Raw genomic sequence first — 72089 nt, forward strand, 5'->3', positions numbered from 1 at the left:
TAATTTAAGGTGGAATATAGTCAACATAATATTTTGTCTTTCAAATTTATTTTAATTTTATTCAATTTCAACCTAAACTTCAATATGAGCAATTATTGATCTGTTCCACGGTCAGCTTCTGGACTTTTTTTTTTTGGTCGATTATACTGGAATTGTCCATCCTTTCTTCCACCAGATGTACTCAATTTGATTTCTGTGTATTCCATCTGGCATGCTCCACATAGTAGATTCTGTTTACATTATTGAAAAAAGGTTTTGCAATTAAGAAATTGTTGGCATTGCAAAATTCTATCCTAAGATCTCCAACTTTATATATAGCGTCATATTTTCCAAGTACAGAGCATCTTTCTTTCCCATCACCAGTAATTATCAATACATCTGGATTGAATGCTTGATGAATTTCAGACAAAATTGGGTAGAATCTATTTTTTCACTACAAGCCTTAGTGTTGCTTTTTTGTCCACAAGTTTTTATTTTCTTTCAGATATTCTTTTTGTCAAATCATTTTCTTGGGGGCTCTTACAGCTCATAACATTTCATACATCATTTCAAGCATATTTGTACATACGTTTCCATCATCATTTTCTTTTTTTCTTTTTTTTACATTTTATTAGGGACTCATACAACTCTTATCACAATCCATACATATACATACATCAATTGTATAAAGCACATGCATACATTCTTTGCCCTAATTATTTTTAAAGCATTTGCTCTCCACTTAAGCCCTTTGCATCAGGTCCTCTCTTTTTTTCTCCCTCCCTCCCTGTTCCCCGCTCCCTCATGAGCCCTTGATAATTTATAGATTGTTATTTTGTCATATCTTGCCCTATTCGGAGTCTCCCTTCCCCCCTTCTCTGCCGTCCATCTCCCAGGTAGGAGGTCACATGTAGATCCCTGTAATCAATTCCCCCTTTCCAACCCACTCACCCACTACTCTCCCAGTATTGCCCCTCCCACCCCTGGTCCTGAAGGTATCGTCCACCCTGGATTCCATGTGCCTCCAGCCCTCATATGTACCAGTGTACAACCTCTGCCCTATCCAGTCCTGCAAGGTAGAATTCGGATCATGATAGTTGGGGGAAGGAAGCATCCAGGATCTGGGGGAAAGCTGTGTTCTTCATCGGTACTACCTCGCACCCTGGCTGACCCATCTCCTCTCCTAAACCCCTATGTGAGGGGATCTCCAGTGGCCAACAAATGGACTTTGGGTCTCCACTTTGCACTCTTCTTTGTAGCTGCTGTTGCGTTTAGGAGTCAGTGTGCTCTGACTCCTAGTGATCTCATCCACAGCAGAAGGAAACACCATCCAGATCTGCAACATTCTCATGATTGTTTGCTTGTGCCAATTGCTGCAATCACTGTGTCAATTCTCATTGATGGTCTTCCTATTTTTTGCTGAGTCTCATCAGCTCTCTAGCAATTAGATTTTTAGTTTTTTTGAGACACTTTACCAAGCACCTCTCCCCAGGTGCTACTCTCTCCAATGAACAGGAGGGGAAGTCTAGCCATCCTCACCTCCCAGAAATATGTGTACTATCCTGCTTCCAATATAGATTTGTTCGTTCTTCTTATAGTCCATAGTACTTGCAATACTCTTCCCCAATACCATAGTTCAACTGCATCAATTATTCTGTATATCCATTATTTATTGTCCAACTGCTGCATACCTATAAGAAGAATGAAAATAACATGGTTGGGGAAAGAGGCACACCTTTAACCTCTATGTGACTTTTAAAAAACACTTTAAAGAAGTCTTGTCCAATATATCTCTCCCGTGTAAAATGTTGTTTGATTTCTTGACTGCTGCTTCCATGAGCATTGATTATGGTTACCAGCAAAATGAAATTATTAACAACTTCAGCATATTCTCCTTTTATCATGATACTATCTATTGTTATACTTTTTAAGGATTTCTATGTTGTTTACATGGTGCTGTAAACCATACTGAAGTTTGTAATTGTTACAGTTGTGAGGATTTCTGTTTTATTTAAGGGCTGATGTAAAAAAGACACCTTGAACGTTGTAGCCTTCTCTCTTCCACACTGTATGTTTCAAGTCTCCTTGGCTTTAGCAACAAAGATGGTGTCATCTGTACATAAGGCTGTACTTTGTGTCATCTGTACATGGTGTCATCTGTACATAAGGCTGAGAATTAACCCTCCTTCAATTCCAATATTATATTCTTCATATTAGTCAACTTCTCATATCATTTGCTCAATCAGAGATTTACTAAATATTTGTGAAAATATACAACCTTGAAACACATCTTTCTCTTGTTAGAATGACTGCCTCGTGCTATATTCATAGGTTCCATATGAGCACAATTAATTGTTCTTGAATTCCCCTCACTGCGATGTGATTCATGGCTAATAATGATGCACATGTTCTAATTTATTTTAATATTCAATAAAACACAAGTAGACATTTTTTCTGATATTCTCTGCTTTCAGCCAAATGTACTTGAAATCAGCAATTAATATACCGCATTCCATGACTCTATCTGACTCTGGTTTGACTTTCCGGCACTGCTGCAAATAATTTTAGATTATCTTCATCAAAAATTTAATGCTTTGTGATACTAACAGTATTGCTCACAAATTACACATGTTGGGTTACTCTCCTTTGGAGTAGGCACAAATATGGATCTCTTTCTGTTGGTTGTTTGTAACTGTCTTCTAAATTTTTTAGTATGGGCTAAGGCGTTTTACAGTGCTACATCAATTTTTCAGGATATCTTTGTCACCCAATTAGTTTTAGTTTGTTCTGCTACACTAGCATTGATGCAGCTACTGCAGAAGGTCATGCCAATGATATTTCAACTATCAGCAGGGTTACCCATGGTGAAGAGGTCAGTGACACTTCCATTCCAAGAACAATCCAGAAAAATGAATAATGATCTATTTTTGATAGATTCCTCCTCATTCAAAACTCATGGTGATCAGCTAAATGCCTATGAATAATGAACCTATAACACAAGGTAAAGCTACACTGATGAATTTCCAAGACTGTAAAACTTTAAAGGAGTAAAAAGCTCCCTATTTCTCCTAGACAGTGGCTGGTGGTTGCAAAGAGCTGACTTTGTGGTTATCAGCTCAATACATTAGAGGCAAAATGCAACCAGGAGTGTACCCCGCCTGAATTTTGAGAAGATCGCAAGAACAGAATTGAAGCCCAAAGGCGGAAGACTTGTTGAGCTGTGAGATGACATCAAGAACATCAATCGTGACAAAGCAAAAATCACGAAAAATATAGGAAAGATCCAAGTGGATGTAAGAAGAGACTGACACTTGTTCTTAATCACAGAGTAAGCAAATAGAAAAAGTGATGGAGTGAAAAACTGAACAGAAAATTTCAAAGATCAGTTCAAGAAGACAAAGTTAACTATTATTATGAAATGTGAAAGAACCTAGAGTCAGAAAACCAGAAAGGAGGAATATGCTCAGAATACCTTAAACTGAATGAACTCAAGAAAAAACTCAAGGCTTGAGTTGAAATGTTGAAACATTGTATGGGAAAAATACTCTGAAGATGGTGTGTGACTGGCATTACCTTGTTAGTGATGTATTTATACACTTTAAAAAAAGACCCTAATGATATTTACTAGCCTGCGTCATAAAAGGGGCAAATTAATCAGAGGACAGCTCTTCTTGGGAAACAGGTCTATTGTCCAAGAACGTGTTTTTGCACTTTATGTGTATTTTATGACAGTTATCTATATTATCCATTGAAATTAAAAGTGATTTTGGTGACAATTATATCTTGGTTAACAATTATGTCCTTTCTCAATATATTTCACATAGTGCCTTTCTGTAGTTTATGCTAAAATACTTTGCAATATAGCAATTTATAATTATGCTCTATTATATGCTCTTATGGATTGGATTGCATCCCCCACAAATGATACACTAAAGTTCTAACATCCCTGTCTCTGAAAGTGTCCTTCCTTATCTGTGGAATTAAGGTCTTTCTTGGAAGAAGATTATTCCTGATAAGCCATACAGCAGTAGGGTGCATCCTCCTCCCTATGACTGGTATTTTATACAAGAGAACAGACACAGAGTCATGGTCATATACAAAAAGGAGACAGAGGTCATGTGAAGATAACCACAGGCTAAAAAACAGCAAGTCACCTGAGTTTACCACAAGGTGATAGACATAAAGAAGGATCTTTCCTGGAGCATGCATATAAAGACAGTGTTCATTTGCTGTCCTAAATTGACATTTCATGCCCTACTAACTTTGGGAAAATAAATATCTACTCTTAAAATCCACCCCCTTTGGCATTTTGTATGGCAGTCGTAGCAAGGAAAGCATGCCATTTTTTACCAAAATTTGGCACACCGGGATGGCTACATGAACAGGTACATTGTCACGGTGGCAAAACCTGACCCCTGTCTGCCACAAATCAGGACTATTTTGTCACACATTGCTACACCATCTTTTCAGAACCTCTATATAGAACGCTTGATTAACAACAGTCTAACCTGGTGGAACTGACTGCAAATGCACTAGAAGTTGACGTTTTCATTCATTCGGGAAGTTCACAGATATCCAGAACAAGGATTGTCATCAATCAACATTCCACGTTTTTGAAGTCAGAAAAACCAACTCATATGCTTGAGTTTTTCTCATAGCTCTGTCCTTGTAAGGTGTGTTCAACATCACAACAGTTTCTGCAGCATCTTTCCCAAATCGTAAACAAAATTTCACAGCCACAAGCAGTTCTCTTTACTCAGTCATGACAAAAAATGAGGTTTGAGCATAACTGCTTTTACAAAAGACTTCACTGTGACCAAAGAGAATTTTCCAAGGTGACACCACTGGGTGCACTAACTCAGGGAGCATGTTGTTGATGCTTCACCTAACGAGAAAAATGCATACTATGAAAGCTCCTCTCATCCCAGGGCAATTCCGGGTTTGGGGGGTACCCTCTTGTATAACAAAATATACCTCAAAAGATATACACTAAGGGATATCATGATCAAATTATCAAAATCAAAAATAAAAACATGTTTAAAAACTAAGAAAAAAGATATTACACTAGATGAACTATGTAAAATGTTATGATAGAGTTCTCAGTAGAAGGATTAAAAAGTTAACAAAAAAGAACATTTAACAAAGACACAAAAATAGTTTAAACTAAAATAAGATGCCTTCCTCTGGTAACTCAGATACTTATGAAAATATAAAATAGTTCTATCATCTAAGAAAAATGTCTTATTCCTCTTCCCAGTAAATTTATCACATTAATATTTTGAGGTTTTTAAATCAGATTTACATACTGATAGTTGCTCTTTTTTATTGCTCAGCACTTAGTCCATATATAAACATATAGCAGTTTGCCTAGCCTTCTCAACTTGATGGGAATTTTGACTATTTTCAGACTGGAGCAACTATGACTATAGCTGTTATTGATACCCCTGAGCACTATTGGTGAATATATGTGCTGTTGTTTTCATATGCTGTCAAGTCTGGTCTGACGTGACATTGTCACCCTATGTACAATTGAAGGAAGCTCACGTGACTGGGTATTGTTCCATTCAACAGAAGTTTTAATTTTATCAATACTATTTACAATTACAGTCAATGTCCAACAATTTATTCAGTAAATATATATTTACTTTGGACCAATAATTTTGTACTCTTAGAAATATACTAAGGAAAATGAAACTCAATATTTTATGGTTTTAAAATATTTCAATGGTATTTAAAAAGAAAAAAGACCTTGACAGAGCCAATTCCAATTTATGGTGATTTCAGATATGCAAAAATAGAAGTAAGCTCTATAAGATTTTCAAAGGCTTGTAGAATATATATATATTCTCTCTATATAAATATATATTTATATAACACATATATTCTATAAGCCTTTGAAAATCTTATATATATACATATATATATTCATTTTTTTATAGACTAGACATTCCTTTGTGGACTCTAAATATTAAACGTTTGGTTAGCAGCGAAATCATTAATTGTCTACACCCCCAGGAACCTTTCATATAAGGAAACTCTCAATTATTCTATAGTTACCATGTAGATTACCCTGGCATCAGCAAAATCTTGAATATTTTAGGGATTATTTAATTTTTTTGTTGTCCATGCAAAAATTAGGTATTAAATTACTTCACCTTCCTTTTCTCCACATATAATGAAAGCCCATTCGAAGGCAAGAGTAATTGATCCGGGGTTTCCAACAATGAGTGGTTCCTAACAACACCATGTTTATGAGAACGGCCTCGTACCAGCCGATATTTTGTTGTGCTTCAAGTCAGAGGAGTTAGAATTAAAATTGACAGTGGCACCTAAACAAAGAAATGTTCCCATTCTTTTACCTTTCCAAGAACATACATATGACAATGAGAAACAATTCCTTGAGTTAACATGCTTGACTGCGGATTCCCCTCATCTTTTGGTGTTTTTATCAGTTTCTGTCAAAATACAAAATAAAAGCGTTGCAGATCTCTAGTGATCATGTATTTGCCTTAAAGAATAAGAAAATAGATTGCAATAATTTGATAATTTATGATTATCAAAAATGTTTATTAAAAACTAGTGATTATCAAAATATACTTTTGTTATCCATTGTGATGTGTTGATTTTATAATTTTCAAACAAAAAAGGGTTAATTCGTGTTGAAAGATCAAATTGATATTAGGGAAATCAGAGCAAATGTTCCAAAAAGCTGATATCATGATTAGGTGCTAGTATAGAACAATAATATTAAAATCTTAACTTCTGTTCTTATAAATTTGAGTCTGATAAGAAATAGGAATTTTCTGTAGGGGGAGCTGTTTTTTGTTTTATTTTACCAAGATCACATCAGGATATTTAGGTCTTAAACTTACTAAATTAGGAGTGGTGTCATTAAAAAGAGAAAAGTAGACACAGAGAAAGTATGCAAAGGGAAGGTAGTCATCAAGTGGAGATCATGTAAAAGCCAAAGAACTTCACCAAGTGTTGAACCCTCACCAAAAACTAGGAGCAAGATCCACGGTGATGGTTAGGGTTTCCCATCAATTTGATGCACCTGTAAGAAACTCTAGGGAAGTCCAACATATGAATCAGGTCAGAGCGCGATGATGCCTAAGTGAGTGCCCAAAGTGGCGTTCTCTCACTTTCTTTTTTCTTGCTGATGTGAAATTTCTATTAGTTACCACCTCATGCATGGCTACAGCCACTGTCTAAGCTTCAGCCACACCTGCTGTTAAAACTATCACCACAGCTGCGGCCTGTGAAGTTACCATTATTGCTCAACCTTGCCCTTCTGCGTTGTCCTTCTGCTTCCTGCTCCTTGGCATTTCTACTAGAAACTGTGAGAGGGGAAGATCCTTGAGTGCAGCATGTTATCCAAAGACCTAAGCCAGACTGGTTAGCCTCTCTGCAGTTCTGTGAGACCCAATCTTCATATAAATGACCTTCCATGTAAAACTTCTTTTTTGTATATAAAAATAAGTGTTCTGGTTTTGGTTCTCTAGAAAATCCAACTTTATATACTCACAAAACCAAAACAAAAAAACCATGCCTAAGAATCTTAATTTATTTATAACCTCTATAACTGTGAGAAATTATATAATTTGTATTATTATATTTAAATCCCATCCTTATGTTGCAGCATAAGAAAAAAATGGTTGTCAGAAGAGACTCTGAAGCTTGCTCTTAACCATAGAATAATTAATGCACATGGAAGAAAGAATAAAGTTACAAAGCTGACTGGAAAATTTCAAAGTTCAGGGAGACAAAGTAAAATATTATAATGAAACATGAAAAGACATAGAGCTAGAAAGCCAAAAAGGAAGAAGATGCTCAGCATATCTTAAACTAAAAGAACTTAAACAATCAAGGTTTGAGTTACAATCTTGATTCTATGGCTAAAATTTTGAATGATGCAGATAACATCAAAAGAAGATGGAAAGAATACACAGTCACTGTACCAAATGCACAATTAGACCAGCGGTTCTCAACCTTCCTAATGCCATGACCCTTTAATACAGTTCCTCATGTTGTGGTGACCCCCCCAATCATAAAACTATTTTCATTGCTACTTCATAACTGTAATTTTGCTACTGTTATGAGTCAGGCAAGCCCTGTGAAAGAATCGTTTAACCCCCAAAGGGGTAGCAACCCACAGGTTGAGGATCGCTGAATTAGAGAGTTCATCATTTCAGTCGGTAACATATAAGCAGGAGTTAACGGTGCTGAAAAAAATGTTCAACTTGCACTAAAAGCAATAGCCCAAAAGAAGACTCCAAGAATTGTTGGAATACCCATTGAAAGGGAATTCCAATACCTTTTCAGAAAGTGAAGCACTCACTTGTCTATGTCAGGAAATGTGGAAGACAGCTACTTGACCAACTGATGGGAAGAGATCTTTCCTTTTACCCAAGTGAAAGACAGGTAAAGCAACACAATGCTCAAGCAATAGAAAAATACCATTGAAATCATATGCAAGTAAAATTTTGTTGAAGGTCATTCAACAACAGTTGCAAAAGTACATCAACAGGGAGCTACGAGAGATCCAGGCTGGATACAAAAGACATGGAAAGAGCATACCATTGCTGATGCCAGATAGATCTTGGCTCCAAGTGGATAATACCAAAAAGGTATTTACTTGTACTTTTTTTTAATTATGCCAATGCACTCAACTGTGTGACTCATAAAAAACTGTGTATCCCCATGAGAAGACTGGGAATTCTGGAGCACTTCATTGTGTTCCTGAACCTGTACTTGGATCAAGAGGCAGTTGTGTGCACACTACAAAGGAATCTTGGTGTTTTAAAATTAAGGTGTGTGTCCGGGTTGTATCATCTCGCCATATTTGTTCAATCTCAACCTTTCCTTTAATTATGATGATATGACCTATTGGTCCACTTGTGAGGATTTGGGTCTTGTTGGCATTGAGTCATTTCCATACTGAAGACTGAAATTCTTGATCTTCATCAGCACATGCCTCACATCCAGTTCACTTCCAGCAAGCAAAGTTGTGTCATCAGTACATCACAGGTAGCTAACAAGCCTTCTTCTAATCCTGATACCACATTCTTCTTCATATAATCCAGATTCTCTGATGAGTTGCTCAACATATAGATTGAATGCATGTGGCTGTCTTTTTTTAAAGCATAAGTAATGCCTTAATGTGTACATTACTTATATGTTATACTGTAGTACTATTGCCATTAATATATCTAAATAGATATAGTAATGTGAAGAAGAGTAACCACAGTTCTCCAAAAAGTTTACACCCTGTCCCTATTATGAGCACACATATGAAAATAAAAGTAGACTACAAAATGTTCATAGAAAACTGGACTTAAAAACAATAGATTTTATTCCACTAAGGATTTGAATATCCTTTAGATATCCATTTACCGTATATACTTGAATATAAGCTGACCCAAATATCAGCCAAGGCACCTAATTTTACCACAAAAAAGTGCATTAAAAATGTGTTGAAAACTCGACTTATACATGAGTATAGACAGTATTTAATTTCTGAACAAACTTTTCCATTACATTGTAATGTATAACTGAGTAATAAATTATAGTGTTTGCTATCATACTGCTTAATTGCATACATAGGTAAAAATATATGTTGTTGTTTTCACAATTATGAGTGTTTATTAAAGAAGTTAGGAGGTTAGTGGAAGTTGGGACAGTAAGCATCACTACAGCTGTCGCAAGATAAAATTCACGAAGATGCCAACTCATAGTGACCCAATAGGACAGGGTAGGTTTCTGAGTCAGTAAATCATTATTGGAGTAGAAAGCGTCATCTTTCTTTTGAGGAGGGGTTGGTTGTAGTTAGCAGGCCAATGCTGAACCCACTCTGCAGGGGGAGCACAGAGCTAGAACTTATAATACACACATAAGGGTGATGCCTCGAGGCTCATATTATCGCTGATCTTTAACTTCACCAAACATGATGTCCTTTTCTGGGGACTGGTCTCTCCTAATGCAGTAGAAACCTGCCCCTTGACACTTGTCCTTGCAAGAAGAAGCATCAAGATGCAGTGCAGTTGAGTTCCGAATCAATGTTTCCAATAAGAATAACTGAAAACCGATTAATCCATTCTTGACCATCAAGTTTTTGCCCTAACTTTGCCTTCTTATACAAAACATTACAGAGAAATTTCAAAGCTAAATAATATAAGTTGAGAGGTAAATAATATAATTTAGTGACATTTTGGTTGAAATCCAATTATGTCGAGTACTGGTGCAGTCAAAACCGGGGTTCTGCTGCAACGTGGCCAAACTATGAGAAATGGCCACCCCCACTTTCTTCCAAGGAGCTTTCTCTTGGCTTTGTTTCTTTTTCTGGCAACCACAGTACTTTCAACAGTCTTCAAAAACACCATCATTCAAATTCAGCAATTCTTGTCTGGTCTTCCTTATTCATCGTGCAGTTTTCGCATGGATATGGGGCAATTGACAATGTCATGGTTTCGGTAGTCTTTGTTCTTTTACACTTATTAACATTTTACTGACATATAATTCACATATCATACAATTAAATAGTTTAGCCATATTTTTAAAGTTGTACCATCATACTATAATCAATTTTAGAACATTTTCTTCATTCTTATACTCATTGCTATTAGCTCCCCAATTCCTACCAGCCTCCCAGCCATAATTGCAAGAAACCATTAATCCAGTTATGATCTCTATAGATTTACTTATCCTGGATTTCACACACAGAAAACATATCAAAAATAAAAAAGGCCAAATTTAAAAGGAAATTAAAACATGTTTGTCAATCATGGAAGTTTGAAAGAAGAGTGCATAGCTTGCTACTTTCCCAATAGAATAAATAATTCAGACTGGTATTTGAAATAACTAAGTCTGATTCTTGCCTTCATTCTCTGTATCTTTCATCATTTTAAATAAATGTGACAGAAAAAACCTTGGCTAGCTAGTAAAAATGTTGACTCGTGTATTATTAGTGTTAATGACTATAGGCAGTTAATACTGTAACATCTGGATCTAATGAAAAAATGCAGAGTTAAAAAAATTGGGGTAAGAATTTAAATGAGGTCATTCATCTGTTCTTAAAGAAAGATTTTCCATCCCAGTTGTATATGAAAAAGTGAGAAGTATTTTATTAAGATATTAATTTTCAAATGTGTCTGTTAAACAACCATAATTTTTGGTGACTTGATAACAACAAAGACTTAAGGAATGACTATTAAACAATTGATGTAATAATGACTAAATATACACAGGTCTTAACATTAAGTTTGTTTTAACATTTAATGTTACTTACTTCTAATTATTAAAGATCGCATCCTTATATATTATTACTGATAACTATAAGTAAAATCTCAAAATATTTCATTCAGCATAATTTTAGGACAATCTTCTCTAATAAATAAGAGTTTGCAATAGTTGTAAATTTAGTGAATATCACGGTGAAACAATATGACTGGATTATTTAAGAAAAAAATATCTAGCTATTATAAAGATGCAAACTTGAATTATTGAAATGATAAAGGTGATCTAGGTTTTTCAGAGACACATTCCTCAATAGAGCATGGATTCTGAGGATACTAAATTAGATTACTTTTTGATGTTTTAATATAATTGGACACTAGTTATGAGCCAGGAAGCCCTGCAGATGTAGTGGTGATGCTTTCGACTGCTAACCTAGCACTCCTCAGGGGAAAGATTAGACTTTCTACTGTAGTCTCAGAAGCCGTTCTCCAACATCCTGCAAAACAGGGTCACTGAGTCAAACTCAGTTTGACGAGAGTGAGTTGAGATTTGGAGGGTGATGAACCACATTTGAAACACATTTCCTGGGACATAAGAGTGATTAAAAGTGCTAAATTAAAGTATTTTGCAGAAGCTCTGTCAGCACAGGTTGTGGCATGAAAGCAATATAGCCAGGTTTACAGATACATTTTCTCATACAGCACAAAGCAAAACCATCTAAATCTACAATACTTTGTGTTACTACTGACTCGGCACATACATTTCTTTTTCAACAAGTGCTTCTAAGTCAAGATAACTGAACACTACCATCATTTATTTGTCAGAAACAGATATGTCAGAGAAAGGGGGAAAGTAAAAGAAAAGATAAGCTGGTTCATTTTGCACTTTCAATCATATTACGATTGTATTATGATTTTTCAAGACCATAAAAATGTAAAAGGATGGAAAATGTGAATTAAATGACCTTTGGAATTGTTAGATTCATATATTCCTAATGCTAACAAGAAGTTGTGACATTCAAATTTGCTAAAGTGAAAGACTCAGTGGAGTAGAGGTTGTCACTGCTTTTCATTAAAATTGTTTTTAACTCTTAACTTTCTCTAATAGCCACATTTTAATTCATTTATCTTGGATGCCAGCCATGGGCCATTTAAACCTGCCTTTAAATGGCCTCTAGCATAACTGCTAAATGGTTTACAATGTAAAACTAGGCACTTGGGTAGGGTTCTTATTCTATTAATTTAAGGCTCTCTACTAACTGTAATCTACATGAAGTGCTATAATTAAACCAATGAACATTTTAGAATGTGTGAGGCATTAAAACATGTTCACCTCTCACAGTCCGATTACTTTTAATAATACAATAAATGCATGTCTTACGCACGGGCCCATTCTTTACGGTGGAGCCATCTGTCTGTAGTGCAGATGAATATTTCACGTTAATGTCCCACTCAGTTCATGGCTAGGGCAGATGAAACTGTTTCTATAAAAATTGAATGAGATAATTGCTAAGGTTTCGTAGTCCAGCTTTCTATTGAAACCTTCGTATCATCTATAAGTTTCCCACTTTTTGTTTCCAAGTTGTTTTTGTTAACTGTCCTCAAGTAGACTCTGACTCATGCTGAACTAAAATGAAGTCCTGCTTTATCCTATCCCATTTTCATAATGATTGTTTGGCTTTCCCTGTTGTAGCTATTGTGCAGTGCCTTCCAATTTATAGGGTTCATCTTTTAGAATGATATCAGATCACATCTGTTGTGATTAATAGAGTTTTAGAAGTAGCCTGCCAGGCTTTTAGGTTTACTTTGTCTTAGCCTAGAATCTCCACTAAAATCTGTCCATTATGGTGACACAGCTGGTGTTTGACCAAGTGCTTCCATATTTTCCCCAACATACCAGCATAAAAATCACAAGTGCATGGCACACTGACATCCAGTGGAGGTTTTAAGTTGTGCTTACCTTTAATTTTATAACTTGAATTATCTAAAAAGTTGGGGGGGAAACCTTCATTTTTATAAGGTAATTGAGAAAAATAGCAAATTTCAATGGACATTCATACTCAGGGTAAGCGGACATACAAAGCACGTGTGTGTGTAGGTGGATTAAGGGATGGGAGCTCAGGCAGAGAGTACTTGGTTGCAGCTGCAGTTGCTGTAGGTAGGGTCTGTGGAGGAGTTTCCCACAGGAGAAACATGGCTCGGTTCTCTGCCATCCTCCAACTGCTGCTCTGTTTGAGCTCCTTGCTGTAGAAATGATGCCAATTCATTCCAGTGAAGGTCGTTCTCTTTTTCACTCAGCAAACCTGATGCCTTTTCCCAGGAATTGCTCCCTTATGACAACATGTCCAAAGTATGCAAGACAGAATCTGGACATCCTTGCTTCTAAGGAGTATTCCAGCTGTGCTTCTTCCAATATAGACGTGTTCTTTATTTTGGCAGGTGTCGTGGCACTAATTTCTTTTGTAAGAATTAATACCAGACTAGTTGCAAAGAGTTGGAGATTAAAGATATCCCAAATGTCCAACTCTTCCAAGAAGTTATTCTACTCCATTTTTCCTCCGTTCCTCCCTTGAGTATATTCCCTCATCTCCCTGGGTTCTGCCACTGACTAGAACACAGGCCGCCTCCTCTCTTCTAGCCATTAACCCATTCCATATTTGAACTGAGAGAAGGCTTTCCCCTTGCTCTGAGTCTCTCTTGAGAAATAAGCATAGATTTTTTTCTTCTGCATAATTATTATTTTACCTTCAATGATTATTTCTCCTTCCTTCCATTTGTCATTTATTGATACTGATATTTTTACACTTTGGGAAAGGACATCAGGTTGAGAGGCTGTGTCAGTTCTGATTGCTGATAGCAAGACCAATAGCTCAAGGGAGCATTCCAACATGTCCACTTGCTGGCTCCAGTCACATTCTGATCCAGAACACCATTCTTCTGATAGGCCTCAACATGCCCTACTCAAATTAATTAGTGTTTTCCATAGGTCTTTGCCCCACACAGGTGTTACTTTAATTGTCCAGTTTCCCATTGCCCATTTTCTTGACGATATAACCAGGCCACTGGCCACTGCTCCCAAATCAGTAAAAATCCAAACACATGGACTCTCACCATGTCCAATTCTTCCATCATAGCTAGGAAAACGGCATGTTGTTCAATGCATTGAGCTGACCTGTTCTCACCTTCTTTGCTTACAATCTTTGCATTTGATGATCTTAATGCACTAGCTTTTGCATCAGACCGTTGTCCACATGACATGGGACTGCCATGCTAAACAAAGCAACATTCTGCTGATCAATAGAACGTTGTTCACAGGGTATTTCTATGTGACTATAGGCTCTGGCCGCTTCTCAGCTGGTTCTAGCATAGGACCTACACTGAAAAGGGGTGCAGTGGGGCCAGTCTGCATTTCTATGGCAGCTCATTCTCACATGAACAGTTTCCATTTTATTATGAAATTATTTTGAGCACTTCCTTCTTATTTGAGTGTTTCTCTGACATCACTCAAGACATTATGAATATCTGAGTTCTCATGATGATTTTATGTCCTTCTCTCATTGAGGCAATATCGATGAATGCACAGTAGCGGGGAAATAATTGTCTTTCAGATGATGTGAAGCTTCTGGAAACTTCCTAGTCCAGAATCCCAACCATAATATTTAGGGAAGTGTTCTCATATTTTTGACAAAGGCTCCAGTCTGCATAAGCACATGCGGCAAAGAGGATGCCAAACTCAGGTCTGGATGTAGATCCTAAGAGCTAAAAGAAAGAGACTGAGCCTGCTGTCTTTAACTCAGGCAGAGTGTGCTGTGTCTCAGACCCCCATTCAAAAGCAGTTTTCTTTTAAGATCTGTAAGATCTTTCTTATAGGTTCTAGAAATATCCTGAAGTATGTAATATGAATGAGTTCAGCAAAATCCAAATAGACCAACCAAATGCTGGACCTCCTGTTTAGTCTTGGGCATAGGTAGTGACTATAACTTGTCCTTGGCTGCCTGAAGAATGTCACAAGTGGCTACTGCCATAGAAATGTAGAGCGGGACCCAAGTTAATCCCAAGGATTTCCTAGTTTGGGGACAGACCTGAATTTTTCTGGATTTGTAAACCAGCCTCGATTGGTCACGGGAGTCACCACTGTTTTCAAATTTGCCCTAGCTAGTTGTTTTGTGTTTTATATTAATGTAATATCACAAATATAATGTATCACTACACTTGCCATCTACACCAAGTCTAAGTCTCTGGGAACCAAATTATGATGCAGGCTGAAAACATAAAATAACCCTCAACCAATGTGGACAAAGTATACCGTGATCTCTCCCACATGAAAACAAATCGTGGCTACCTCTTCTGAGCTTGGGAGGGAGACAAAGACATTTGAAAATCATTCACAAAGTACCAGTCTCTTTCAGCCTTCTGAATTTTATGCAATGTCAATACCATTTCTAGAACCAGTGAAGTGACAGATGGGACTGCATTATTTAAGTTCAATAATCTACTTTCAATAGCCATGAACCATGTGCCTTTGTCGGAGGCTATACAAGAGAGTTATACAACAATGGGGGGGGGTGCACCAATTCTCCAGCCTGTAGCAAGTTCTTAATCAAAGAAATATTCTTTTTTTGTCCATCATATACTATTCAGATGGACAATCTGGATGGGTTCAGGAAATTGTAATGGTTCCCATTTAGCATGTCAAATCAATACTGATCTAAGGACAGACTTACACACCTTCAATTTTATATCAGAGAGTGTTTCTTCAATTATGCATAATATACACACCAATAATATACTCAGGTAAGGGAAAGGCAAGTACTTCATACAAGATCCTATTAAATTTTCCAAACTCACGACCATTGAGTCAATTGCAACTCATAACAACCTTATAGAAGAGTGGTTCTCAACTTTCCAAATGCCACAACCATTCAATACAATTCCCCATTTTGTGGTGACCTCCCAACCATAAAATTATTTTTGTTGCTGCTTCATCACTGTAATTTTGTTACTGTTATGAATCGGGCGACCCTGTGAAGGGACATGGATATGGTAGAACTGTCCTTGTAGGTTTCTGACACTATTATTCTTTGAGAGTAGAATGCCTTGTCTTTCCCCTATAGAACAGCTGGTGGTATAGAATTACTAACCTTGTCAGAATTTTGTGTTTAGCAACCCAATGAAAAACCACTTGTTAAAGAAACCACTATGGCTTATTTAAGCCTAACTTTAGGATCATTCAATATTTTATTGGCAGGTTTTAAGGTTGCAGTACATTAGGCTCCTGCATCCATGATCCTCAAAAAGTCTCTTCTCCACCTCCAGGCCATTTTATCCACAAGTCTACATCTGACCCCCGATGGGGGTTCTATCAGAAACCCTGCCATTCTCAATTCTTATCTTCGTCTACTCACAAGGTCGCAGATAGACAGTCCCATCATGAATGCCTCCCAGCGGGGGTGAATAGAGTAAACTTGCTTAGGCCATCTTATCATTGAAGGACCATCAGAAATTTCCAATCCAACTTCCTGTAGACCTGTACTAGAACCTTGCTTAAACCCCGGATCCACTATATCCATCCCATTTCTTAATAACTTTCTAAAAGTCTCTTTTCCACTGTGATAAGATCTTTCCCAGTTGACCCTTCTTATTCTACTATCAATAAATCTTATGTTTCTTGCATCAATAAAACAAATGTGACACTCTTTCACTGTTGCTTCCCCCCCCTTTTTTTGCATTTGTAAGCTTACATGAATGCCATGTCATAGAAGGTCCTTCCTTGATTACTATGTAATGCCATGACCTAATGAATATCTCAATCATCATAAAGCATTTATAAAAGTGTTTCCACAAAAAACACATTAATGACTTTTTCTGGGCTGTCCCAGTGAGTACTTAAGAAGAAAAGGGGAAGTTATCCTTCTCAGGGCACACAAGTCACACAGCATTTTTTTCTAGTCCACCAAGCTTGCTGTCCCCTCAGTGGTAACTTTCCGTGTGTTTAAATCTAGTATTATAGTTCATGCCTGTTCTTTAGTGAGCTGTGGGTCTTGAATCAACCCAAACATAATCTTCCATTCTTTTTGCTTCTCCAAAACTCAGTTAGGAAATAGAGGTATGCCTTTCCTGGTGAAGTGATGCATTATGGGTAGCAGAAGGGAGGATAAATGGTGCAGTAGAGGAATAATACATACTTTAGAAGGGTAGAGAGAGCAGATGAGTGTAATAAGATATAGGGGAAAAATAAAAGCAACTGAAGGGAAAGTAATAGAGGAAAGTGAAAAAAGTGAGATGAGGTAGTAGTAATTTGAGGATTTTAAAAAATAAATAATTTATTTTCTTCGTTGGAAAAGTAGAAAGATGAGATGATACTAGGTGAAAAAATATTATAAGATTAGTACAATCTTTTATTTTGAAGAAAATGAGCGGGGAAGAGAAAGACTAGAGGGGAAAATAACATAAAAGGAAGAGCTTCTGGCGTTTTTCTGTTTGGAGGCTAAGTCTTGCCGGTGTTAGTGTGTGGTGCAAGGAAGAGATAGGTGTTCACCCAGGAGGAGAGTGGAAAGCCTCTACGGGTTCAGGATGGGCCTGAAGCACAAAGGAAAGGCTCAGTTGAGCAGTTACAATTAGTAACACGGTCAGATGCTGCCAGAAGATGAACCATTCAGGTTGGAAGACACTCAAAATATGACTCAGAAAGAGTAGAGGAAACCAGAATGCTTTCTCAAGGCAGAGAAAATCAGAATGAGCAGATGTGGAGTAAGGCCTTTGAGATGCTAATTTGTTGATGGGATATGACTCAAAATGACAAGAAACAGCTGCAATAATCAAGTAATAATTGTAACTTGGAATATCTGGCCTCTGGAGGTAGGAAAATTTGACTACGTAAAGAAAAGAAAAACTCCTACAAGTGGAAATTGTAGGCCCCTGTGAGCCGAAGTCAGATGGCTAACTACGCTGCCAGAGCAACAGACTCAAGAGGAATGGCGTCACATTCGTTGTCAAAAGGGGCAGTCTCAGATCTCTCTTGGGATCTCTATCCCCAGTCATGGAAATCCAATCAATATAAATATTATTCCAATTTATGCAACAACCATTAAAGGTAAAAAAGCAGAAATTAATGTTTTAACATTTTTAAATATTTTATTATTATTTTAATATATCATTTTAGTTGGGGCTCTATATAGATTGTAACAATACGTACATCCATTTCATCAAACAGACACGTATAAATGTTGGTATTAACAATTTCAAAACATCATCTTTCTTCTTGAACCCTTTGTTATTAGCTAATGTTTACACATTCCCTTACCCATTTTAGCAACCTCTTGAACCCTTAATATATTATGTATTTTTATTATTATATATACATCTCACCCTGCCCATCCTAACCCTATACCTACTCTCCTGGTGTTTGTCCCTCTCTAGAGGGTTATTCACCATCATTGTTATATTTTCCCCTTTCCCTTCCCCTATCCTTTTGGAATCATTACTCCCATTACTGTTTCTGTTTCTGAGGGTTTTGTCTATCCTGAATTCCATATGTTGAAAGGTCTTGTCTGTACTGATGCATGTACATGGATCTAGCAGAATTTGCGAAGTAGGACCGAAGTCATGACAGTTGTGGGAGGAAAAAAAATAAAGAAGTGTGTGTTTCACTAGGGCTAAACTGCCACCTGGATATATGCTCTCTCCCATGCAGCCTCTCTGTGAAGGAATATCCAATTGTCCATAGATGGGCTCTGGGTCTCTACTCTGAAACCTCTTTTTCACCTCAATAAGGTTTATTTATGGATTTCTGATGCCTGTTCTCATCAACTTCTCATGATCATACAGGCTGATGTATTTCTTCCATGTGGGCTTTGTTGATTTCCTGCTAAATGGCCAGTTGTTTGCTTTCTAGCTGTTAAGACCCCAGATGAGATATCTTTCAACAGCCAGGTACCATCAGCTTTCTTCATCACATTTGTCAATGGACCCAGTTTGTCTTTGGTGATCATGTTGGTAAAGTGGGCATTTCCCAGTGCTACATTATTAGAACTGTGCTTTTATGTTGAGGAAAATTTAAATAGAGGAGCAAAGTCCATCCAATACCTCCATGTATTGCCATATAAATATATGCACATAGACAAGTACACCAGTTTGCTGCATTTATATATTTACCTATGTGCATACCTATGTTTGGACCTCTATAAGTAGTTTTGCTTCCTAGTTCTTTCCTCTATTTCCTTTTACTTTCCTCCTGCCCCACTAGCATACTCACCTCTCATATGCCTCTCAATAATATCCCTGTGCTAGATTACAGCTGTTCCAATATCAATAGGAATTCTACACCCACCTCGTCGTGGAGTTTAGATCCCTAGTTGTTCCCTTCTCTAGGATATGATTTGCTCACTGCTCCCTTCCCCCGCCTCCTCTTCCCCTAATTCCTCCAGGAACCCTTGGTCCTGTTACTTTCTCCTTGTGCTTCCTTCTCTTGTCTATCTTATATAGAAAGAATAAAAAGAACAAAGCCAAGATCAAAATGTTAAATTTTTACCAAAATCTTCACTCTGAAATGGATCAAACATGTAATCAAGATGTATGGATTATTTTGGGTGATTGGATTGCAAAACTTAGAAACAAAAAGGATGGGATAACAGTTAGAAAACATGATCTTAGTGATAGAAATAAAGCTGGTGATCACATGATCCACATGATAGAATTTTGCAAGACCAATGATTTATTTATAGCAAATACTTTTTTTCAACAATACAAACAGTGGATGTGCACATGGATTTCTCCAGATGGATAACACAGAAACTGTGGAACAAAGATTGGGTAACAGAACATCAATAGCTCATATGTCAGTTCAGGTTGGAACTGAAGAAATCTAAAAAGAGTCCACAAGAGTCAAACTATGAGTGTAAGTATACACCACCTAAATGTAAGCACATCTCAAGAATAGATTTGCTGCATTGAACACCAGTGACAGAAGGTCTAACATACATGAACAAAACAAAAGTTCGTTAGAAATAGAGGAAAGAAAGACAAAATCAGTCAGGCTATCAGAAGAGACTCTAAAACGTGCTTATAACTGTAGAGAAGTTATGGCAAGTGGAAGAAATTCTTAAATCAAAAGTGGAGTAGAAAAAAAGGGGAGGATCAAACTTCATTTGAGGAGAAGAATGACTGGGGCAAAAAAAAAAGAAAAGGTTTTGTGGACCTTCTGATCAGAGTGTGTCACTGGTGACATGCATCAAATGGGCCACAATGCCCATGGCATCGGGATGCATCCTGGGGACCCAGGCTGGGTGCTGTAGCATACCGGAACATTGAATCATGCCAGAAACTGCATCCGTGGAATCAGGTGTGGGAAATCCATTGGGTGACCTGGACTATATTTCAGACACACTAGACACCTTGGAGGCTGATGTCAAGGACTTAAGTCAGTTATACATAGTGTCTGAGGAAGTGGAAGACAGCTGTGCCAAGACTGTTGAACTGTTGGTGAGCAGACAATTATGGCCTTGCTACATCAATACCTTATATTCAGTATTAAGATATGTATTATTCCTTCATACCTGCTACTGACAGTCTCAGTGATTATTATTGAGCCATTTGCCCTGACAATTATTCCCTCTCTCAACAGAGCTTTAAATAATTAGTACTAAGTGCTAATCAAAGACAATATTAATAGAAGGTTATTATGCTCCAGAGGCATGATTGATATGACCACATACCATAAATTAACAAGGTGGCTGTGAAAGCGAAACCAAGGCAGAAAATAAATTAAAAACAAACAAGCAAATATAGATCCAGGAATGGATTTGAGGCTTGCACTAAATTCTACCTCCAACTTAAGAAAAATTAGTTCTTACTCACATCATGACCCTGCTCAATACTCAACCTCAGAAAGGAAATACAGAAGATATGGGTGTTACAGCAAAATGTGATGAAGGAATTCAATGGTGCCTGGCTAAAATAACATCTGGGCTTAAACGCTTGTCTCCAAACAAGTAGCCAGCTAAGTGTGATGTCAGCTAAGTCCACATGGAAGAAGCACGCTTACATCAGTCACTGAAGGATGGTAAATATTACAATATCTAGTAGAAGGAGGGAATAGTATCAGAACCTAAATTGTGAGAATTCATTTTGCAGAAGGCTATGAATGACAATGGGTGCTACATAGATCCACAAATGAGGGATGGGAGAAAAGTGGTTACTAAACAGAGTGCCTTGGAGACAAGAATACAGAAGATCAAAGACATAAAACTGACTTGAACAGTTAAAACTTTTGTCAGTTGATCTCCCCTTTGATGCACATTAGACATGATCTGGTTTTCAACATTTTCTATTTTTGGTTTTTGTTTATTCATATTGGCATTATCTCAGATGTGCTATGTCATTGAGGGTCACCCTCTTGAATCTGTGTTATATGTTTTTCTGTTTTTCAGTATATGAACTCCAGAGTTGTTGAACCTATAGGGACAACAAGTCGAATAAGGGTTTCAAGGGCTGGGAGATACAGTGGTGGTTGTGGGAGGTGCAGTGATAGGGAGCTAATATCAAGGAGTCAAGAAAGGAGAAGAATGTTTGGAAATTGATTGTGGTAGCAATTTTACAACACTGCTTGATGTGATTGAACTATGTAATGACATGAGATATGTATTAGCTCCCAATTAAAAAAAAAAGATTTAGTTTTAAAAACCCTACCGAATAGTTCTGCTCAGTTCTATGGGATCTTTATGAATCTGAATTTAATCCGTGATGCTGCAATAGTTCATATGATATTCACAGCAATCAAATTATACCTGTGGGGGGAAAAAACCTCTTGAGAAACTCAATATCCCCTCTGGCTATGAGCAAAGAGACAACTGATTGGTGGTGGTGCTCTTATATCAGTCAGGGACAGACCAACTTGAAGTCCTTTGTTCATCCTAGCTTGATGCCTGGATTGTGGCCAGAGCTCTTTCATGCCTAGGGCACATTTTGAAAAAAAAAGAAACTCAATATCATCAATCAGATGAAGTCCAGGGTCAAAGTTAAGAATAGCATATTAATTGCTCATATATATGTAAGCTGAAACTGAAATAGAAGAAAATTAAACTGAGTCTGTGAGAAATAAAGCATGACATTATGTATATCCCACCTACATTTAGGCATTTCTTAGGAATATATTTAACACCTTGAAAACTAATGGTCCAAATTCAGACAAGTTGTGTGGTAATATTAACAATATTATACAAGGAGGAAAAAATTTCAAAATGATTTCAGAAGAGCCTCTGAAAGTCGTTCTTGGGCATACAGAACATAAAGTAAATAAATTAGATAAAGATAATAAATTAGATAAAGTGAATAATGAAGATATTAAAGTAGATAAAGTCATGATGAGTGAAAGAACTGAACAGTCTATTTCAAAGAGGATCCCAAGAGAATAGCATCTTATAATAAAACTTGCAAACACCTGGGGTTAGAAACCAAAGGAAAGAACAGGTTTGACATTTCTCAAGCAGGAAGAACTAAAGGAAAAACAATCAGGCATCCATTTGCAGCATTAAAGGAATCTATAGAAGTGAACTAACTGACCCAGGGGACACATCACTGTACCGAAAACATTTAGTCAACATTCAACCTTTTCTGTAGGTACCCATGATTGAGAAGCAATGATATTGAAGACAGCAACTCAAGTTGCACTGAAGGCAGTAGTTGGAGATGGGGTGAGGGGATGTAGTTCTCTGTAATCATACTTCCCAATAATCTCTCATACATTGTATTAATGACATTAGGTTAAGAATCAATAAAATATTAAATTATATATGTATATATATATACATATGATTCTTCTATCTGCAACTCTGTAAGTCCCACAAAAATTCAGGTGACATTATGCAAAGAGGATATGTGTAATAGTAAGAGATGGAATTGGCAAGTTTTAGTAACCACCCAATTGGCTATAAGAATGCAACATCTCAGCAGGAAATGAGAGAAATCCCAAGATCACTGGAAGATAAATATCAAATACAGCACATTCAATATCTCTGTCTGAAATGGTGGAGTTTGAGACCAGAAACCAAAGTCTAAGGCAAGAAAAGCACTGGAAGAAACATAGAAGGACCCACTCTGTGAGACTCTGATGCAGAGCAGTGGACTGGCCACTTGGCTTGGGAAGCAGAGGTCAAAGGAGCAAGTTGTTGAGGAGCTGAGGACTGAGAGAACTTGACTGCTAGCTGAGGAGAGGAGTTACTCTAGACAATGACTGTATCTTCAAAGTTTTCCGAACCTGGCATGTGGTGACCATGTTATCTGTGAGTTCTGTGGGGCCATTGAAATGAATCACTGAACTCAGCATAGAATTAGAGTACCATGGGAGGAATGGCCAGTGTCCGACTACATAAAGAACGAGAATGGAGGCCATAGGGGATCTTGAGGTCAGGTATGGGCCCCAAGCTGTTTCTCAAACTATGAGACTGATCATTAATTAATATTTTAACTTAACTTATATATACTGAAAATAAGAAAATATATTAAAAAGTAACCTGTGGTTTATTAAAGCTGATTAAATGGATTAAGTTTTACTGTCATATATTTAATAATGAAAATGTTCATAACTCATTCTTGTTCTAGAAATCTTTGTGTAGTAAAATATTTTAAGTTGAAATAGACCTTCAATTAAAACAATATAATTAAAAATAGAAGTCTTGTACTATATGATAAATAATAACAATATATATATAGATATATGTCAAATGTGAACTAATTACAATGTACATAACTGGCATTATTTTCTGCTAATGTTGAGGTCCTGATTAGAGTGCCTATGTCATAGTTCTCTGTAGATATAATTACTATGCTGCGTCAGTCCCTATGGATGGTTGAGTTTCCAAAAGATGGCATTATACTAATGAAATCACATTTCCTAGCATATCTCACATATATTAGATTTTCTCTTTTTAATGGTGTATGCTTGAGGTAGGGTCACACTAAACGAGTCTGTAAACATTCATCATGTTAGTTCTCAATAAATTTAATAATTCAAAATGAAAAAGTCAGCATCAAAAGGACTGAACCATAGTGGGAAATTATTACACACTACCTAAAGCCAGAGGGGTATTCAAATTGTGGTCTTTTGTTTTACTCCACTTAATATTATCAGTGAATTTGCATTTATGAAATTGACTTTCTCTAATGTTACTATAAGTATTACATGAGGCACTATTTTAAAAGTAGTTCTCAGATCTTACCTCTGGAAGTCCTTATTCAGTGTGTTTGGAAGAGAAAATAGAGCTAAATTTTATAAGCATTCTTGTCAGTAGTCTTCAGACTACAGGAATAGATATAGAAGTACCTGAAGATTTGCTATGAGCTACATGGATATAAAGAGGATTAAGAGAATCAAATTACAGATCATCAATATTTTCTTTATACTTCTTTATAAGTTGAAAAGTCTCCATACAAATTTTCTCTCCCATCTCCCCTTAACAACAGTTGTATTAAATTTTTCTGAGAAAATATCTATCTTTCTTCTTGAATATTACCATGTGTATTCACTCATGTTATAAAATCTTCTAGCCTTTCATAAAGAGGAAGTTTCACTTATTATTATCTGTAAAGCTCCATTGATATTGTTCTGTTGTATTGTGTATGATTTTTAACTTTTTATTGTGAATTAGATGAAAGTACAAAGAGCAGATCTGTTTTCCATTCAACAATTAATATACATTTTGTTTCATATCATCCTACTAGATGCTTTAAAACCCCAAACAAATCCTGTAGACTCAAACCTGAATAAGAGTTTTATTAAGAATAAATCTCTCCCAGTGTCTGTTTTAGAATTCACAGAAAACAAACAGCACACTGAATTGTTCAAGCATCAATATGTCAGAAGCTATACAGGAAAAAATGCATTCATTTGATGTCTAATTTGTCTCACATTCAACAGGACCTAAACTGAAGTCCTGGCTGACCTTACTCCAAAATTCAGTACTTTTTCATTCCCATTAGCAACTCTACCATTTTTTATTACTCAGAAAAACACATAAACTTAACATTACCACTGAGTGTTCTTTCATTTTCATCACACGTCCATACATTAAAAAAAAACAACAACCATTTCCCTTCAAAATCTAAGCAGAACCCAACCACATACATTATCTTTACTTCTACCACACGGGTTCCTGTCACCATCGCTCCTTTTAAAGTATCACTGTTATAACCTCAATCAATCTCTCAGGTCTGTTATTGCTCCACCATAATTAATTAACTCTTGACAGACCAATAAAATAAATATTTTAACGGGTAGCATATTATATAACCGGCACATATTATGTGCCTCCTTTGATCAGAACCCTGCTATTTCACTCAGGGTAAAAGCCTTTAGTTATTTCTACAGTTCCAAAATCCACCTTGATCCTACTTTTTTCCTTCCCAAAGCTCACAGATTTCATTCTCTTCCTTGTTTACTAAATTAATGCAATAGGCTAAAACTAACATAAAATAGGTTGACTCTATATTTGTGAGAGAGAGAGAGAGAGAAGAGAGAAACCCCCGACACCGAAAATGTAGAGGACTCAAAGACAATCAGTTTTGTAGAGGGAGCAAATCTCTCAGAAATTCATGGAATTACAATTTTAACATTCACTCAGAAGCAGATTCAGCTTTAGAATGTTGGAAGAATGTGTTGAAATTGAGTTTCTTTCACTAAGTTTAGGCAGATGAGGTTTTGTAATTTGCACAGAATTTTAGGGGAACAAATTCCTATGAGATCTTCCAAATCCTAAGCCTAGCCCATATAGAAGTATAACAACCAATGTTGGATACCCTATGGTTCAAAGGAAAGAGCCCTGTGGAGCAGTGTTTGAGTGCTTGACTGCTAACCTATACATCATGGGTTCAAATCTTCCAGTCTTCCCATTGAAGAAGAATATGCCAGTCTGTATTGCATAAAGATTACAGTCTTAGTTGGCAATCTTATGAAGCAGTTCTCTTCTTTCCTGTGAGTCACAATCGACTCAATGAAAATTGGTTTGTTGTCATTTTTGAGGATTTAGAAACCCTAAACTAATAAATAACCAAATGTAAACTCTGTGTCCAGGTCTTGAAACGCATGTCAGAAATGAAAGCGGTAATAACATTAGCGACGCTTCCGCCACCCAGCACATGCAGGGTTCTTCCCTCAACCAAGAGACGATTTCTTTTTCCTTGGGTTTATTTTAATTTATTTTATTTCATTTCAATTTTCATTTGGTATACAATTATCACAAGTGGACCACATTTATTTATTTATTACCATAATTAATATTCTCAAAAGGAAGGAGATGACTTTATCCAAATGGTAGAATCTTAATTTTTTCAAAACTTGGAAAGCAAGCATAAACTTTGAACATAACATCTTATAGAGCTATTATATAAACAAATATATTTTCTAATTAATGGAAGCAGTACTCATTTTGTGATACACATTTTCACATTTTTAACTTATGTTGTAAATATTCATTTGTGTTAGTTTTAATTCCACAAGGGAGGCTATGAATGTTGACATGAAAATATATATAAGTATGTATGAATATAAACATGCAACATAATGTGTATGCATTCCTATTACTGTGTATATACATTTATATTTCTGTGGTAGAAAGGCATACATTTGCTACCTTTATTTTAACATTTCTAGAGTAATTTGAATGGTAACTGGATAGAAATAAGAAAGTGCTATGTTTCTTGGTCAAGAAAAGAAATGTATATATACATGTCATGTTGGCTTCATGTTATGATAGACTTGGTGTGTATATGTGGTCAAAATTGTGCAACATTACTGTACAACTAAGTGTCAGAAGTAATATATGTGTGGTAGGACCTGTAATATCTCTTTTCCACCTTTAGAACTGAAATATGATCAGACCTGGCTCACTCTCTGTGGAATTCCAGATGTTCATAGAGCCAGTATTCGGTGTCACCCTCTTAATCACCTTTCAAGAGAGAAGAGTCAAAGACTGTTCCCTTCAGGTGATGGCTGTCACCAAGAGTTCGTTTCTCATTTAAGAAATCTGGTGTTTCTGAATGGATGAAAGCATGCCCCTTGTTTGCATGACATTAAAATCTTATGCAGTGTCACCCACTTAAAAAACGGACATTTGAGAGCTTATGATACTATATTGAAACAGATTTCATATTTGACTAAACTGTTAAAATGTTATTTATTAACATTTTATAATATAAAGTTACACTGTGGCAACAATTTATACTTTATATGCTATGAAGTGCCTATGATTTACAGAGGGTGGGTAAGAATAAATTTATACTGTGATCTGATAACTGGTCAAACAAGATGTCAAATGAATTTATTGATCAAGTTAAAGGAGACTTTGTAGGGAGAAATCATGGTTTTGATTTTGTGTTATACATCAAATAGACCAAAATGTATAAATAAAATCTCACTAAGAAAATTTGAACTAGGTCTTACATGCATACTTATATTCTGATATTTAGGTATAAATTGTGAAATTAAGTACATTGTAAGCTAACACTTCTCAGAGGAAAATCCTAGTACCAAGTTAAGAACAATTAGTTCTTACATCCTGGCCCTGCCCAATACTGACCTTCAGGAAGGGAACACAAAAGATACAATGCAATAGCAAAATGTGTTGAAGAATGTAGATGGTGCCCAGCTATCAGATAAAATAGCATCTGGGGTCTTAAAGTCTTTTCTCCAAAAAAGCTGCCATCTAAAAAGACTTCAACTAAGTCTACATGGAAAAAAGACACCATGATCACTCACGGAAGGATTGGAATCCATATAATTTGAAGTCACAGGAGGGATCAGTATTAGAGGCTAAATTCTGAGAACCCGGTCTGCAGAAGGTGATGGATGACATCGGGAGCCCAAGAGCCATTAGAAGAACAACATGGGAATTAAGCTCCTAGAGAACTCCCCCTATCTAAAATTGAGGGATGAGATAAAGCTGGTCACTAAAGAGAGTGTTTGGGAAAGAGGAGGATAGAGGATCCAAGGCATAAATCTGACCTGAACAGTTAAACCTTTGTCAGTAGATCCTCCTCCATATGATGCAGGCTGAACCTGATCTGGGTTCCAAAATGTTCTGCATTTTTCTTTGTATTGTTCTGGTTTGGTTTTGTTTGCTCATATTATAGTGTATCTCAGAGGTGTTGTGTTAATGGAGGTTACTCTCTTGAAGTTGAGTTATCTGCCTTTCCATGTTTCAGTATGTGAAGCCCAGGATTGATGAACCTATGAGGAGAGCAAGTAGAATAAGGGGTGCAGGGGTAGGGGTAGGAGGTACAGTGGTGGGGGTGGTGGTGGTGGTGGTGGTGTAAAGCGGAGATGACAAGGAGTTCATGTAGAAAAAGTTTGCTTGGAAACTGTGGTAATAATTGTACAATTCCAATAGACATGATTGAAATATGGAAAGATATGATACATGTAGTATTTCCAAAATTTAAAAAAGAGTTAGAAAATATGGATAGTATACTTGGAGAAAAAAAAATATATTTGTTGCAAAATTGGAAAGTTACTGAACTATGCATATATATGACTCATAAGGAGATAACATAATTTTGGACTGTTACAACTGAAAGACAATTTCTTGAGAAATTGAAGCTTAGTAGAAAAGATGAGATGAAAAAATGGTATAATAAAGCCAAGCAGTTACAAATAATAGAGACGAGGCTAATAATATGATTCTGAGGGAGAAAGTTGAGACTATGCTCCAATGAGGTTTATGGCCTTGGACACCATATAAAGGGTCCCTTGTAGTTGAAATTGAATCAGTGCAATGGATTATGTAAAGTGTTTTTTTTTCAATGCCTTTGAGTTGATTCCAGCAAAGAGTGATACTATATATATCAGAATGAAAACCTGCCCTGTCCTGCACAATTCTAAGAATTATTGCGTTTGAACCCATTGTTACAACTACTTTATTTTGCCATCTCCCTGAGCATATTTTTCCATCTCACTGAGCATCTTCCTTTGCTGCCCTTCTATTCTACTAAGCAGGATGTCCTTTTGCAGGGGCATATCTCCCCTGATGACAAGTTCAAAGTATATGAGATAAAATCCCACCGTCCCCAATTCTAAGGAGCATTGTGGCTGTATTTCTTGCCAGAGAGAATTGTTTGTTCTTTTAAAATGGTATTTTCAATGTTCTTCAAAAACTTAATATTTCAAATGTGTTCATTCTTCTTCAGTTTCCTTATACATTGCTCAATTTTGATACCCTTGTGAAGTGATTGAAAATACCATGGCTTGAATGAGGCGCCCTTAGTCATCAAATTGAGACCCTCGCTCTTCTGTATTTTAAAGAGGTCTTTTAAAATGGATTGTATTAGTCGGCGTGGACCAAAGAAACAATTCACAGACACTCATGTGTGTATAAGAAAGAGCTGTATATACAAGAGCAGTTGAATATTGAACAATATCCCATACCCAGTCCAGTCCATGAGTCCAATATTAGCCCATATGTCCAATATCAACATATAAAGTCATCTTAACACCCACAAAACACATGCAATGATGCCAAATACAGGACGATCATAGGCCAGTGGGTATAAATTCTTTGGATCCAGCAGTGATGTAAGCATCTCAGCTCTGGCAGGAGTCTCCATGTGGCTTCTCCAGTTCCCAGGGCATGGGGTTTGTGAGCATAATGCTACAGGTCTTGTCAGTAGCGCGTCTCTCAGGGAGTGAACACAGAGAAAGAATCTCTCCTACATCCAAGATGGAAAACAGGATTTCCCAGAATTCTCAGGAAAAGGTCATGCCCACACAAAACCCTCATTGGCTATGATCTGATTGACAGACTAGACTCCACCCTTCACTCTTCATCCTTTCCTGTCAAAAATTGACACCAGATTATATAACTACCACACAGACTTACCTAATGCAATGCATGCTTTGATTTCTTGATTTTTGCTCCCATAATCATTGGTTGTGGACCCAAATAAGATAAAAGAGGTTGAAAGCCAACTAAATGAGATTAGTGTGCCTGTATGAGAAATAGTGTGGTTAATTTGATCATCAATTGTGCCTTTGTTAAATTCTTGAACAAAAGGCAACGATGTTCAAGTAGTAATTTATGAAAAATATAATTCAGAGAGATGTGCATTGTACATTGCAAAGAGTAATAATGCTATTTATGGTACATTATACTCAATTTTTGGTAAGAATAACCATGGAGAGTTAGTATAGTTTGAAGATTTCATTGTGTAGTATCCAAGAAAAACATGAATATTTTGCTTAAATCATACCTTCCTTATCTTAAATAAACAAAATCACCATGTATTACAATGAAAAAGTATCTTATAGACTGGAACAAAATGTTTCCTTTATTCTTAAGTTAAAAAAAAGAACCTTTATTTATTAAAAGTGTTCCTACAAATTAATATTTAAAAGGTAAATAAAAACAGAGGGAAAAATAAGACTAACTCATTCACAGATGTAAAAACAAAAGTGGTCAGTTAACATGGAAACTACATCTAATTTACTTAATAATGTTATTTTCATTAAACTGGAAAAAATAAGTTATTCATATTTATCTTTGGCAAAAGTGTATAAAATGGGCATTTGTGTACAAAACTGGAAGGGGTAAAACTTGTATTGTCTTTTACATATTACTTAAAATATACTATTTTTATAAAGCCCTTTCACCTAAAATATTTACTATTATGTAAAGAAATTCCACAAGTGCAAAATAATTTATATATAAGAATAAGCATGATAGTGGAATAAGAGGAAAGGAAAAGGAAATAGAAAAAAAGCCAGGTGACAAAGGGTATTTATAAAGATCTAAAGACTAGAATGTACATATGTAAATATATATAACAGTGTGGGGAAATATATGTGCATATATTTATAGGTTTAGTATTAAGGCAGCAGATGGACATCGGGCCTCCACTCAAGCACTTACTCAATGCAGAACAAGTTGTTCTATTAAATTGGAATTCCAGGATGCACACCTTCCCGACATGATAGCTGAAAAAAAGGTGTACATAAGCAAATGTAGTGAAGAAAGGTAATGGTGCCTGGCTATCAAAAGATATAGCGTTTGGGATCTTAAAGGCTTGAAGGTAAACAAGTGGCCATCTGGCTGAGAAGCATCAAAGCCCACATGGAAGAAGCACACCAGCCTATCTGAACACAGGGTGTAGAAGGGACTAGTTATCAAACATCAGAGAACTAAAAATAATATCAGTGCGTGCCCACCTTCCTGATACAAGCATTGAAGACAAACATGTGCATAAGCAAATGTGCTGAAGAAAGTTGATGGTGTCCGGCTATCAAAAGATACAGTGTCTGGGGTCTTAAAGGCTTGATGATAAACAAGTGGCCATCTAGTTCAGAAGCAACAAAGCCCACATGGACGAAACACACCAGCCTGTGTGACCACAAGCTGTCAAAGGGATCAGGTATCAAGCATCAAGGAACAAAAAATCATATCACTGTAAATGTGGGTGAGTGCAGAGTGGAGACTCAAGGCCCATTGGTAACCAACTGGACACCCCCTTACTGAAGGGTTGTGGGGAAGAGATGAGCCACTCAGGGTGCAGGGTAGCAACGATGCAACATATAACTTTCCTCTAATTCTTAAATGCTTCCTCCCCCACTATCATGGTCCCAATTCTACCTTACAAATCTGGATAGATCAGAGGATGTACATCGGTACAGATAGCAACTGGAAACACAGGGAATCCAGGACAGATGACTCCTTAAGGACTAGTGGTGAGAGTGGTGATGCCTGGAGGGTGGAGGGAATGTGGGGTAGAAAGGGGCAACTGATTACAAGAGTCTACGTATAGCCTCCTCTCTGGGGGATGGACAGCAGCGAAGAGGGTGGAGGGAGACGTCGGACAGTGTAACATGACAAAATAATAATTTATGAATTATGAAGGGTTCATGAGGTAGGAAGGAATGGGGAGGGAGGGCGAAATGAGCAGCCAATATTAAGGGCTCAAGTGGAAAGCAAACATTTTGAGAATGATGATGGCAACAAATGTACATACGTGCCTGACACAATGGATGGATGGATGGATTGTGATAAGAATTGTATGAACCACCAATAAAATGATTTTTTAAAAAAGAATGTGACACTCTTATTCTGGAATTCTACTCAGCAGTTATAAGGAATTAGGTAGCTCTATAACCTTCTCTATGGAAAATGCACTATTACTAAAATTAAAGAAGAGAATATTGATATGATGTTATTATATCTACAGCTTCCTTCTCTATTTAACTCTTGATGGACATTTGGATTTTCCAGGTTGGAGTTATTACAAACAGATGTGTTCTGTACAACTCTATGTAAATATCATAAAAAATATATGCAAGAGTTTCTGTAGAGTGTGAACAGAGAGAATTGCTCAATTACATAGTAAATATCACGTTGACGCTGCATTTCTGACTCATAACTGTCATATAGACAGAGAACTTCCCCAGGGAAGCATCTTGTAAAATGTAAAATGTCTGATATTTTGAAACTACCAAAAAGCCAACAAATCGACTTACTAAAGGTCTCTTTGATTCTGTCAGAAGTCATTAAATCCCTAGGAAGTGAAGGAAAAGACATCACTCATGGAAATAGCTCAGTCCAAATTTGTACATTTTCTTTTGCCAGTTCCTTGAGTCATAATTACAAAAGATGATGCAAAAGGTACTAGGTAAAAACTGTGCAGATGATGGATTTTATTACAGAAGAAGAGCTCTGTTCTTGTAATTACTGAATCTTGTTCAACAAGATACAAGAATGCCTGTCCTTTTTCTCAGAGGGAGATACTATTTATATTTTCCAAGGAGGTCAGCTGTATAGACATTAATTATGATATAGTTCAAATCCAAGGCAGCTGAGTCTTTCTATTTGTATAATGTGCAAAAATATCAGCAACCAGTAGAGGATTATTAAACATGGCACAAACCAGAGTCTGTCACTTAAGTACATTAGTAAGCTATATGAATCTGCATTGTATCATGGCTACACTAGGAATACTCATAGCGGAACTTGGAGTGTTCTATGGAGTTTCAATGTCACAGAGAAGGAGAAAAGATAATGTAAGATAGAGGGATCACTCAACAAAGTTTTTCTAGTACCATTACTATTGCTGTTAGTTGGTGTACAGTTAACTCCAACCCATGGTAAGCCATGTGTTCAGAGTAGAACTGCCCAATAGGGTTTTAAGGCTCCTTTGAATGAAAGCCACTAGGTCTGCCCTCCTTGACTGTTTGTGAGAGTATGAAAGTACAACCTTCACATTAATATCTATTATACCGAGGGCGGGGAGCAAATGTTCATTAAAAACAAAACAAAAATCCCTCCAAACTCTTTACCATCAGACACTCCTGATTTGTATTCATAGCAACAGTAGTATCAAACTGCCTCTGTGGGTTTCTGAGACTCTAAGTCTTTATGGGATATGAAAGCTTCCTCTTTCTCCCAGAGTGGCTGGGGATTTTGAAATGCTGGCTTTGTTATTAGAAGCCCAACACATAGCCCACTACACACTAGGGCTCCTAATCTTTATTATGTGCTGAAATATTTGAGCTTAGTGTCCAGAGTCTGAGTCATAAATACATTCATAGCTGCTCATCCAAACAAGCTTCAAAGGCTCAAAATTGCCAAAATGTATTATTATTTAATTAGTAGTTTGAAATGACTACTACTGAACAATGGTAGAATATGACTCATAGTCCCAGAAATTAAAATATATTATGAAGTTCCATGAGTTCATTAACTTCATGATTTCACTTGGAATGATGATGTAATCATGAGGGAGTGGGGAATGAAGAATTGGGAATAGATAGGCTGATAAAAACAAAACAAATAAGCAAAGTGGGTTCTGGCTCAAGATGCCCAACTGATCCCATGGAGTGTGAGCCCTCTCCATGAGCCAGAAGGAAGACATCAGGTAAAAGAAAAGAGGGCAAGAGCAATCACAGAGGGCAGCTCAATAGAGAAATAATCTGAGCCCTGAAGTTCAGAGATGATGGCAGCAGGAGACAGTAAGAAGAAAGGGGAAACACCTAGCCTTCCTCCCACCAAACTTGGCAGCTGATGTCAAGGAGGACTTAAGAGGTCTCTTCATTTTCCAGTAGGGGTGTACTACATACATGTAGCCTCTAGATTACTTCCTTATTCCTTGGCTGGCAAGTGGTTCCCCAACTGGCAAACAAACACCCCTTGTCCTGGGTTTGGAGGGCTCCCATAAACAAATGATGTCAGGGCAGAAGTGCTGGCTGACCAGAGCACCCCACCCAAGCAGGGCTCCCTCCCTCAGACAGCACCCAGTTAGACCACCTCAGGTCATCCAGCGCCACTGCTCTTGCCTTCTAAGAGGTAGGCACTCACCTTTCCCCTAGCACATTCCAAAGGACTCCGACCTTTGAGCAACTCACACCTACTTAGTGCACTAAGTGCGGTTACTGGGAAGGCCCTCTCTGGTCACAGTGATTTCTTCCTTAAAAGGAGTTTCACTTGAACCTCTTTTTGTGATGGCCAATTTAAGAGAACAGCGTGTGGCTATGAAATTTTGTTTCCTGCTCAGGAAAATTGGCACGGAAACTGTTGTGATGTTGAACACAGCTTACAAGGGCAGCACTATGGGAAAAACTCAAGTATACTAGTGGTTTTCCCTTTTCAAAAAAGTTGAAATATTGATTAATGACAAACGTCGATCTGTACATCTGTCAGATTCCTGAATGGGTGAAACTGTTGGCAAACTTCACGCACTTGAGCTCAAAGAATGATGAGGGACAATTGCAGAGAGGGGAAGTCATCCGGGCAATCAGGAGCTCAGGTCATCAAATTTTAACCAAAGATTTGGGAGTGAGATGGGTTGCTGCAAAATTTGTGCTCAGGTTCTGCCTGATCAGGAAAAAGTGTGTTGACTGAAAGAACAGCTCTGTGAGATAGACTTTTTTTCCCCAGGCCATTACGTGTGATGAGGCACGGTGCCATTCCTATGACCCTGAAAGAAAACATTAATAGAGCCAGTAGAAGACACCTTCATTACTTCACCACCCCCAAAAAAAGCTTGTCGAGTGAAGTCAAAGATCAAGTCAATGTTCATTTACTTTGGGGCTGTGAGAGGGACAGTGCATTTGGAGTTCATTCCACCAGGTGAGACTGTTAATAAAGCTTTCTATTTAAAGGTTCTGAAAAGATTGCACAACCATGTGGAACAACAACAAAAAAGGCCTGACCTGTGGCAGACATCTTTTAGCTTCTGCAAATGAAGACAGACAGGAAAGGACAGCGATTTGACAACGGAGAGGAGGTGAAGAAATTAAAAAAAAAAAGGGTGGTGCCATCAGCCATCCAAACAGATGAGGTTGAAAACGTTTCCAAGAAGGGAATCACAGATTTGACCAATGTATTAAGTATAATGGAGAGTACTTTGAAGGTGAGAAGGCTGTTTTGTAAAAATAATTAAATACATAGATTTGAAGAAAATTCTCTTTTTTTGAGGGGATACCCTGCATATTCCTTCAGCTACAATAAGCCCCACTCTACCTCCCAAATGAGAAGCTCTCTGCCTCTTGGTACTGCAGACCCAGTAGACCCCTTGCCTTCAGCCCAGATTCGACAAAATCCTAACCCTGCAGGCCAAACACTATGGGAAAAACCACTCAGTTCTGGGCACTGGTTCCAGTTGTTCAAGTGGCCGCTGCCCTGAACATTCTTGAACTCTCCCAGGACAGAGTTTAGCTGTCAGCTATTTTTCTTTTTCTTTTCCTTTTCCTGCCCTTCTCTGTCTTGTGCTTATTTTTTATCATTTCTTTGCACTCAGTCCAATCCATTCTTTCGTACCTTTTAATAAAAATATGTTTCTACCATTTCTAATACCCTTAAGTCAGCAGCAGGCTCAAATGCTAGTTCACACCTCATTTAGACCACCCAGGTCAGTCAAATCAATGCCCCTCTCTCTCGGACAGGTCGTGCCTCATGTCCCACGGAGCCATCCCAATAAAAGGTGCTGGCCCTGCTACCTCCTCCTGGGTCCCTTCTGTGTCCACTGCCTCTTGAGAGGCACGAGCCCCACCGTCACCACTTCCACACAACTCTGCCCTCGTGAGGCCACTTGCCCTCCCAAACTATAATATATCCAGTCTCTTTTCCCCCACAGCCCCACTCAGCCCAATGGCCTATAATGTGGAGCGCACCTAAACCTATGCCAGCCAGTCCTCGGACCCAAAGTAGCAGAATTAACCACTTCTAAGCACTACTTCTGATTGCCCAACTGGTCTCTGCCCTGCCTCTTCAACTTTGCCAAGGCAGAATTTAGGTCCCTAGTTTTTCTTCTTTCTTTTTCCTCTTCTTTAAAACAAAAATCTTGAATAATCCTAATTCCCTTTTAATCTGTACTATATTTTTCTTTCACTATTTTTCACAAAAATATTTTTCAACACTTCTGCCATCCTCAAGTTCAAAATGCAACTGTCGTGCACACAGCATCTCATTTAGACTATATTTGGCCACCCCAGGCAGTTAGGGCAATAGCCTATCCCCTGAGACTTCTTCCCCCTCTTTCCTCCCCCATGGGGTCACCAATAAGAGGTACACAACTCTCTACCTCCTCCCTGACCCCTCTTAGAGATCCCTGCCTCTTCAATGGTGACACTTCTCCATATCCACTCATCCCATTTTACCCCCAGGTCTTCAGGCCACTGTCTAGCCAAAATAGATTCTAGTTACTGATGCGCAGGCCCTAATTACAGCTGCTCAACTTATCAATTTCTATCCTGAAGCTCAACAAATGGAATGAGAAGTTGAATTATATGAAGAAGAAGGATTACAAGAAGGTTCATTATCAACTTGTGAAATGCAGATGGCACAAGCTTGCTCTCTGATAGCCAAGAAAATGTGAGCACTTACTGTTGAAGACCGAGGACCACAGCCTTCAGTATAGATTACAACTCAATGTAAAGGAAAGGGAAATCCTCAAACTAGACCCAGGGACAGTGTCATGATAAATGAAGAAATGCTCATAGTTGCCAAGGATTTCATTTGACATGGATTCACAATTAATGAATTCTTGTCGAATCAAACAACTTTTTATAATGCATAATAGGCAGCACAAAACTTTTTAAAGTGTTAAAGACAGATATCAGTGTGAGGGCAAAGGTACATCTAACGTAATTCCTTTTATTTTCAGTTGTTTCATACATAATTAAAAGCTGGAGAATTAATAAGGAAAAGAGGAGATGATTGATGCATTTGAATTATTGTGCTTGGTGAAGAATATATAAATGTCTGTGGACTGCCAGAAGAGCCAACAAAGCTGTCTTTGAAGAAGGACATTCAGAATCCTTCTTAGAAATGAATATGGGGAGTCTTGTCACATGCTTTGGAAAGATTGTTAGGATTGATTAGTCCCTGGAAAAGTTCATAATACTTGGTAAAGTGTCAGGAAAATAGAGGCAGATCCTTTACAAGATGACTTGACACAATGGCTGCAGTAACAGTGCTGCATTATGTTATGCCCCGGGCCCTTATGAGTCTGTATTTACCATGTGGCACCTAAAGAAAATTTACAACATCCAAGTGGATATAAATTGGTAGTCTTTAACTGATTTTCACTTAATAGTATATCAGGATATTTTCATGACAATAAATTTAGTAACCGTATTAATTTTTATTGCTAATTACTGCATTCTATTATGTGTGAACATAAACTAATCACATGATGATTTTCAGAAACCATTTCTCACCTTTTTTCCAAATTCAATTTTAAGTGATAAAGAAAAGATTTCAGTAATACCAGTTTGAAACAAACTTTTTTTAAAAATCATTTTATTGGGGGCTCATACAATTCTTATCACAATCCATACATTCATCTATTGTGTCAAGCACATTTGTACATTTGTTGCCATTATTATACTAAAAATATTTGCTTTCTACTTGAGCCCTTAATATCAGCTGCTTATTTTCCCCCTCCCTCCCCACTCCTCCCTCCATCATGTACCCTTGACAATTTATAAATTATTATTATTTTGTCATATCTTACACTTCCCAATGTCTCCCTTCACCCACTTTTCTGTTGTCCATCCCCCAGGGAGGAGGTTATATGTAGATCCTTATAATTGGTTCCCCATTTCTACCCAACCTTTCCTCCACCATCCAGGTATCGTCACTCTTACCACCGGTCCTGAAGGGGTCATCTGTCCTGTTTCCAGTTCCTATCTGTATCAATGTACACCCTCTGGTCTAGCCAGATATGTAAGGTAAAATTGGCATCTTGATAGTGGAAGGAGGAAACATTTTCTTCTTAACTGAGCCCTTAGTTTCAGCTCATTTTCCCTCCCTCCACTTTCATCTCTCCCTCATCAACCTTTGATAATTTATAAATTATTATTTTATCATGGCATACACTGACCAGTGTCTACTTTCACCCACTTTACTTTTGTTCATCCCCCTGGGAAGGGGTTATATCTAGATCATTGTGATTGGTTTCCCTTTTCTACCTCCACCTTCCCCTTCCCATCCTGGTATCGCTACTCTCATTATTGGTCCTGAGGCGTTTAGCTGTCCCATGTTCTCTGTGTTTCCAGTTCTTATCTGTGTCCCTGAAAATGATGATGGCAACATAAGTTCAAATATGTTTGACACAATGAATGGATGGATGGATAGATTGTGATAAGAGCTATATGAGCCACACATAAAATGATTTTAAAAAGAAAAGATGTGTTCTGAACAAAAAATCTTACCTTAGTGAATGAGGGTGGGGAGTGCAGGATGGAGACCCAAAGCCCATTTGTAGGCTGCTGGAGATCCCCTGGAAGAGGGCTCTCAGGGAGGAGACGAGCCAGTCAGGGTGTGATGCATTAACAATGAAAAATACAACTTTCCTCTAGTTCCATCTACCACCACCACCACCCCCCCTAACTATCATGATCCTAATTCTACATTGCAAGAATGACTAGACCAGAGGATGTACATTGGTTCAGATAGGAACTAGAAATACGTGGAATTCAGGGTGGATGATCCCTTCAGGACCAGTAGTGTGAGTGGCCATACTGGGAGCATAGAGGGAGAGTGGGTTGGAAAGGATCTACATGTGACTTCCTCCCTGGGGAATGGGCAACAGAAAAGTGGGTGGAGGGAGACGTCAGACAGGGTAATATATGACAAAATAATAATTTATAAATTATCAAGGGTTTATGAGGGAAGGGGAGTGGAGAGGGCGGGGAAAAATGAGGACCTGATGCCAGGGGCTTAAGTGGAGAGCAAGTATTTGAGAATGATGAGGGCGATGAATGTACAAATGTGCTTTATACAATTGATGTATGTATGGATTGTGACAAGAGTTGTATGAGCCCCTAATAAACTGATTAAAAAAAGAAAAGATTCTCCATTGCAAAAAATGAAAAGATGTGTTCTAATAATCAGCAGTCTGAGATGCTCACCTTCCTGGCATGATCGCTGATGACAATGGGTGCACAAGGATGTGTGGTGAAGAAAGCTGATGGTGTCCAGCTACCAAAAGATATAGCACCTGAAGTCTTACAGACCTGAAGATAAACAAGCAGCCATCTAGCTGAGAAGCAACAAAACCCACATGAAAGAAGCACACCAGACTGTCCTGACTTGATCCCTGAGGACAAAGTGGGTGCATAAGCAAAGTGGTGAAGAAAGCTGATGGTGCCCAGCTATCAAATTAGATAGCATCTGGGGTCTTAAAGGCTTGAAGATAAACAGGAAACCATCTAGTTAAGAAACAACAAAGCCTAAATGGAAGAAGCACGCATGCCAGCCTACCCCAACATGAACGCTGAAGACAAAGCGGGTGCATAGGCAAATGCAGTGAAGAAAGTTGATGGAGCCCGGCTGTCAAAATATATAGAATCCGGGGTCCTATAGGCTGGAAGATAAACAAAGGGCCATTTAACTGAGAAACAACAAAGCCCACATGGAAGAAGCACACCAGCCTGTGAGATCACAAGGCATCGAAGGAATCAGGGATCGGGCATCAAAGTCCAAAAAACAGCATTGCATTGTGAATGAAGGCCAGTGTGGAGTGGGGACCCAGAGTCTATGTCTGGAAAATTGGACATTCCTTTGAAGAATGGCTGGGGGGGGCGGGGGAGATGAGCCAGTCAGGGTAGAGTGTAGCAACAATGAAATATACAATTTTTCTCTAGTTCTTGAATTCTATGATGATCCCAAGTCTACCTTACATACCTGTTGGACTGGAGGATGTATATTGGCACAGATAGAACTGGAAATAGAGGGAATTCAGGACAGATGAACCCCTCAGGACCAGTGGTGAGAGTGGCAATATCGGGAGGGTGGAGGTAAGGTGAAGGAGAAAGGGGAGCAGAATACAAGGTCTACATATAATCTCCTCTCTGGGGAACAGACATCAGAGAAGTGGGTGAGGGAGATGTCGGATTGTGCAAGATATGACAAAATAGTAATAATTTATAAATTGTCAAGGGTTCAGGGGGAAGGGAAAACAGGGAGAAGGGGAAAAAGTGAGGAGTTGATACTGAGGGATCAAGTAAAAAGCAGGTGTTTTGAGAATGATGATGGCAACATATGTACAAATGTGCTTGACACAATGGATGGATGGATGTCTTATGATAAGAGTTGTATGAGCCCCTAATAAAATGATGTAAAAAAAGAACAGATGCTAATGTAAGGCTGTCTTCTACAGCTGTCTTCTACAGGTGCCTACCTCCTCCCAAATCAGCTAAAAGATGCCTATCTTCAAGAGCAGTCAGACTCCCTTTTTTCCATATCATTTGTCTGTTAGATGTCCGGTACTTATCATGAAGTGCCCTCCTAAGAAACTCAGGATATCTCAGATTCACACTTTGCCCAGTCTATAATGTGTGTGCCTGGTGAAGGCTTGCATGCCTTGTTACTACATAAACTCGCAGTTGAAGAAACTTGCTCTCTTATTCCAAGATTTGAGATGAGGCCCTGAAAAAAAATAAGTACTAGAGGAAAGTTGTATGTTTCATCATTGCTACCCAGCAATCTAACTGGCTCGTCTCCTCCCCACGACCCTTCAGTAAGGTGGTGTCCAATTTCCTACAGATGGGCTTTGGGTCTCCACTCGGAACTCCCTCTCATTTATAATGATATGGTTTTTTATTCTTTGATGCTTGATACCTGAGACTTTCGACACATCATGGTCACACAGGATGGAGTGCTTCTTCCATGTGGGTTTTGTTGCTTCTGAGCTAGATGGCCACTTGATTACCTTCAAGCCTTTTTTAAGACCCTAGATGCTATATCTTTTGATACTAGGGCTCCATCAGCTTTCTTCACCACATTTGTTTATGCACAAATTTGTCTTCAGTGATTGTGTCAGAAAGGTGTGCATCATGGAATGCCAATTTAACAATTCATAAAGTAAGACAGCAACAAGTGCTGGAGTGCCTGTGGTGAGATAGGAACTTTCATGCACTGCTGGTGGACCTCTAGGTATGTACAGCCACTATGGAAATGGATTTGGCAATTTCTAAAACAGATGAAAATTGAGCTACCGTACGACCCAGCAATCCCCCTACTGGGCATATACCCAGAAGAGGCAAGAAACAAACCATGGACAGACATCTGTGCTCCAATGTTCATTGTGGCAAAGTTCACAATCTCAAGGAGTTGAAACAACCCAAATTTCCATCAAAAGATGAATGGATTAAAAAACTATGGTGCATACATACAATGGAGTACTATGCATCGCTAAAAAGCAGTGATGAATGCACGAAGCATATCACCGCATGGGAAGAACTGGAGGAAATTATGCTAAGCGAAGTAAGCCAAGCACAAAAGGACAAGTACAACGTGAGTCCGCTGAGGTAAGTTTATAAAAAAAAAAAAAGTAAAGTAAAGTAAAATGCAAATGAGCCACAGGGAAAAAGCTACTGTATACAAACACTCCAGGGGTGAGGTCCAGGTAGTATGGCAGGGGCCAGACCAAATCCAGGGGTACATATGGTAGCCAACTAAAAAGGAGGTGGTGGGGAGGAAAGGGGAGGAGGGAGGTGTTGCGGGGGAAATAGGGCACTGACTCACCCAAAGGGAGGGTATTGTTTGTGTCTCCACAGGGAAAGAGGGACCAGATATAAAGCCAGTGCCAGATGAATGCAGTGTGCTGGCAAGGAATGGGGAGCCAGTGGAGGGACTTGAAGGCTCAGCCCCATACCAACTACATGGACAACTGCCCCTCCCCCCAGACGTATTTACTTTAGAGGAAGGCACTGAAGCCACAGTTAGGGGAGAGGGACATGTCTGATCAGAGCACACGGGAGCAAATGAATGGGGAGGAAGAGAGAGTGGAGCACAGCCTGGCCCACCAGGCCTGGAGGATAATATCCCCACTCTGAAGAGCCAATGCACAGAGTGGACCTTATGGCTGATCCCACTATGAGGCACGCTGTCCCTCACTGACCCGTGGCCCTTTGGGGGAAAACAATAAAACATTTTTTAATACCTAAATTATATGTTAGTGTATTATCCATTATATTTTTCTTTTCCTTTTTAGAATTTTTACTCTTGTTTTTCCATTATAAATTATACCTCAATTAACTCAGTGCATTGCTTCTTTGAACACTTCTCCAAACATTCATACATATTATACACAAAGAAGTAAATTTATTTATTTAGCAAAATATGATTAAAATATATAATGTTCATTCGCAATGTAATGTGTTATTAATGAAAAATATTCTTGTATTTTATATTAGTATGGGATTATAAATATTAAAATGTCACCTAATATTTGTAAAATTTTAAATAAATGCATATTATATATAATAATAATTCTTCCTTATAATTCCAGCTTCACATTTTTTCTCATCTTCAAAAATTTTTTTTTCAATTACTGGAATAAAAGTATAAAATTAACTGTATGCTAAGACTTCCCCAAGAACTTGTAAAGTTCTTTTTTATTATTATTAATACTTTTAGAGACGTTATACCAATCTACTTAAGCAATTAAACTTTCTTCTACATTCTTCACATATTTAAATGTTATCAACCTTTTTTTTGAAAACAGAGTTTTCACTCATTAGAAAATAATTCTAATTGTTAGACTGCTCTAGATAATTTTGCTTAATTGTATTTAATGAATCTCTTCAATCCTTAATTATGCTTTAAAAGCAGATGCAACTATTTCATGTCCTATACATTAGTTTAACCAGATGTTATTATTTTGACATTGTTCATTAAATTTATTTAAGAGATTTCAACTCTGTTCATTAAAATCCAAACTTCTATCATAAAGGTTAATTTTAGATTAATATGTGAAATATTTTATAAGAGTAGTATACTTTACTCTATTAACTTTTAAGATACTTACAGAAGGCATAACTGTTCAATCTATACTGTGTAAAGTGTAATAAACTATGATTATAAATATTATAGAATCTACATGACAATTTTATTTTTAAAACTTTGGGAGATATTACTAAAATCCTCAAAATCATTGTTCTCTTAAGCCATCACATAAGCACAAATGTACTCAAAACACCTGAGATAAAAATGTGCACAAGAACTCCATTGTATAAAAACATACAGAAACAGATGAGGACTATTGTTTTATTTCTTTGGGGCAAAAAAATTGCTATCTGTGTTCTGAAGGTGCAGTTCCTGAATTATTTTATTAATATTATTTACTTTAATCCAAATATTTTATTCATTGTATTTGAAGAACAAGTAGTCCTACTATTTATGTCTGAGTTTCTGTAAATTCAGATGAGTTAGTTGAAAATAGTGTGACTTGAGTCAAATGCAAGGAATCTTGGTGGTTAAAGAGCTTAGCTGCTTACTGCAAGGACAGCAATTTGAAAGGCCCAGTTGTCCCTCAGTGGATACATGTGACAATATGTGTTCTTGGAGATTTATTGCTATGGAAACAGGGTGGCTTGGTGCTCTCCCTGTAGAGTAGCTGTGAGTTGGAATCAACTTGACAACAGTGGTTTGGTTTGGATTTTTTGTTTGTTTGTTTTTTGGGGGATGGGGAGAGTTGTTTGGTTGGCAGAGCAGTTGTTACAACACTCAACTGCTAACCAAAAGGCATGTGATTCAAAGGCACCAGCAGCTCCACAGGAGAAAGATATTCAAAGTCTACTCCCCAAAACATTTACAATTACAGAAACCATAAGGGCCAGTTATGTTTGATTCTATTTTGTCAGAGCTGATTCATTGAAAGTGAATTTAGTTTGAATTTTGATTTGGTACAGGTACACCTTAGTTTTTATTGTGACTTGTTTGTTTATAACGCTTTAGTGTTGTCTTCTGACGCCAGTTTGACCAATGTAATCCTTAAGTTGAGTTATTGACTGATAGTTCGAGACTCTCATGGGCATTGATTGTGGATACAAGAAAAATGAAATACTTGACAGCTTCAATACTACCCTATTGATCATGTTGTACAATAGTCTAGTTGTGAAGATTTTTCTTTATGCTAAGCTGTCAGTTAAAGCATTTCAAATTTAAAGAGCTGTTGATGATATTTAAATATCCAGATAAAGTGAATCAAAAGTGAAAGAACTTTACAAGTGAGGGAAAGTAAAATTTAATAGATACTTTAAAATGAAGAAGAGAAGTGACAATATGACTATACCTTTAAATATGTGAAGACAACTTACTATTTTGCTTCAGGGAATTCGAGATTATACCTCAAGTCGCTAAATAGTTGAGGCAAAGAAGCGGTGCTAGCTTATACAAAAGAAATAACACACTTGCTATTAGAGTTTACGCCATGTGAGGAGCTATATGAGGAATGTATGTTACTCAAATAATTCTATCGCTAATTCAGCAAGGATTTGACAGAAATACAGTAGGAGAGACTCTCTAAGGGGACCAGCTTTACACTTGTCTACTAGATTATATGTTGGTGGTTGATATCTATACATCCTTGTAAGAAACGGTCCTATGATATCTGATAAAACTACAGCTAAGAAAATACTAAACAGCAGTTCCATTCTGTAACACGTGGGTTACTGAACCAATTTTGACAATTAAAAACAACAAAGCACAGTAGAAAGGATTCTTACAGTGGCTCAACAGTAAGACGAAAAGATCAATTCATAGCAAAGCGTTTAAATATGAAATGTGTCAAACAAAGGTGAAGCTAAAGTTTTTTTATCTTTAAACAAAAGTCTGTGATTCAGTTATTTTTTCTTATCTGGCTTCAAAAGAGAAAATTGAAGATTACGATTGTTTTCATCAGTATAAATTAGAAGAGAAGTCCACAACTTCTTTTGAATTTGTTTTTGCTCACATTGGTTGTTTGTTCCCTCAACTTGTTTTCACTATATTGAAGAGGAACTCTGGACAACTCATGACAAACCGAAGCTATTTTAATATTACTGTGTGTGCTACTCCAACCCAGAATTTTAGATCAATTTTAAATGTATTTTTATATTTTGATTTTATCTTACTCCTGTGAATTTTCAAGCGGTTACTTAACAGTTTCTTAAGTTTCATTACACTATTTTAGAGTCTGAGGTAATACAGAAAACTAAAAATTTTAGAAGGGCCATTCAAAATGTTCCTTTTTACTATAAAACGTTTTAATGCACTATCACATTACATTTGACATAGTTTTTTTTTTTGCTAAAAGAAAAATAAAGCTTATAATCACCAGTCAGAATGTAGAAAGAAAATTACATTCCTATCTATTTTATTCCAGTGCAGAGTAAGACGGGATTCATTATGTCTTAGTTATATAAGCAAACATATCTATTACAAATTGTGGAGTGTTAGTTTTAACTCTGCTTTCAGACTATTTTACTGAGAATTCTGAAAGGTTTAATGAAGCATTTGATAAAAACCTGCTTTGTTTTTGTTGTTATCAATAGGATTCACTAAATCTGAAAGGATTAATGACACCATTCAATGACAAAATGTTTATTTTTTTGGAAAGAACATATGCTCCACTTTCAAAGATTATAGACAAGTGACTGAAGTAGCTGACCAGAGAAGAAGGAAGGAAGCTGAACAAAAGAAGCTGAATGAAATAAAGAGGACAATTAGTACTCTAGAAGACGGGAACTCTTATGTGTGGAAATCATGGCATTTTTAATCACTTCACATGCATATAAAATTCGGGTACTGCATAAAAAAGACTATATAAGAATTGATGCATAAACTCCTTGTTACCTAATAACACGTCTTACGACACAAACCAACCAATAAAAAACAAAACAAACCTTATAAAATCCAGAAACTAGGCCCCTGTTCTTAAAATTGCATCTACAATTTTAATTCTATCACAATATAGTTTTAAGGCATGCTGCTAAGGGAAAAAAAAACATGTTAACTTTGTTAACTATTCTCAGATGTCTTATTACTTATACTTCATTTTCCTTTATTTGTTCAGTAACTATACACTAAGATGAAAACATAATTCAGATACTGTTATAGAAAAATTGAAAAGTCAATGATTCAAAACTCCTACTTGTCTCAGTTTGCATACTGTTGTGGTTTGTAAGCTGCTGTCTTGCTGGAAGCTATGTCACTCGCACTTCAGATGTTAATAGGGTCACCCAAAATGAACAGGTTTCAGTAGAGATTGCAGACTGAGAACAGGTAGCTGGAGGACAAAATGCTTCACTTCAGAGGAATGAGCTCCAGAAAACCTTCAGCATACTTTTGACGCATTGTCAGCTACTGAAGGTCTAATGAATGGAAGTAGATTACCAAAGAGAGGGCCAGCAAATGATGCTCTTGACTCACAGGGCACTCAAATTGTGTCTGAGGAGGAGATGTTTTCTCAGAGTTGAGTTGACCATTGTGACATAAGTGGGGTAAAACCTGGGAGAGTGGAGGCATTGAGCTTTCATGTGCTGATGGAGCATGAATCAGGGTAAGAAAACATAGCTGCAAGAATCTGCTAAGGATCACAACGTGGAATGTGCAAAGTATGAATATAGGAAAATTGGAAGTCATTAAAAATAAAATGGAATGAATAGATTTTGATATTCTAAGCACTTTAAGTTTAACTGGACTGGCACTGGTCATTTTGAATCAGAATATCATACAATTTACAAAGCCTATAATAATTATATTGCATTTATTGCCAGAAAGGAAGTTTCACAATCCATCTTGAGGTACAGTGCTGTCTATAATAGGATTGTAGTTATCCTAGTTCAAGGAAATTGAAATAATACAATTATTATTCAAATTTATACACTAATCACAAAAGCTAGTGAAGAAGAAATTGATTACTTCCCAAAGATTTCAGTCAGAAATTGATCAAAGCTCCATTTGAGGTGCATTAACACTTGTTACTTATGGGAATGCAAAAGTTAGAAGCAACAGGCTAGACCAGTTGCTGGAAAATACAGACTTATTAATAGAAAAAGCTGGAGATCACAAGACAGAATTTTGAAAGACCAATGACTAGTTCATAACAAATACCTCTTTTCAACAACACAAAAGTTCAAAAGTTAAACCCTCCGAGATAGAATACATGGAAATCGAATTGACAACATCTGTAAGAAGAGACGATGGAGAAGCTCTACACCAACAACTAAAAGCAAACAACGTGGACTATGAATGAGACCATCAATTACTCATACGTGAGTCCAAGATAAAGCCAGAGAAAATGAAAATAAATTCATGAGAGCCCAAAAGACCTTGAAACTCCCCCATCCAAATTTAGAGAACATGTCAAGAAGAGAATTGCTGCATTGAATACTAATGACAGAAACCCAAATGAGGTCTGAGGAGACATTAAGAACACCATCCATGAAGAAAGCTGAAGGTAATTGAAAAGACAGGAAAGAAAGGATCAACGGGCATGTCAAAACAGAACCTGAAGCTCTCTCTTAAAAATAGAGTAGCTAAAGCAAATGGAAGAAAAGATCAAGTTAAATATTTAATAGAAAATTTCAAAGGACAGCTAGAGAAAACAATCTTACATATTAGAATGAAATGTGCAGAGACCTAGCGCTACAAGACAAACTGAAGAACATATTCAACATATCTGAAACTGAATGAATGCAGGAAACATCTTCAAACTTCAAGTTACTACATTGAACATTTCTATGGGGAAAATATTGAATGATGCAGGAAGCATGAAGCGAAGATTAGAAGAATATCCCAAAGTCACTACTTCAGAGAGAACCAGTCAACATAGCATTTCAGAAGCTAAATCGATATTTGTGACCATTCCACAAAAGGTGACCCAACAGATAAATCAAACTCTAGAACGGTATCACTGATATTACACACAAGTAAAATTTGCTGAAGATCATCTACAAGAGTTGCAGCAGTTCATTGACAGGGAAATACCAGAAGTTCAAGGGAGTGGGAGATTCAGAAGAGGATGTGGGACAAAAGATATCATTGTTGATGTCAGATGGATCTTGGCTCAAAGCAGAGACTAGCAGAAAGATGTTTACTTGTGTTTCATTGATTATACAAAAGCTTTAGGTTTTGTGGACCGTAATAAACTGTAGGTAGATTGAGAAGAATGGGAATTCTAGAACACTTCATTGTGCTCATTCAGAACTTGTACATGGATCAAGACGCAGTTGTAGGAACAGAACAAGGGAATGCTGCATAGTATAAAATCAGAAAAGGTGTTGTCAGGGTTGTCTCCACCCTTAAGATTTGTTCAAACTGTCTGCTGAGAAAACCATCAGAGAAGATGGATTATATGAAGAAGAGTGTGGCATCGGGATGGGAGGAAGGCTTAATAGTAACCTTCGGTATGCAGGTAACACAACCTTGTTTGCTGAATGTGAAGGGGAATTGAAGCACTTGCTAATGAAGATAAAGGATTTAGCCTTCAGTGTTGATCACAACTCAATGTAAAGAAGACAAAAATCCTCACAACTTAACCAATAGGTTGGATCATGCTAACTGGAGGAAAGGTCAAGTTGTTGAGGATTTTGTCTTACTTGGTTTACAGTGCTCATGGAAGCAGTAGTCAAGAGATCAAAGGCGTATTGCATTAGGTAAATCTGCTGCACAAACGTTTTTTAGAGTACTTAGGAGCAAGGATATTATTTAAGAATGAAGATATGCCTGAACCATGTCATGTTATTCTCTACTTCATCGCATGCATATGAAAGTTGGACAATAGATAAAGAAGACACTAGAGAAATCGATGGGTTTGAATTGTGGTGCTGGAAAATATTGAAAGTACCATAACTGGCAATACCAGGAGGATGGAGGAAGGGTGGGGTAGAAAGGAGGAACCGATTACAAAGATCTACATATAACCTCCTCCCTGGGGGACGGACAACAGAAAAGAGGGTGAAGGGAGATGTCGGACAGTGTAAGAAATGAGAAAATAATAATTTATTAATTATCAAAGACTCATGAGGGAGAGGGGAGTGGGGATAGAGATAAAAACAATGAGGAACTTATATCAAGGGCTCAAGAAGAAAGCATAGGTTTTGAGAATGATGAGAGCAACAAATGTCCAAGTATGCTTGATACATGGATGTATGTATGGATTATGAAGAGTTGTACTAGCCCCCAATAAAATTATTTTTAATATATATTTAAAAGTTAATACATTTTAAAATGTATGCGTGGTGAAGGAATCATTGTGTTGCGGGTTCAAATAAATGACAGCCACTACAATGTCTTGATAAGATTAATTAATTAATTGATTGTTTAAAAAAAGACAAACCCATTTGTATTCGGAAAAGTAAGAACAGAGTGCTCCTTAGAGGCAAAGCTGACAAGACTTAATCTTACATACTTTGGGCATATTTTTGAGACCAGTCCTTGGAAAAGGACATCATGTTTGGCTAAGTGGAAGGGTGGGGGGGAGGGGCGGAGAGAGAAAAACCCTGATCCACATGGATTGGCACAGTGGCTGAATCAGTAGGCTCAGGCATAGCAACAATTTTGAGGATGGGGCAGGACTGTGAAATGTTTTGTTCTGTTTTCAATGGCATCTAACAACAAGTAGAGGAAGGCTTATTAGCAACCTGTGATATGCAGATGACACACCTTGCTTGCTGAAAGTTAAGATGGCCCCAACCACTTGCTGATGAAATCCAGGCTTACAACCTTCAGTATGGATGGCAACTCAATGTAACGAAGAGCAAATCTTCACACATGAAACCAGAGTAACCCCATGAGAAATGGAAAACAAGCTTTAAATTGTTAAGGATTTGGTCTTGCTTGGATCCCCAGTCAATGCCCATGGAAGCAGCAGTCCAGAAATCAACAGATGAGTGTATTAGGTGGATTTTGTTGCAGAAGACCTCTTTAGAGAATTGACAAGCAAGGCTGTTACTTTGAGGACTAAGGTACGCCTGGCCCAAGCCATGGTATTTCAATGGCCTCAGATGCATGTGCAAGTTGGACGTTGACTTCAGAAACCTGAAGAACTGATGCCTTTGAATTGTGGTGCTAGAGAAATACACTTGAAGCACAATAGACTGGTAAAAGGACAAAATGATCTGTCTTGGAAGAAATATGACCAGGGTGGACATTAGAGGCAAGGATGGCAAGACCTCGTCTTACATACTTGGAACCTTTTGTCAGAAGAGACCAGACCCTGGAGAAGTGAGTACATCATGAACCGTAGAGGCATCGAAAAAGGGAAAGTCTCCAATGAGATGACTTGACACAGTGGCTGCAACAAGGAGCTCAAGCACAGGAGCAATTCTGAGGAGAGACTGCACACGTTTCATTATGTTGTATGCAGGGTTACTAAAGGCTGGAACCCGCTGAATGGCACGTAACAACAGCAACAACATTGTTAAAAAGAATTTGATACAGGAAATCATTGTAAGATAAGCAGGAAATTGACAAATTAAAAGGTTCACTATAATATGTGTTAAGTCAGGTTGATTAGAGAAACAAAGCCAGGGACACTCAAGTATCTATAAGAGAGTGCTTTATATCAAGACATAATTATATATCAAGCAAGTATCCCAGCTCTGCCCAGATAAAGTCCATAAATCCAATTAGGTCCATAAATCGGATAGTGGTCCGTAAGTCACTCTTCAGACTCATGCAGCCACATGCAATGATGATGACAGGCCGGTGGGTTCAAAGCCATGTGGATGCAATGGTGATGACTGCATCACAGGGCTCACAACAGCCAGGGTCAGCCATCAGGAAGATGAATACAGAGAGAAAGGAGGAGGTTCCCAGGACCCTCCTTATGAGATGGCCACAACCACAAGGAATCACCATCGAGCTGTGACTTGATTGCCAGGCTAAGCCCCCACGCATATCTTCTTACACATGCTATGTTAGCCCCCCAAAACCAACTATCACATAATATAAATATCAGATATATTTAGTGTGGAGAGTTAGATATATTTAACTGGCAACAAACCACATAAAAGATAATTCACAGTTAAAACGAATAATGGCATGTGAATATTTGGCAGAGAGTGGATGGTAGATTAGATGGTATCTGACTTTATCTGGAGATGAAAAAACAAGAAGGAAGATTGAAAATTCTTAGGTGATTGGATAAGAACAGTCGGGAAGAAAGAGAAAGGAGGCTCCGGAAAATAAGCATCGATGGCAATAGGTATTGTGATGCATGCTGCCTAGAACACGGAGGGTTACAATTGATCTAGTGATGGCTCTTGAGTTGTAGCTCAAGATGGTCTTAAGATGTGCGTAAGGTGGTCTGAGGGAAATATTCCACAAAGAATTGTTAGGAAAACAAAGGAGAGAAAATCCGAAACCTGTGCTTTAACTCTTTCCACTGTTCTTTTCTCTTTGTCCTTCCATCTCTCGCCTCCATTCTGTCCTTCAGTCACTCGCTTGCCCTTTGTCTCTATGTGTTTGTCGTATGGGAATGGGTGTTTCGTGATTCCTAACCTGCCAAAAGATTATCGATCAGGTTTTTGTTATAACAATTCCAGCAGCTAGTCTATTTATCTTCACTTGAAATGCATGGCAACTTCACCAACTGTGGTGGCTGGGGGTTAAAATACTACGATTGTCCCTTATGTGATTAGATGCTGAGGTCTTGGCCAATCTGTGCAAGCTGTAGGGAAGGAGGTACTTTTAGAACGATTGAGCTTACGCTCCAAACTCATGCACAGAATGGAAGAGTATTGTTGTTCAAGAAATGGAGAAAACTCTTCCTCCCAGAAAGTGCACTTTATTGGGCTGGAACAAGAAAAACTGAAGAAGCAAAACCTTGATGGATGTAAGAAAACTATCAGCAATGCTTTCTTGGAGGAAGCAATTGTGTGATCTTAGTCCTGGGGGAACGTAACAATAATTTTTTTTCTTTTCTTTTTTTTTCTTCTTTCTTTTTTTTTAATTTGAATCATTTTATTGGGGACTTGTACAATTCTTATCACAATCCATACATACATCCATTGTGTCAAGCACATATGTACATTTGTTATACTCTTCTGATCACATGTTCCCATTCTCAGAAACAGGCACATTGATATTTCGTTTCATACTTAAAATTGCAGGGCTATTTTGGAGATATGGAATAAGCACCTCTGCATTTTAAATACAGGTCCCTGAGAAAGAAAACATATTTACATATAGTCCTAGTTAGCTTTCTCATTTAAGAAGAAGAGGTATTTACAAAAACAAAGTGAAACAAAATAAACTCAAATTCTCAGAAATGGTTAAAGGAAAAAGAGAAAACAAAGTTATGATTTAGAAATCAAAGGAATATTGCCTGAGTTTGTGTCAAAATCCTAATGCATATGCACATATGCGTGTGTGTGTGTGTTCATGTGTCTGAGCTCTGTATACTGAACTTTTCACACATGTTTGGATGGGACAGTATGAATGTGTTTAGAGGAACCTAAAGATAGAGCATAGGAAAGGAGGAATTGATGAAGTCAGATGGACTCTAGTGGGCCTGGAGACTTCAGGAAAGTGAAGAAGGGTTGGAATAATTGCTGAGGGGAATGGGAAATAGGCCAGATAAGAAAAATGTAATATTATTGCCAAGCAGTTGTGGTTACATTTGAGTCTGGATACCATAAATTTGCTATGGTATTAATCTGAAAGATCATCTGGTTTTCTCTAGTGGAGCCTAAGAACCCTGGTGCAGAGGGGTAGAGAGAGTGGACTTGATCCAGTGCTTCTCAAAGCAAAGAGGAGACAAATATTGAAAGTAGTTGTGGAAGTGTTGTTAACTCTACAATTCTACATATCAAAACTAGCTAAACTTTTATCCAATAAAAAACCAGCAAGTCCTAAGTGGGCAGAGAAAAGAAAGAAGACATAAACAGCTTGTGAAAATGTAAAAAAAAATATTTAAAATAGGGAAGTGCAATGAAAAGATTAGAGATGAATTTATTACTAAAGTTTTAATAAATGTGCTACATTTTATTAAAACTTTAGATAGGGCAAGATATGACAAAATAATAATTTATAAATTATCAAGGGCTCATGAGGGAGGGGGAGCGGGGAGGGAGGGGAAAAAAGAGAACTTCATGCAAAGGGCTTAAGTGGAGAGCAAATGCTTTGAAAATGAAGGGGGCAGGGAATGTGTGGATGTGCTTTATACAATTGATGTATGTATATGTATGGATTGTGATGAGTTGTATGAGTCCCTAATAAAATGTTAAAAATTTTAATTTAATTTAATGTTTAAAAAATGTGCTACATTAAATTTATATTAACTTCATGGTAGAAATATAATGAAAAATGAATTTTATATGTTATAAATGGATTTGGAAAATGGAGTGACTATTTAGAACAATCAGATTAATCAAATGCATATTTTAATGGCAGTGTTGTATAGTAGAGAAACCTTGGTGATACAGCGGTGTAGCTTGCAGACACTAACCAACAGATTAGTAGTTCAAACCCATCAGTTTCTCTGTGAGACAAAGGTGGTGACAGTTTGCTTTTATAAAGATTACAGCCTTGGAAGCCCAGTAGGCTGTCCTACTCTGTCCTATGAGACCGCTATGACTACATGGGAAGGGATTAGGTTTGGATTTAGTCATAGAATGTTGACTCATTCTGTAGGGTGACTTTGGCTGATTTGAATTCCAAACCCAAGCTCTCTCCAACTAACACGATGTAACTCATACTGGTTTCCTCAAATACATATAGGTGTGCTGTGGAAATTAAATGAGCTACTACTTGTAACACTTTATGTAAAATAGTAATATATATGATATATGCTTAAAATATTTAAAGCCATCCCACCTAGTAGCACTTTATAGATTTAAGTAATAACTGATATAACTCAAGTTACATAACTGAGAAATGAGCAAGATAGCGTTTTAAAATTATGTAAAGAATAGACATTATTTTCACATATGCATTTCTAGAAATCACTTTTTCTAATACTCCAAAGTTGTCCTCAATTTAAGAAATAGATAACTGGTATATTTATCTCCCTACCTCTCAAAAGATATTAGCTATACGTATCAATTACTATTAAATAATTCCGATATTTCACATGTAATTCTCCATGACATTCTCATGTCACTATATTATGTCAGATGTAAGCCATTGTTCGCTTTGGCTATCTCAATAGCATTCAGATATCAGTACAAATAGGCTTTCACAATTGTTTTTCTGACTGAAATGACTTCTCTATTTGGAGACAATTAGAAAGCAAAGGAATTATCACTCGAACCTGTTGCTTAAAATGGAAACAATAAGATATGGTTGCTATTTCATTTAAGTCTATTATGTTCACTGCTTTTACTTTAAAATAATATATACTGAAAGGTTAATCAACATGGAGACAAACATGTTTACCCTGGGAGATGGTATTAATTGCTGTATTCTAATGGATTTCCACAAATTTTAATTTGTTTATGGCTGCAGATATTCCAACTGGAAGGATTGTTTAGATCAGTGGTTCTCAACCTTCCTAATGCCGTGACCCTTTTATACAGTTCCTCATGTTGTGGTGACCCCAACCATAAAATTATTTTCATTGCTAATTCAGCACTGTAATTTTGCTACTGTTATGAATCATAATGTAAATATCTGATATGCAGGATGTATTTTCATTGTTACTAATTAAACATAATTAAAGCATAGTGATTAATCACAAAAACAATATGTAATTATATATTGTGAAATATTTATTTCTAATTGCAAATAAATTAAGTTTTGTCTGAAGCATACTGTAGCATGAGTAACAGTCTTCACACTGGTACCTGTATGGGGACATATCTGCATGTGGGCAGACCCGCCTGGAGACAGATAGAGGAGCAGTGTCTTGGTTCTGAAAACCATCAGACATGTGTTTTCTGATCGTCTTAGGCAACCCCTGTGAAAGTGCAGTTCAACCCCCAAAGGGGTCATGACCCACAAGTTGAAAACTGCTGATTTAGATAAAAGAATTTGCATTTGTCCTCAGGGTACATGATTGCTAGTGACAGGTAATTTAGAAATTGGAGTTACAAATAGGGAGAAAAAGACAAGTTACGGGCTTACAAGCTTTCATGGAGTAAGTTTAGTTTTAAAATATGTAGAACAAAGAAGGATCCTCACTGTATGGCATTCTATTTTCCTAAAGAAAGTGAAGGAAGAAACTGATCGGATTATATGATTCAGGTGTGACTATCAACAGAGCGAATAGTGATGGAAACAAAACTAATTGCGGAAAGGAGCCAGGCAGAGACCATAGGCCATGGCCTAGAGGTCATGAGACAACAGAGGTGCAACACTGAAACTGGACCATGAGGCACAGCAACATGTGGGCTTCCTAGTGTCAGAAGCCTAGAGACCCATGGCCAGAGATAGATTTGGCTGCTGGCTAAAGAGAGGTGTGGATCTCTATCTTTAATGTTTACTGTTTCTGTGTAACAGCAAAGTAGTGACCAGGCCACACTCATGGATTTTTTTACAAAAGGAAAATTTTTTAGCCTGTGACCCAGAGGAACTAGCATTCTGGAAGAAATGGGTCTTGCATGTCAGGTGGACGTAGCTTTTAATACTCTATCTGCAAGAGTAAGGTCACAGAAGCAGAATAGGCAGGGCTTCCTAGTGCAGATGATGTCCTTAATAAAGGGGGTCAGGGGACCGGTATGTTCCAGGGATGAGGAAGTACATGGGGCATGGCAGTGTATTGGGTTTTTTGTTCTAAGAGTAAAATTCCCTCTTAAGATTTTCCTTATACCTGATTTGAGGTAACCTGCTAACTGCCCTAATAAACTGCCTAAATTGTGGTATTGCCAGTGAGTTTTGTGTAGTCATTGCAACAAGTTATCAAACCAAGCATAGATGTCCAGCGGCTTGAGAAGAATGGTTGGCTTCAGAATAGGGAAGGAAGGAGGGAGCTTGGAGGCATAGCTGACTCTTGCCTTGTGGCAATAGGGAAGCCAAAGGAGGTCAGATATGGGAAGCCACTCCACATAATTTTTAAAAATCACTTTATTGGGAGCTCATACAATCCTTATCACAATCCACACATACATCCATTGGATCAAGCACATCTGTACTTCTAGTGCCATCATCATTCTCAAAAAATTTGCCTTCTACTTGTGCCCTTGGTATCAGCTCCTCATTCCACCCCCTTCCCCACTACCCATTCCCTCATGAACCCTTAATAATTCATAAATTATAAATAATTTTAAACTTGTGATCTACATTACAACAATAAATAGTCTTGATATGATTAATATATTCAACATGGGAACAAAGTCAGAGCTGATAAACAAGTAATTATGGCTATAACAATGAGAATTAAAGAAATAACTTTATATATATTTCAGCCCAATAATCAGCTTACTCTTTGCATTTATCTTTTCTCTTCTCCATTCTCCAAGAGAATCATACCCTTATGATATTTAAAAACAAAAACTAAACCTTAGACTGGAATTGACCAGGAAATAAAGTAAACTTACAGTAGCTTAATTTTTTGAAAAACAAAAGCTTATATATAACATAGGAAAATCACAAAATTCCAAACTACTCCTACTATCTGCAAAGGTCACTATACCAGGAAAACTTATATAGAGAAGCAGGCAAAATATATTATCTCTAAGATTTAAATCAGTGAATAAATTAGCAGAAATATAAGTGACGTATTCTAAAATTAGTACACACAAGCTTTTTAAAAATTACTATGAGATTTAACATAAAATTAAACTGAATCAATAATGAAAATTGCTATTTTATAATGTACACAAATAATCAAGTGTATATTACAGAAGTCAAAATATTGTATATAAAATCAAAAATTTATTAGATGAGCTTAGCAGCAGGCTAGACACTGGAAGACACAAGGCTCATAAATTTACAAGGAAAAGCATACAAATTTAAGAAAAGAGAGAAAAAATTCAATGTGATTAAAAAACCTACTGGAGATAAAGGAAATATGGACTATCATCAATAAATTAAATTAAGAAATAAATATAGTAGAGAAAAAGAGGCGATTTTAGGTGTCATCCAGTCAGCTTCTGATAAATAGTGATGCTATGTACAACAGAATGAAACCCTGCATGGCCCTGTGCCATACTCACAAGGGTTCCTAAGCATGGGCCCATTGATGCAGCCACTGCGGCAATCTGTCTTGTCAAGGACCCACCCCTTTTGCATTGCCCTTCCACTTTATCAAACATGATATCGTTCTTTGGGGACCGGTCTGTCTTGACTACTTGTCAAAATATGCAAAACCAAGTCTTGCCATCCTTGCCTCTAAGGAGCCACTCTGTCCTTGCTTTTTCCAATACAGATTGTCTTGTCCTTTTAGCAGTCCACTTTATTTTCAATATTCTTGTGGCATAGTTCACCATTCTAACACTGTAATTCAAAGACATCTATTCTTCTGCTGTCTTCCTTATTCAATGCCCAACATGCTTATGATACCATGGAGCATAGCGTAGCTTGGGAAAGGCACATCTTAGTTTTCAAAGTAACATCCTTGCTCTTCAATACTCTAAAGAGTTCTTATGCAGCAGATTTTACCTAATGGAGTACGTCTTTTGATATCTTGACTGTGATTTCATGAGCATTGATTGTGGATTCAACTAAGACAAAATGCTTGACAACTTCAAACTTTCCTGCATTTATCATGATGTTACCTATTGATCCACTTGTGAGGAATTTGGTTTTCTCTACAGTCAGTTGTAAATCATACTGAAGGCTACAATCCTTTGTCTTCATCAGCAAGGGCTTCAATTCCTCCTCACTTATAGCAGGCAAGGTGACATCATCTGCATACTGCAGAGTGTTAATAAGCCTTCTTCTGATCCTAATGTCATACTCTTCTTCATATAGTACAGCTTAATTAATTATGTTTTCCTACTAAAATGTTGGATGGTCCATCCAATACAAACAAAAACTCCTGGACGGCAAACTCATCCCAAAATCATGGCCATCTCCTCCATTCAGACTTTCAGGTTCAAAGTTGATGCATTTGTTGCTAAACAATTGTTGTATTTGTTTTTTCTTAGCACCTTTACATCTATATATTCAAACTCAAGATTTGAGTGCCTATATATATATATATGAAGACTATTAAGGAAACTATATTTATAATAAAAAATGAGAACTACTAAAATGTGGCATAATCAAAGAATGCAATTCTATATAATCAAAAGATTAATAGAAAAATGAAGTGATATTTTTCATCCATTAAAAGTAATATTTTAATGCCAATTTTAGATGCAGAGGCGGTGAATTATTTAATGTGGCTCTTCTAGCCTAAGTCCCTGCAAACTAGCTTTCCTTGCATGGATCTAGTAGGAAGGTGGAGGAAGTTACCAATAAGAGTGACCTGTGAGTTGTTTCAAATAGGGTTTTCTGGTGTGGCATCCTGGTGTATATCAAATGAGCTCCCTGAGATGTAGGAGGAAGAATCTCATTACCAGAAAGAGCTAGGAATGGAGTGTGTCCTATGGACCTAAGAATCCTGCACAGTGAAGATCCGGATGCTCTCAGGATCCTCCGAGGAGCAATGGCAGAATCTGGAACCAAAGCGTGGGACAGAGTGATTGGCTCCACAACCTAAGGAGCACGTGAAACTATTCTTTTGTGCAGGAGGCTGCCTTGCAGAGTGAAATGTTTCTGGACATTTAATTAAACAAGCTTGGCTTGAAGGCTTATGGAAGTAAAACTGGGTGCTTTCAGGCTGAGAATTACTGAAGTGGGGTGCTTTGTGGAATTTAATTCAGGAAGCTGGGTTTACTTACCCATTTAACTTAAGCTGAATACCTTGGTGTTAAGGCTTTTAGTAGAGTGGTATAACCCATTGGGCAAGTATTAGCAGACCTAAAACTTTGTAACATCTCCTAGTAAACAACTCGCCTGAGCACTAATGAAAGACAGCCAGAGATGAGGTGTGAGGTGGCATCAAGAACATCAGATTTTAAAAAGCAAAAGGTCATTTTAAAAAAAAAGCAACTGATTATTAAACAAAGTAGAAGAAAATACACGAAGGGAGGAAGATTCTGATTTGCTATAGATCAAATGATGAAGTAAAAGAGCTAAAGAGAAAATTTCAAAGAGCAGTTTTGAAGGAAAATTAAAGAATCATAATGTAATGAAATGTGTAAACACTTGGAATTAGGAAACAAAAAGGGGATAACAGCATTGAGATTATATTTCAAACACACTCAGAGACACACAAAGTGAACAGGCTTCAGCAGAGCTCCCAGGCTGAAAAGAGGCTCCCATCTAGTGTAGAGTGGGAAGTGGCACTGGAGTCAGGACAGTGGGCGTTGAGGAAGTCTCAAGGATCAGAGGTACATTGCGTGACCCATTAGTGCTCTACTGCACCCTGCCTGACTCATCCCCACCCTGCAACCCCTCTGTGGGGGCGATATTCCATTTAAGGAGCAAACTGGAGCTTAAGGAAATCCCTCAGCAGAGGCTGGTTTTAAACTGGACTATCTGACATTAAGTCATGGGTTATTATTATTAACTTTCATTGCTTTTTCTAGAAGATATAAAAAAATAAAGCTAAACCAGAACGCAAATAATATTCTATCATTTAAGCCTTGATGTCTTGTGTTGTTCTTTATTATTAAATTTATCTAAAGATGTAAAACTTGAAATCCGCTTTGAAAGTGCTGAGATCTCTGAGTGCAAAATATCTCTCCACGAATGCCTCTGACCTTTAACCAGTCTTCTTTAATGTAACTGTATGTTATATTTGATCTGTCTATAACAAAACTGTATGTTGATCAAAGGAAAAATGCTAGATTTGATTTAGTGTCCATGAAGAGAGAAAGCTTTGAATTATCATTCAAATAGAACACTGAGTGCTTTGTGTTTGACTGCTCTGTTTTTGCTTTTACTGTCTGACACTGTTTCGACCATTCACCTATGAATATTGATATCATTTAATAGCAAAAAACAAAACTTTTTGGTCTTTGGAATATGCCTTAAGCAGTTGAGCTTATTATACAAATTCTGTAAGTGGTTATGACTAAATATTATACTGTTAATACTAGCATTTAATTTACTGAGGGCTTCCATATCATTATATGTATCCAAATATAATTCTGCATCTTTGAATTGCAATGTATATTGCTGTACATATTTTAACACATTACATCTATAGTTCCATACATAGTATTCAGTAGAAGGCAGGTGTGTTCATCCAGGTAGACTAGAGAAACAAATCCAGGGAGGCTCATATGTGTATAAGAAAGGGCTTATATAAAAGAGCAATTGTGTATTAAGAAAACATCCCAAAGCTCCAGTGGTGTAATCAGTTAGTGCGCGGTACTTATAAGAAAACATCCCAGCCCAGTGCAGATCAAGTTCAGAAGTCCAACGTTAACCCATATATCTGATAGCAGTCTGTACATTCCTCTTCAGACTCAGGCAACACATGTAATGATGCCAAGTGCCGGAAGATCACAGGTAAGTTGGTGGGAAGTCTTGTGGATCCTGTGGTAGTGTAAGCATCTTAGCGCTGACCTGGGACCCCATATGGCTCCTTCAGCTCCAAGGCTCTGGCTACCATCACATAGCTCCATGTGTCTTCTCAACAGGAATGTTTTGCAAGGAGATAAAGCAGAGAGTGTGTGTGTCCCACCTCTAGGGAGGAAGATGAGTTCCCAGAACCCCTAAGAGAAAGCCATGCCCACATAGAGGACTCATTGGCTATGACCTGATTGACAGGCTAGACTCTACCTCTTCACAAGTTGACAGAAGATTATGTAAGTGACACAACAGATAAAACAATATATCTTTGTACTTGGTGATATAATATTAACATCCCAGTCACAGTTGTTTGATGGTATTTTTGTTCAAAACTAAAGATAAGGTAAAATAATAACCTTGAGCCTCTAAATTCTTCCTATATTATAAAATATTTTAATCATTTTATTAGGGGCTCATACAACTCTTTTTACAATCTGTACATACATCATTTGTGTCCAGCACATTTGTACATATGTTGCCATCATCATTCTCACAACACCAACTCTCCACCTGAGCCCCTGGCCTCAGATCCTCATTTTCTCCTCCCTCCCCGCTCCCCCTCCCATCAAACCCTTGATAATTTATAAATTGTAATTATTTTATCATATCTTACACCATCCGATGTCTTCCTCACTCAGTTCTCTGCTGTCTGTCCTCCAGGGAGGAGGTAACATGTAGACCTTGTCATCTGTTTCCCATTTCTCCCTTACCCTGCCACCACCTCCCTGATATGGTCACTCTCATCACTGTTCCTTAGGGGCTCATCTGTCCTGGATTCCCCGTATCTCCATTTCCTATCCATGCCAGTGTACATCTCCTGGTCCAGCCGGTTATGTAAGGTAGAATTGGGATCATGATAGTGGGAGGAGAGGAAGCATTCAAAAACTAGTGGAAAGGGCCAGCAAACGATCCTTGAACGAACTACAAGCCTTTCTTTTGTGAAGTGTTTTGTTCTTTGTCAGTGGTTTGTTTTTGTTGTTTTGTTGTCTGGTTGTATACTGTTGCTTTGTTTTCCTCTGTCTTGTTTTCGTGCATGTTAGTGTCTCCACAGGTCTGTCTGAATAGGACAGGCTGGATGAACTATCTGGAGGAAAAACAATAGGACAGACAGTTCCGGGGGGGACAGACAGATCTGGGTGGGGGAGGGGGAGGAGGGTAAGGAAGTGGTGTTAATAAACACAGGGACAAGGGAACAACATGGGACCCAAAATGGTAGTGAGGGGGGAGTGACAGGCCTAAAGGGGAATGATCAAGGGTAAGGTTGCATAGAGAAGAGGTATAGCTGTAGCCCAGATGGGGATGGAGCATGGTAGTAGGGCAGGAGGAAAGTCAAGGGAGAGGGACGAAGGAGCTGGGAGTCAAGGGGCATTTATGGAGGTCTAGACAAAGACGTGTACATGCAAACATATATATGAGGATGGGGAAATAGATCTAATTGTCTACATTTACAGGTTTAATATTAAGGTGGCGGAAGGACCTTGGGCCTCTACTCAAGCACTCCCTCAATGCATGAATACTTTCGTTTATTAAATTGGTACTCTATGATGCTCACTCTCCCGTCACAACTGCTGAAGCCAAAGTGGGTGAACAAGTAAATGTGGTGAAGAAAGCTGATGGTGCCGGCTATCAAAAGAGATAGTGTCTGGGGTCTTTAAAGGCTTGAAGATAAACAAGCGGCCATCTAGCTCAGAAGCAAAAAAGCCCACATGGAAGAAGCACACCAGCCAGTGTGATCACGAGGTTCCAAAGGGACCAGATATAAGGCATCATGCAAAAAAAAAAAAAAAAGAATATGTGCCTGTGTATATATGTATATATATATATATGTATGTATATATATATATATATATATATATATATATATATATATATATATATATATATATATATATATACCACATTGAATGAAGGGGGAAGTAAAGAGTGGAGACCCAAGGCCCAACTGTCGGCCACTGGAGATCCCCTCATAGAGGGGTTTAGGAGAGGAGATGGGTTAATTAGGGTGCGAGGTAGTACCGATGAAAAACACAGCTTTCCCCCAGATCCTGGATGCTTCCTCCCCCCAACTACCATGATCCAAATTCTACCTTGCAGGGCTGGATAGGGCAGAGGTTGTACACTGGTACATATGAGGGCTGGAGGCACAGGGAATCCAGGGTGGATGATACCTTCAGGACCAAGGGTGTGAGGGGCGATGCTGGGAGAGTGGAGGGTGAGTGGTTTGGAAAGGGGGAACTGATTACAGGGATCCACATGTGACCTCCTCCCTGGGAGAGGGAAGGCAGAGAAGGGGGGGAAGGGAGACTCCGGATAGAGCAAGATATGACAAAATAACGATGTATAAATTACAAAGGGCACATGAGGGAGGGGGGAGCGGGGAGGGAGGGGAAAAAAAAGAGGACCTGATGCAAGGGGCTTAAGTGGAGAGCAAATGCTTTGAGAATGATTGGGGTGGTGAATGTATGGATGTGCTTTATACAATTGAAGTATGTATATGTATGGACTGTGATAAGAGTTGTATGAGCCCCTAATAAAACGTATAAAAAAAACTAGTGGAAAATTGTATGTTTCATCATTGCTACACTACACTCTGACTGGTTCGTCTCCTCCCCACAACCCTTCTGCAAGGGGATGTCTAATTTCCCCCAGATGGGTCCTGGGTCGCCACTCTGCACTCCCCCTCATTCACAATGTTATGAAATCTTAATAAGAAAGCAGCCATCTAGCTGAGAGACAACAAAACCCACATGAAAGAAGCACACCAGCCTGTCCCGACTAGATCACTGAGGACAAAAAGGAGGTACATAAGCAAAAGTTGAGAACAAAGCTGATGGTGCCTGGCTATCAAATGATATAGCATCAGGGGTCTTAAAGGATTGAAGACAATCAGGCAGCTATCTAACTAAGAAACAATAACACCCACAAGGAAGAAGCACACCAGCCTATGCCAACGCGAAAGCTGAAGACAAAGCAGTTGCATGGGCAAGTGTGGTGAAGAAAGCTGATGGTGCCCAGTTGTCAAAATATATAGAATCTGGGGTCCCAAGGGGCCATCTAACTGTAAAACAACAAAGCCCACATGGAAAATTCACACCAGCCTGTGAGATGACAAAGTATCGAAGGGATCAGGTTCCAGGCATCAAAGACAATACAAAATATTTTTTAAATGTTTTTAATCCAGAGAAGTAAAGATCTTAAAATGTGACTGTCTTATCAAATACTTTACACATTTGTCATAGGAAGGAGTTTTTCATATATACACATTTTAAGATTATCCTCGTGGTGAATTAACTTTTAAAAGATTAGGGGAGTTTGCAGTCAAAGGCTGTAAATCTGCTCTTGCCTCATTATCTTACCCTTCAAGCCAACTCAGTAAACTCAAAATGGAATTGTGATGCTGCAGAACATTTGCTAACATGACAATAGAAGCTATGCTACATCAAGTAAAATTAGTTGAAAGTTAAAATGTTCCTGGGAAGGAAAATGATGAATAACAGACAAGACACTATTTTAAACAGATCAAGAATTATGAATTTAAAGGAAAATCACTGGCCTCTACATTAGAACATATTTCTGAAAGTAGTTTCTAAACTGATGGTTATTTTTTTAAAACATTATAGTCAGTTAATCCACCCCACATCCCTACCCACGCCAACACCGAGAAATATGAAGTCACAGACTAAATGGGTGGTCCAGACAAGCACTAGCCAGTTCATATAACTGTAACTTAACACATTTTACTTTAATACCATGCAGTATCCATCTTTACTTTATATCCATGCTACACCCAACAAATTATGAACACAGATGCCTGTATGCTTAGACCCCGTAGATATTATTTTTCATTATGTACTTACTAACAAGCATTAATTCTTAATTTGTTTTATTTACTACTATCTTTCAGTTCTACTGACTCTGTCTAACAGTTAAGCAATTTATTTGGCTCTCAGGGAGCATTATATAAATATTTGTTTTGTGAATTTGAATAAACCCTTCTGCTTGATTCTGTGTGTAAATGTTTAAGTATTTTTCTTTTATCTGTACAATAGGAAATTATATTATTAACTATAGTTGACGTCTAGTTTATATTGTTATAGTCTCACATAATATTCTCAACAAAACCATCCAACTGATAGACATTTTGAAAAATGACTATTTACAGCTTTTGCAGTATGTGGACAAGTGGAATAGAAAAGAAGAAATGGATTATATCATAGTCAAAGGTAAGTTTACTTTACATATTCACAGCTTTAGGATAAAGTCAACTTTTAATTGTATATGTTAATATAATATATGAGAGAACTGCATACTATTGAAAACAAGTGACAAATATGATTTATATCACTCTTCAGAAAGCAGAAATATACACAAAGGCATATAAACAAGCAGATGTGTTAGACCAACAATCACTGCAATTGGTGTTTTATTATATTGATTATACAGACTTTCTCTAAAATTGTCTGTAAAGGAAAATACTCAGTGCCCTGGAACTAAACCACTGGCTAAGGAATCAGACTCAGACCATATTTCGACAGTGAAATGAACTGGACAGTCAAGAATAATCCAGCTGATTAGGTTGGTAGTTCCTGATCAGTATCTGTCCTTCTCCTGGATCTAACTGAACTCTACCGCCCCTTTGTTTTCTTTGAAAGGAGACTTGGTTGTGCTTGAAAGTTCAATGGTTCAAACACAGGAGATGCTCCACAGAAGAAATATGAGGCTGTCTTCTCCTGTAAAGACTTATGACCTAGGGACCTCTATATAGGGTCCTTATGAGTTGAAATGTACTGACTAGGGTTGGGGTTTCATACTTTGTTTGAGGGGGGCTGGTAGTGGTGAATGAAAGGCATTGGGATGCTAAATAGGCTGTTCAAAAATATTAGCTACTTTTCAGGAGAAAGATTAAACGCTCTGTTCTTGTAAGATTGGCAACCGCAAAAACTGCAGTAGGGTCATTATGAGCTGGTATGAACTTCTTGGTACTGGGATTGTTTTCTTGTTTTGTTGCTTTTTGTCTTTTTTTTCTTTTCTTTTTTACATTTTATTAGGGGCTCATACAACTCTTATCACAGTCCATACATATACATACATCAATTGTATAAAGCACATCCGTACATTCTTTGCCCTAATCACTCTCAAAGCATTTGCTCTCCACTTAAGCCCTCTGCATCAGGTCCTCTTTTTTTCTCCCCTCACTCTCCATTCCCCCCTCCCTCATGAGCCCTTGATAATCCACAGATTGTTATTTTGTCATATCTTGCCCTATCCGGAGTCTCCCTTGCCCCCCTTCTCTGCCGTCCATCTCCCAGGGAGGAGGTCACATGTGGATCCCTGTAATCAGTTCCCCCTTTCCAACCCACTCACCCTCCACTCTCCCAGCATCACCCCTCACACCCCTGGTCCTGAAGGTATCGTCCACCCTGGATTCCCTGTGCCTCCAGCTCCCATATGCACCAATGTACAACCTCTGCCCTATCCAGTCCTGCGAGGTAGAATTTGGATCATGGTAGTTGGGGGGAGGAAGCATCCAGGATATGGGGAAAAGCTGTGTTCTTCATCGGTACTACATCGCACTCTGACTGACCCTTCTCTTCTCCTAAACCCCTCTTTGAGGGGATCTTGTTTATACTTTCTTTGTATAAAAGTCATGTGAAGAAAGGGATTCAATACAGTTTGGGGCAGGGTAAAAGATGGGGTCGGCTCTTGACAGAATGAAACAGCTAGCTTCCCCCTTTCCTCCTTTTTTTCTTCCTCTTTTCAGAATTGACACTATGACAGTGAGTTTGGGATTTATGTGTGTGTAGTGGGACACCAATATCAGTAAGTTCTTTGCCATCTGGAGAAGGGGTGCACAGACTGTGGCACTTTTGGTACCTACATGTGGCTCTGAGGTAAAACGGAAACCTGTTAAAGGGTATTGTTCAAATAATGACTATTTCATGTGTTTGTAAAAATATAACTTTGGCTTTTGCATATTTTTTAATTGTTGTGAGGGACAAGATTAACTCTTCCATCCCCAACGTTTGCCTACCCTTGATCTAGAACATTCTGACTCAAGTTGTCCGTAATGTGTTAGAATAGACGTGCATTTCCTAAGGTTTTCAAGGTTACTTTGAAAAATAGATCATACAGTCTTTCTAGGTATGTCTGGGCAGATTGAATACCCAACTGCTCGCTTAACAGAGGAGCACGTTCATGGTCTGCATCCCCAATAATCTCCATTTAGACTCCCAAAAAACCAAGATCTCACTGCTGTTGAGTCATTTCCAACTCACAACTACCGATGGGACACAGGGCAGAACTGCCCGTGTGGGTTTCTGAAATTTTAATTATTTACAGAGTAGAAAGCCTCATCTTTCTTCCATAGAGTAGCTGGTGGTTTCAAACTACTGACCTTGAAGTAAATAGCTCAGTGCAAAACCACTATGCCACCACGGCTCCAGAAACAACTTCAAAAGTTTGAGATTGAGAATCACAATCTAAAGATTACAATGTAAAGGGTTTTGTGATCCAGGATGATTGCTCAGATGTGGAGCCTCAAAGGCGACACTGTTCCTTATGCTCTGTCCTGGATGTTTCTAAGTGTATGAAAGAGGTGCCTGACTTTACTGTCTTAAGTACCCAGCTTATGTCAAGATGGGTAGATCAAAACATAGCTGCTTATTCTCTCCTTTGTGTTTCATCTAAGTAAACATTTTAAAATACCTTCAGTGTATTGCCCCCACTTTCTGTCAGTTTGTCATATTGGGGTGGCTTGTGTGTTGCTGTGAAACTTAAAGAGATGTCACCGGTAATTCTCCAGCTCAGCATATCCTAAATGGAAAGAATTCAAGAAAACGTTTAGGCCTAGAGTTTCAACATTGAAAGAATGTCTAGGCAAAATAATGAAAGATACAGGGATCATCGGAAAATATGGGAATCATACACAGAGTCAGTGTACCAAAAAGAAATAGTTGATTTCAACCATTCAAGAAGGTAACAACTAAGCAAGAACCAGTGGTGCTGAAGGAAGAAATTAAAGCTTCACCAAAATATTACCCCAAATAAGGCTCCAGGAATGGGTGGAATATCAATTGAAATGTTTCAACAAGCTTCTGAAGCACTGGAAGCACTTACTCTTCTGTACCAAGAAAAGTGGAAGACAGCTACTTGGAAAACTGACTGGATTTTTGTATCCATTTCAAGCAAAGATGATCAATCATAGTGCGTAAATTATAAACAGTATCATTGATATCACAGACAGGTAAAGTTCTGCTGAAGATCATCCAGCCATCTAAACACAACAGTGCATTATCATTAAACTATTCTTCTTTCACTCAAATTAGGAATTCTGGGGAAAATACTGTGTTGTTTGTTTCTTATGTTAATGTAAACATGCTTAGTTTTTCAATAAAGTTTGTCAATAATGTCTTTAAAAATATCTCAAAATCATTTAAGTCAATCATAGGAAATTAAGTACTATATATACTTGTGGATAAGCCAAGTTTTTCAGCACATATTTAATGTAGATTTTGTGGTAAAATTAGGTGTCTTGGCTAATGTTCGTATCAGCTTATCCTTGAGTATATAGGTAATAAACATGCTAGTTATAAGAAGCACAAAATCAGAAGCGACATATTAGTACAATCATAGGTAAAAGTGAGTCTTTAAAATGAATCATCAGTCAAGGGACATGCTGTGACTCAAACTGTGAAATATGCTATTGGACCCAATTTTTGAATTGAAAGTGGAAGCCTTGGCAATTCTTTTGGTTAACACTTGAACTCACTTCCCTAACATTTGATATTTCCATCTTTAAGTCCAATCTTTATTTTTTAACATTGCTCTCAATCATTGTTGAAATATATCTATCAATGAATCTATCCATGATTCTCAGATTTGTTGTTAGGTACCATTAAGTCAATTTTCAGCTAATAGTGATCTCGTGTGACTTCAAACTTGGGCTCATATTTTCAAGATATACCTACAGGAATGCCAGTATCTCCAGGAGCCTATTTCCAACTGAATTATAAAAGAGAGTTTAATCATTCAATGGCATGCTTGTTCGGTTAGCGGTGTCATATATGGATGCAGTATATCTACAATTTAAAATTCCTGGAGGGTATTATTTGTGCCATTTTGTATTTACATATTCACTTACTGATATCAATTTTATTTTGACTTATGGAGACCTCTAAGACCGGATAGAACTGGTGCCGTGTTTCCAAGACTGTTCACATTATATAAGAGAAAAATACATCATGTTTCTCTCAAGGAGCAGTTGATGATTTTGAACTGCAGAATTTATGATTAGCAACCCAACTTATAGCTCGCCAAGCAGCAAGGATCTTTTGTATTCCCTTAGACTTCAAAAGCCATCCATTACAGAAAAAGATCAATGAAGGACTATTTGAAGAATAAGCAAAACAAAAACAAAAAAATCTTTAAATTATAATTTTAGAAAACAAATCAATTTCTTCAACTTTAAGACTAGATCCCAAATCCCATCAAATAAATTCCAACTACTATTAGTCTAGGTATTTCAGAGAAACAGATCCACAGAAACTCATATGTATAAAAGAGAGTTTTATATAAAGGTTAAGTGCACATCAAGAAAACACCCCAGCCAAAGGCTTCCCAAACCCACAAGTCCAACATTAGACCATTTTGCTGACACCAAACCATAAAGTCCTCCTCCATCTCACAAAACACACGCAATGATGCCGATTGCAGGAGGAAAGCCAAGTCGGTGAATATGTAAGCATCTCAGTGCTGGCAGGGGTTTCCACACGGCTGCTCCAGCACCCAGGGTTGCATCGGGGTAGGTCCATGTGGCTTTTCCTTAGGGATGACTTGCAGAAAGTTAGCTTTGCCAGCCGAAGCAGGGAACTGGCTAAGGTAGCTGAATGCTGGTCTGACCATCAGAAAACAAAAGACCTATAAACTCAAAAGGCAAGGCTCACCGAGCGATTTATTTCTCCACCCTTCAATTAATCCACATGTGTTTATCTGCCAGGTTGGCACAATAAACTTTAGCTATCTCACTAACTATATCAACCCTATAGGATGGAGTTGCCCCCATGGGTTCCCTACACTGTAAATCTTTATGAGAATAGAAAATCTCATTTTTCTCTTGTGGAGCTTCTGGTGGCTTAAAACTGCTAACACTGGGGTTATCAGCCAAAATGTAGCCACAACACTACCAGGACTCCTTTAATATTAGATATAATCCATTTGGGGTGCTTTTCTTGGAGAAGATATTATTAAAATAATAATATTTGGGGGGAAAATTTTATCTTTTCCCTGTAGCAACCCTGGTGGCAAAGTGGTTACACATAGGACTGCTAACTATAGGTGGATGGTTGAAAACCCCAAGCCTCTCTGTGGGTGTAAGATGTTGCTTTCTACTCCCATGTAGTTACAGTCTGAGAAATCTACCAGGGCAGCTATGAGTCAAAATTGACTCCATGACAGTCACTTGCTATTGTTGTTTTTAAGTCTTTTCCCCGATTAAACATTAAGCAGGTTATATCTGTTAAGAAGCATGACCAGAAAACCAGTTAATGCTTAAATATGGGAAAGATAATAAAACAAGGATTCCTGGGGCCCAGTAGTTATTCACTCGGTTGCCACCACAGGCTTTCTACTCAGACACCCACAGGGAGAGTTCTACCTTGTCCTATGGAGTCACCAGGAGTCAGCATCGAATCGATGGCAGAGAGTGAGTGAGTTCAATCTTTTTAACGTGCAGGGATTCCAATTAGTCTAACAATACATAGCGTTGAGCATCAAAGATTGATGAATAGGAGAAATCTTATCACGTCTTTTGGTCAAAGTAAAGGTAATTGAAATTGGCAAATATTAATGAAATGCATATGTACTGCATTATACCCCAATTATGTCATATGTATATATTATATCTCATTTTTCTTAAACTCCAGATTGAAAATGAGCAAATCATCAGGGAATCTGAGTTATAGTGAATAATATGACATTAAGATTGGAGGAAGTTTTATAAATAATCTGCAATACCCAGATGACACAAACTTGCTTGCTGAACGTGAAGAGGACTTGAAGCACTTGCTGATGAAGATCCAGGATTGCAGCCTTCAGTGTGGATTACAACTCAATGTAAGGAATGCCAAAAAGCTCACAAGAGAACCGATATGTTTATATAATCTCTATGATTAATAGAGAGAAGATTGAAGTTGCCATGGATTTTGTCTTGGAATCACAATCAATGCTCATTGAAACATCAATCAAAAGATCAAATGTCATGTTACATGGCATAAACCTACAGCACAGGGTCTCTTTAAAGTGTTGAAAATCAAGCGTGTTACCTTGAGGATTAAGGTGAGCCTGACTTAACCCAAGGTGTTTTCAGTGGCCTCATGTGCATGTGAAAATTATACATTGAATAAAGAAGGCTAAAAATTGAAAGAATGCGAGCTATGGTGTTAGTAAAGAGTATTGAAATCAGCACGGATTGCTAAAAGGGAAAACAAGTCTACCTTGGAAGAAGTACAGCCAGAATGCTCATTAGAGGCCAACATTACTACAATTGTCTCATGTACTTTGGACATGTTGTCAGGACAGACCACTCCCTGTGGAAGAGCATCATATTCCTTAAAGTCACAGAGCGATGCAAAAGAGAAAGGCCCTTGAGGAGATGATTTGACGCAGTAGCGGTGTCCAAACATAAAAATAATTATGAGGCTGGCACCAGCGCAGGCAGTGTTTCATTCTGCTGTTCACATGGCACTTTGCATCAGAACCTAACAACAACAGAGATGGAGAAATATCACCTATCATCTTTATAACTGGAAATTCCAATCTTGATCGACATGATTAATGTTACTAGGTGGGGGTATGGGAGTCACAGGATACAAACCTACATCGTTCCAAAATAAACAAAAACAAAATAAAATTAGTGATCTGGAGTCAACTTTGCCTCATGGCTTCTTGGCCACTCTATAAGAGAGACTGGGTTTGGAAGACTGAAACTCTTCACTAGGGTAGAAAGCCACATCTTTCCCCTGATGAGAAACGGATGGTTCAGAAACTCTAGTGCTGGTAGGGGGTCCACAAACATACCAACGATGAAAATGTCATGATGCACTTGAAGAGAACCAGACAGGATTGGCTAATTTAAAAA

The 72089-nt window shown here is 37.7% G+C and overlaps 1 non-coding gene across 1 annotated transcript; it reads left to right on the plus strand.

Moving 5' to 3' along the window:
* Positions 1-22030: 22030 nt before the first annotated feature.
* Positions 22031-22173, plus strand: LOC142444215 (small nucleolar RNA SNORA48). Its single transcript, XR_012783867.1, has one exon. It is a non-coding gene; the product is annotated as a small nucleolar RNA SNORA48 (small nucleolar RNA).
* Positions 22174-72089: the final 49916 nt, after the last annotated feature.

This window comes from Tenrec ecaudatus, chromosome 3, assembly GCF_050624435.1.
Source record: "Tenrec ecaudatus isolate mTenEca1 chromosome 3, mTenEca1.hap1, whole genome shotgun sequence".
NCBI classification, from domain to species: Eukaryota; Metazoa; Chordata; class Mammalia; order Afrosoricida; family Tenrecidae; genus Tenrec; species Tenrec ecaudatus.